Below are 72,089 nucleotides of genomic sequence, written 5' to 3' on the forward strand. Positions count from 1 at the left end.
AAGCATGGATTTGTAGAGGTGCTAGAGCTCGGTTTTGAAACAGAGGTGAATAATATTTTGAGCGGTATACTTTCATTGTCAACATAACAACCAAGAGATGGCGATATCTTCCATGCTACACACATTATAGGCGGTTCCCAAACAGAATGGTAAAGTTTATGCTCCCCCTTCCACCACAAGCATCAATCCATGGCTTGCTCGAAACAACGAGTGCCTCCAACTAACAAGAGTCCCAGGGCGAGTTTTGTTTGCAATTATTTTGATTTAGTTTGCATAAAGCACGGGACTGGGCATCCCGGTGACCAGCCATTTATCTCGTGAGTGAGGAGCTGAGTCCACTCCCACTACAAGAAATATGTCAACTTGTGACCTTGACTATTGGTCACTGAAAGGTCATTGTTTTTCATTTGCGACCTTTCTGTTACCAAAAACAGAAGGTCAAAAGCTGGCGGTCGTAAACTGAAATTAACGACCTTCTCTGTGAGAAGGTCGTAGACGTTTACGACCAAAATATGCATATTGTTTTGTTTTGGTCACTAGCAACCTCCCCAGGGCACGTAGGTATCCAACATGGCAATCTGATGTGGCACAAGAATCAGCCCGGTCCAATTCAATTTTCTACATGGGCCTAGCCCAACAATTCTGCCTTTTTAATGTTTTTTTCCTATGCTTTTATTAGCTACATGGGTCTGACCCAGTAATTCGGCCCATGTATTATTTTTTAGGCAAGCCCTTTTAATATATGTATTTTATGTTAATTTTGGTTAGCTACATGGGCCTGGCCTACAATTTGGCCTTTTTATTTTCTAGCGCACAACATTTGGCAGTCAATTTATTTTTTATTTCCAGCTTTTTTTCCCAGCTCCAGTTTACAGATGGGTCCCAAATGTCAGATTTTTCACAGCTTATTAATAAGCAATATATATGTATATATCAAACAGACAGAAGAGAGAAAGCATATGAAAATCTTCAAATAACAGCTAAAATAAGTTTATTACAATATGCTATATAGAACACAACACGTGAAACTACATACACTCATTCACATCACAACAACCAGTTTCCATACACTCATTCACATCACATCAACCAGTTTAACCATCGAATCTTGCATACCCAGGAACTTCAAACTTCACCCAGATCCACACAATCATAAATATCGGGATCTACAAATAGACTACTCTGCCAGTACAAAAGCTAGCTACTCTTGGATACCACAGAACATGCTCTTCAACATGGGTAGAAGTCCTCAACGGAGTTCTAGCTACCAACAACACAAGTTCCATTCACCTACAAGAACAAAATGGAATATCAAGTACTTGCATTCTTCAAGAAGATTACAACCAACATATATATGTAGAAGGACATTAGGAAAGCTGATCGAGCAAAATCAAACAACAGGTAAATCAAGTAAACAGACGATTTGGAAAAAAATATACTACCAGGCTTGAACATGAGCATAGAAAAGAGAAGATGATTTCAGTGAAATTAAAATTGCCAATGAAAGTTGAATAACAGTGCAGCTGATTTGCTCCTAGTATGGAGGAATATCACAAAATTAAACAAGATGGTCGTGCAAGTTTCTATACAAGTATTCGTGATTACAGTTTGTTATCGTCGTCTAAATTCTCCAACATGCACAAAATTAATTAATATATCTGAATGTGCTACCAATGAAGCAAATTCTAAAAGATACACGGACGGGGTTTAATTAGCCAACCATGTCATTCTATAAACACACAGCAAACTCAACGATAACGTGTATAGTTATTACCATATAACATGGGAAACATACCTACTGTCCACATATTTCATAATGTAAATAGCTAAATGCTGCAGGAAATATATTGTCGAGCATTTCTACCCTTCTTTCAAGCCAGCACCAGCATAACACTCTCACTATAACAAGATCCACACAGACCACCATCTGCAGCAACCGCACACACAAAACAACCAGGGTTGAAGAGAGTGAGATTACCTTGTTGATGACCCACAAGTATAGGGGATCTATCGTAGTCCTTTCGATTAGTAAGAGTGTCGAACCCAACAAGGAGCAGAAGGAAATGATAAGCGGTTTTCAGCAAGGTATTCTCTGCAAGTATTGAAATAAGTGGTAACAGATAGTTTTGTGACAAGATAAATTGTAACGAGCAACAAGTAACGAAAGTAAATAAAGTGCAGCAAGTTGGCCCAATCCTTTTGTAGCAAAGTACAAGCCGTAACAAACTCTTATAATAGGAAAAGTGCTCCCGAGGACACATGGGAATATCATCAAGCTAGTTTTCATCACGTTCATATGATTCGCATTCGATACTTTGATAATTTGATATGTGGGTGGACCGGTGCTTGGGTGCTGTCCTTACTTGAACAAGCATCCCACTTATTATTAACCTCTATTGCAAGCATCCGCAACTACAACAAAAGTATTAAGGTAAACCTAACCATAGCATGAAACATGTGGATCCAAATCAGCCCCTTACGAAGCAACGTATAAACTAGGGTTTAAGCTTCTGTCACTCTAGCAACCCATCATCTACTTATTACTTCCCAATGCCTTCCTCTAGGCCCAAATAATGGTGAAGTGTTATATAGTGGACGTTCACATAACACCACTAGAGGCTAGACAACATACATCTTATCAAAATATCAAACGAATACCAAATTCACATGACTACTAATAGCAAGACTTCTCCCTTGTCCTCAGGAACAAACGCAATTACTCACAAAGCATATTCATGTTCATAATCAGAGGGGTAATAATATGCATATAGGATCTGAACATATGATCTTCCACCAAATAAACCAACTAGCATCAACTACAAGGAGTAATCAACACTACTAGCAACCTACTAGCACCAATCCCGGACTTTGAGACAAGAATTGGATACAAGAGATGAACTAGGGTTTGGAGATGAGATGGTGCTGGTGAAGATGTTGATGGAGATTGCCCTCTCCCGATGAGAGGAGCATTGGTGATGACGATGGTGATGATTTCCCCCTCCCGGAGGGAAGTATCCCCGGCAGGACAGCTCTGCCGGAGCTCTAGATTGGCTCCGCCAAGGTTCCGCCTCGTGGCGGCGGAGTCTCATCCCGAAAAGTTCCTTCTTATTTTTTATCATCGAAAGACTTCATATAGGAGAAGATGGACGTCGGAGAGCCACCAGGGGGCCCACGAGGTAGGGGCGCGCCCTCGGAGGGGGGGCGCGCCCCCCACCCTCATGAGCAGGGTGTGGGCCCCCTGGCCTTCATCTTTGGCGAGGATTTTTTTATTTATTTTAAGATGTTCCGTGGAGTTTCAGGACTTTTGGAGTTGCGCAGAATAGGTCTCTAATATTTGCTCCTTTTCCAGCCCAGAATTCCAGCTGACGGCATTCTCCCTCCTTATGTAAACCTTGTAAAATAAGAGAGAATAGCCATAAGTATTGTGACATAAAGTGAAATAACAGTCCATAATGCAATAAATATCGACAAACTATATTGGGCTCCGACAAACTATAATCTCAGTCATTGAAGCAATTCGAATTTATCATAACATCGGAAAGAGTCTATGTTAGAGCTAAAAAGCAAGTCCACATACTCAACAATCATTTAGTCCTCCATAATTGCTAACACTCACGCAATACTTGTGGTTACGGAGTTTTAATCGGACACAGAGAAAGATAGGGGCTTATAGTTTTGCCCCACAACCTTTTACCTCAAGGGTAATGTCAACAATAATGGTTCATGCTCCCCTACATCCAATTAGATATATATATATATATATCATGTTCTTTCCAACATGCTGAGCTTGCCGCAGGATAAAATGAAAAAGGAAAGGTGAAGATCACCATGACTCTTGCATAAGGTAGAAGATGATAATAAAGGATAGGCCCTTCGCAGAGGGAAGCAGAGGTTGCCATGCGCTTTTATGGTTGGATGCACAAAATCTCAATGCGAAAGAACGTCACTTTATATTGCCCCTTGTGATATGAACCTTCATTATGCAGTCCGTCGCTTTTATTACTTCCACATCACAAGATCGTATAAAGCTTATTTCTCCCACACCAATCAATCATACATATTTAGACCAATTTTTATTGCTTTGCACCGATGACAACTTACTTGAAGGATCTTACTCAATCCATAGGTAGATATGGTGGACTCTCATGGCAAAACTGGTTTAAGGGTATTTGGAAGCACAAGTAGTATTTCTACTTGGTGCTGAGAATTCGGCTAGCATGAGGGGGAAAGTCAAGCTCAACAAGTTAGAGGATCCATGACAACATACTTTATCTCAGATATAAGAAAGACATAACTCATTACGTTTTGTCTTCCTTGTCCAACACCAACTCTTTAGCATGTCATATTTTAATGAGTGCTCCCAATCATAAAAGATGTCAATGATAATATATCTATATGTGAAAGCGCTCTTTCCTTATTACTTCCTATTAATTGCAACGATGACCAAAGCTATGTATGCCAACTCCCAACAACTTTTAATCATCATACTCTTTCTATGTGAAGCCATTACTCTCAATAAGATCAATATGAACTTTCTGTTTCTTTTTATTCTTCTTCTCTTTTCTTTTATTCACCCAAGATCATGGCAAAATAATCAAGCCCTTGACTCAACACTAATCTTTATTATATATAGCTCACGGACTCGATTACAAAGAAAGATCATAAAGCAAACTCAAAACTAGATCATGCCATAAAATTTATTCTACTAGATCAAGATACTACTAATAGGATCGAACTGAGAAAAAACGGTAAAGATAGGAGTTGTGATTGTGATACGATACCGGGGCACCTCCCCCAAGCTTGGCAGTTGCCAAGGGGAGTGCCCATACCCATGTGATTATATCTCCTTTGTCGGTGAAGTAGGTGGTGGTGATGTTGGCTTAGTTGATGGCTTAGGCTTCTCCCTTAATTTGCGCTTGAGGACGGCATTTTGATCCCTCACATCATCAATCTCCCACTCCAGGGTTAATATATTTTTGCATAGGTCCTGCTTATTTTCCTGCAAGAGACAAAAAGGGATAAACTCGAACTTGGGTTTCTTTACCCTATCAGGGAGACTTGACTTTTTGAACTCCACGTGCATGTCCCCAGGTTGAGGTAATGGTGCTTCATCTTCATCTGAGCTCGTCTCCTCCTTCCCCTTGGGTTCATAGTCCTCTTCTTCCTCCATGGTCCATCCATCGTGTTCCACATCTCCATAGACCTTTGGATTTGCTAAGTAATCATCCACATAGCTTTCTCCTCCCGAATCCTGGGAAGACATGTTGATTTAATCTGCAACGGGACAACTCGAAACGAAAATAGAGGATATTTGCGTGATACGAGAGTCAAAACTTTCGGGAGGTTATATAATGAATTTTTACTGACCAAAATACGTAACGTGCAAGAAAACGGAGTCCGTAAGGCACACGAGGTGCTCACGAGGTAGGGGGCGCGCCCAGAGGGGTAGGGCACGCCCACCACCCTCGTGGGGCCCTCGTGTCCTTCCCGGACTGCTACTTATTTTTATATTTTTCTAAATATTCCAAAACGGAGAAATATTGCCTTAAAAATTGTTTTGGAGTCGGTTTACTTACCGTACCACATACCTATTCCTTTTCAGAGTCTGAAACGCTCCGGAAAGTGTCCCTTATGTATTCCTCCGAGGTTACGGTTTCAATAATATTGGTTTCAACATTTATGGGATTACCTGAGATATAATGTTTGATTCTTTGACCGTTTACCACCTTCGGATTTGTGCCTTCAAAGTTGTTGATCTTTATGGCACCGGAACGATGGACCTCTTCGATAACATAGGGGCCTTCCCATTTAGAGAGAAGTTTGCCTGCAAAAAATCTTAAATGAGAGTTGTATAGCAATACATAATCACCTACATTAAACTCACGCTTTTGTATCCTTTTGTCATGCCATCTTTTAACTTTTTCTTTAAACAACTTGGCATTTTCATAAGCTTGGGTTCTCCATTCATCAAGTGAGCTAATATCAAATAACCTCTTCTCACCGGCAAGTTTAAAATCATAGTTGAGCCCTTTAATAGCCAAATACGCCTTATGTTCTAGTTCGAGAGGTAAGTGACATGCTTTTCCATAAACCATTTTATACGGAGACATACCCATAGGATTTTTGTATGCAGTTCTATAAGACCATAATGCATCATCAAGTTTCTTGGACCAATTCTTTCTAGACCTATTAACAGTCTTTTGCAAAATTAATTTGAGCTCTCTATTGCTCAACTCTACTTGACCACTAGACTGAGGGTGATAAGGAGATGCAATTCTATGATTAACATCATATTTAGCAAGCATTTTACAGAAAGCACCATGAATAAAGTGTGAACCACCATCAGTCATTAAACATCTAGGGACTCCAAACCTTGGAAAAATAACTTCTTTAAGCATTTTAATAGAAGTGTTATGATCAACACTACTAGTTGGAATAGCTTCTACCCACTTAGTAATGTAATCAACAGCAACTAAAATATGTGTATATCCATTAGAGGCAGGAAAAGGTCCCATATAATCAAAGCCCCAAACATCAAATGGTTCAATAACGAGTGAATAATTCATAGGCATTTCTTGACGTCTACTAATATTACCAATCCTTTGACATTCATCACAAGATAAGACAAACTTACGGGCATCCTTGAAGAGAGTAGGCCAATAAAAACTAGATTGCAATACCTTAGGTGCAGTTCTATCTCCAGCGTGGTGTCCTCCATAAGACTCGGAGTGACACTTGCGTAGGATGTGTTCCTGTTCATGCTCAGGTACACAACGCCTAATAACACCATCTACTCCTTTATGAAGATGTGGGTCATCCCAAAAGTAATGTCTCAAGTCATAGAAAAACTTTTTCTTTTGCTGGTATGTGAAGCTAGGTGGTATAAACTTAGCAACAATATAATTAGCATAATCAGCATACCATGGAGTACTACGAGAAGTACTTATAACATTTAATTGTTCACCAGGAAAGCTATCATTAATAGGTAGTGGGTCATCAAGAACATTCTCTAACCTAGACAAGTTGTCTGCAACGGGGTCCTCAGCTCCCTTTCTATCAACAATATGCAAATCAAATTATTGTAGCAAGAGAACCCATCTAATAAGTCTAGGTTTAGCATCTTTCTTTTCCATAAGATATTTAATAGCAGCATGATCAGTGTGAATAGTTACTTTAGAATCAACAGTATAAGGTCTGAACTTATCACAAGCAAATACAACTGCTAAAAACTCTTTTTCCATAGTAGCATAATTTCTTTGAGCATTGTCTAGAGTCTTACTAGCATAATGAATAACATTTAATTTCTTATCAACTCTTTGCCCTAGAACAACACCTACAGGATAATCACTAGCATCACACATAATTTCAAAGGGTAAATTCCAATCAGGTGGCTGAACAACAGGTGTAGAGACTAATGCTTTCTTAAGTGTTTCAAATGCTTCCACACAATCATCATCAAAGACAAATGGTATATCTTTTTGCAATAAATTAGTCAGAGGACGAGAAATTTTTGAGAAGTCCTTAATGAACCTCCTGTAAAATCCGGCGTGACCAAGGAAACTTCTTATACCTTTGATGTCCTTGGGACATGGCATCTTTTCAATAGCATCAACCTTGGCTTTATCAACTTCAATACCTCTTTCAGAAACTTTGTGCCCCAAGACAATACCTTCATTAACCATAAAGTGGCACTTTTCCCAATTCAAGACAAGATTAGTTTCTTCACATCTCTACAAAACTCGATCAAGATTGCTCAAGAAATCATCAAAAGAGGAACCATAGACGGAAAAATCGTCCATGAAAACCTCACAAATCTTTTCACAAAAGTCAGAGAATATAGCCATCATGCATCTTTGAAAGGTAGCAGGTGCATTACATAAACCAAAAGGCATACGTCTATAAGCAAAAGTACCAAAAGGGCATGTAAAAGTAGTCTTTGATTGATCTCTAGCCGACACAGGTATTTGAGAGAAACCAGAATAACCATCTAGAAAGCAATAGTGTGTATGTTTGCATAATCTTTCTAGCATTTGATCAATAAAAGGTAAGGGGTAATGATCTTTCTTAGTAGCCTTATTTAATTTATGGAAATCAATTACCATCCTATAACCTGTGATAATTCTTTGTGGAATCAATTCATCTTTATCATTAGGAACAACAGTAATACCTCCCTTCTTAGGGACACAATGGACAGGACTTACCCACTGACTATCAGCAACGGGATAAATTATACCTACCTCCAGAAGCTTGAGTATTTCTTTTCTTACCACTTCTTTCATTTTAGGATTCAAACATCATTGAGGATCACGAACTGGTTTGGCATCTGCTTCCAAATTTATTTTATGTTGACATAGAGTGGGACTAATGCCCTTAAGATCATCAAGAGTATATCCAATAGCAGCACGATGCTTCTTCAGAGTTTTCAATAATCTTTCTTCTTCATGCTCTAAAAGGTTAGCACTAATAATAACAAGATATATCTTCTTTTCATCAAGATAAGCATACTTAAGATTATCAGGCAAAGGTTTAAGCTCAAACACGGGATCACCCTTGGGTGGAGGAGGATCCCCTAAATTTTCAACAGGCAAATTGTGTTGCAGAATAGGTTCCTGTTTAAAGAATACTTCATCTATTTCCCTTCTTTCATTCATGAACATATCATTTTCATGGTCTAGCAAATAGTGTTCTAAAGGATCACTAGGAGGTACGACAATAGAAGCAAGACCAATAATTTCATCCTTACTAGGTAATTCTTCCTCACGATGTTGTTTACTAAATTTAGAGAAATTAAACTCATGAACCATATCATCCAAGCCAATAGTAACAACATTCTTTTCGCAATCTATCCTAGCATTAACAGTGTTCAAGAAGGGTCTACCAAATATAATGGGACAAAAGCTATCTTGCGGAGAAGTAAGAACAAGAAATATCAACAGGATATTTAGCTTTCCCACACAAGACTTCAACATCTCTAACAATTCCAATTAGTGAAATAGTATCTCTATTGGCAAGTTTAATTGTGACATCAATACCTTCTAACTCAGCAGGTGCAATTTCATTCTTAATTTCTTCGTATAAAGTATGCGGTATAACACTAGCACTCGCACCCATATCACATAAGCCATGATAACAATGATCTCCTATTTTAACAGAAATGACAGGCACGCCCACCACAGGTCTATGTTTATCTTTATCACAAGGCTTAGCAATTCTAGCAGTTTCACCATCGAACTGAATAACGTGCCCATCAATATTATCAGACAAGAGATCTTTAACAATAGCAATTTTAGGTTCAACTTTAACTTGATCAGGAGGTGTATAAGTTCTAATATTGCTTTTACGAACAACAGTTGAAGCTTTAGCATGATCCTTTATTCTAACAGGGAAAGGTGGTTTCTCAACATAAGAAGTAGGAACAATAGGATCATTATAAGTGACAGTCTTTTCTTCAACTTTAATAGGTGCAGCTACTTTTACTTCTATGGGAGGGTGATATTTAAACCACTTCTCCTTAGGGAGATCAACATAAGTAGCAAAAGATTCACAGAAAGAAGCTGCTATCTCAAAGTCAAGTCCATATTTAGTGCTAAACTTATGGAAAATATCGGTGTCCATAAAAGACTTAACACAATCAAACTTAGGTGTCATACCTGAATCTTTACCTTCGTCGAGGTCCCAATCTTCAGAGTTGCGTTTAATTCTATCCAACAAATTCCATTTAAATTCAATAGTCTTCATCATAAAAGAGCCAACACAAGAAGTATCGAGCATGGTGCGATTGTTTTCAGAAAGCCGAGCATAAAAATTTTGAATAATCATTTCTCTTGAGAGCTCATGATTGGGGCATGAATATAACATTGATTTAAGCCTCCCCCAAGCTTGAGCGACGCTTTCTCATTCGCGAGGCCAGAAATTATATATATAATTGCGATCACGATGAACAAGATGCATAGGGTAATACTTTTGATGAAATTCCAACTTCAATCTTTTATAGTTCCATGATTTCATATCATCACATAGCCTATGCCATATCAATGTGTCTCCCTTCAAAGATAAAGGGAAGACCTTCTTCTTAGCAACATCATCGGGTATACCTGCAAGCTTAAATAATCCACAAACTTCATCCACATATATTAAGTGCTCATCAGGATGCTTTGTTCCATCTCCTGTAAAAGGGTTAGCTAGCAGTTGTTCCATCATACCCGAAGGAAATTCAAAAGGAGTTTCATTTTCAATAGGTTCAGTAGGTTGAGGAGCAACTCTTTGCTCTACTGGAGGGGGTGAAGATACCCCGAATAAGCCCCTCAGAGAATTACTTTCCATAGTAGCAAGTGACAGTAAATTTCAGCACACTATATAAAGTTTTCCTTACCAAATTCCACATACCAAAGGCGCTACGCTCCCCGGCAATGGCACCAGAAAAGAGTCTTGATGACCCACAAGTATAGGGGATCTATTGTAGTCCTTTCGATAAGTAAGAGTGTCGAACCCAACGAGGAGCAGAAGGAAATGATAAGCGGTTTTCAGCAAGGTATTCTCTGCAAGTACTGAAATAAGTGGTAACAGCTAGTTTTGTGACAAGATAAATTGTAACGAGCAACAAGTAACAAAAGTAAATAAAGTGCAGCAAGGTGGCCCAATCCTTTTGTAGAAAAGGACAAGCCGGAACAAAATCTTATAATAGGAAAAGCGCTCCCGAGGACACAGGGAATATCGTCAAGCTAGTTTTCATCACGTTCATATGATTCGCGTTCGATACTTTGATAATTTGATATGTGGGTGGACCGGTGCTTGGGTGCTGTCCTTACTTGAACAAGCATCCCACTTATGATTAACCTCTATTGCAAGCATCCGCAACTACAACAAAAGTATTAAGGTAAACCTAACCATAGCATGAAACATGTGGATCCAAATCAGCCCCTTACGAAGCAACGCATAAACTAGGGTTTAAGCTTCTGTCACTCTAGCAACCCATCATCTACTTATTACTTCCCAATGCCTTCCTCTAGGCCCAAATAATGGCGAAGTGTTATGTAGTCGACGTTCACATAACACCACTAGAGGCTAGACAACATACATCTTATCAAAATATCAAACGAATACCAAATTCACATGACTACTAATAGCAAGACTTCTCCCTTGTCCTTAGGAACAAACTCAATTACTCACAAAGCATATTCATGTTCATAATCAGAGGGGTAATAATATGCATATAGGATCTGAACATATGATCTTCCACCAAATAAACCAACTAGCATCAACTACAAGGAGTAATCAACACTACTAGCAACCTACTAGCACCAATCCCGGACTTTGAGACAAGAATTGGATACAAGAGATGAATTAGGGTTTGGAGATGAGATGGTGCTGGTGAAGATGTTGATGGAGATTGCCCTCTCTCGATGAGAGGAGCATTGGTGATGACAATGGTGATGATTTCCACCTGCCGGAGGGAAGTATCCCCGGCAAGAACAGCTCTTCCAGAGCTCTAGATTGGTTCCGCCTCGTGGCGGCGGAGTCTCGTCCCGAAAAGTTCCTTCTTATTTTTTTCTCATCGAAAGACTTCATATAGGAGAAGATGGACATCGGAGAGCCACCAGGGGGCCCACGAGGTAGGGGGCACGCCCTAGGAGGGGGGCGCGCCCCCCACCCTCGTGAGCAGGGTGTGGGCCCCCTGGCCTTCATCTTTGTCGAGGATTTTTCTTTATTTATTTTAAGATGTTCCGTGGAGTTTCAGGACTTTTGGAGTTGCGCATAATAGGTCTCTAATATTTGCTCCTTTTCCAGCCCAGAATTCCAGCTGCCGGCATTCTCCCTCCTTATGTAAACCTTGTAAAATAAGAGAGAATAGCCATAAGTATTGTGACATAAAGTGAAATAATAGTCCATAATGCAATAAATATCGATATAAAAGCATGATGCAAAATGGACGTATAACTTGTCGCCGTAGATCTTAGAAGACACCTCGTGCACAAGGAAGTCCTTGTCGTCCATTGCCAAGCAGCAGGATGCTGGTGGAGCATCCCTCACCGAGCCTACAGGAAGTTTTGTATATAGTTAGAAAACCTGGAAACGTACAGGATGGACTAACATAACATAGCATTGAAGAAAGGAAAGCCCACAGAATGAAAACTGGGTCGCTAACTTGACTATCGTCCCCTCCAATTTGTTTTGGATGAGGAATTACCTAAATATATGGTGCTGTAGTACACCTATTTTTCTAAATGAAATTAATCCTACCACTTCCTGCTCTCAGATTTCAGTTCATTTCTAAACTCTGCACTCTATTTATACAAGCACATCTAATATTCTACTATATATGCTAGATTATTGTTACCTTAGTAAGCTCTTAATTATTATTAGTTTATAATGGAAATGAAGTACCCTAATGCATCCCCTATTAAATGACATTACAAACTGCAGTGTGCGTGTGTACTGATATGTTTACCCACATGTTGTGAAGCATGGGACATGACAAGAGAAATGCAAAGGATGCCCAACAGAACTCTTGCTCCATGGCCTTATTTCTACTATAGTTGCAGACTTGGGAGTTCCACGTAGCTAAACCTTTTGTACATCATGATTTAATAAATAAGCTGAACGTCCTTTTAACCTACTAATGAACACTACCTGGGCACTATTCAAATCTAGAGTCAAAACAGAAGGCACTAATCAATTCCTAGGATTGAGAAATGTAAACCAGCGACAAAAGTAAAGAGTGCTACATCTAAAACCTGCTGATGTCTGCTACAATGAATTCAATATGGAAAGTACCAACAAAATGGCAGTATCCTCTCACATAATTCAGACAACATGTATAGGATAATGTAGCAGTACATGTGTGTGAACAGAAACCAAGTTCATTATGGAAAGTACCTACAAAATGGCAGTAAAAGGTTTTTCAGTTTTATGTTTAGTAGCACAGGCAGCAAGTAGATCAGTCCATTTTTCAGTTCAGGGAAATTCTAGACAATTTAGAAATGCCTAATTATTTTATATCCACTACAGAAGAATTGGCAGATTATCCTCAAACTGCATTCTTTACAATTATAATATAATAAAGGCTATACAATGCAGAGAAATAGGCATGCTAATTGATAAGTCTGGTAACCAAGCGTAAAAGAAGCTCGCTACAAAAATACAGGCCATAGGAATGAAAATAGAAAAACCAGTAAACCTGTGGCAGAAAAGGCAGCGTTGACTTTAGAAGCGATGACTACAACTAGTAACACAGATTTTATGTTGGGTAGGAAACATGAAAGAAAAACAAAACCTGAGAATAAAAGCAATGCTTTTGTAGTTAAGTTTAAAGAAAACACAGTTATAGATGAAAACACAGTTATGTAGCCTTTTTTGGTTTCTGGTTGTCGGTTCTCCTCTTCTTCTTCTTCTTCTGTCTGAGCAATTCCTTTTCTATCAGGTTTACCTTGTGGCTTTGCACTAAAGTGCACCCCACAAGCCTCATGTTTGTATGTTACTCAGGCTACGACCTGTTTTGAAATATAAAGGTGGCTCGAGCCCCTTTCGTTTTAAAAAAAACATAGCATTGACGGAAAAAAAACTAAAGAGCACGTAACTGAACCTCCTGCAGCTCTAGCCTCTAGCATGCACTCGAGATTCAGTTCCCTCGAATCCAGAAGAGCAATCACATACATGGCAAAGAAGCTTTACAAGAAAAAAAACTACTACTGTAGATTGCAGTGAAATCAAAGTACCACTACTACTGTAGATTGCAAATAATATGAGCAAATCAAACAAAAATATTATTGCAAAATATATGGATTTATAGCTAGGATCAATAAGCTAAGATCAAATATCATACTAATATGTTCTAATCATGTCCTTGCTTGCTGCAACCTAAAGAACATCACCACACAGACTACACATGCTAAGACTAGCATTGGTTAAAAAATAACTAATAATCATATGAAGTCCTACAATGAAGTAGGACTAGGACAGGTACTCCGCCTGATTAGTCACCACTTACAGCCACAGGGTTAAAATCATAGCTCCACTACTAAGGGATCTCACATCAGCGAGTGTCGGCTGCTATTGTAGTAAGACAGACACTACCAATATTGTTAGTTTCATGTTGTCCGAGCTAAAAGTACTGGAGAGTAGCAGTCATAGGTACACCACATTACCTTAATTTTTCATGAACAGACAAAACTATGACTAACTAACATAACCTATATAGCACTACACTGTTACTGCTATCAATCCCCATTTCGCGGAGAATCTCCTTTTGCACCTAGGTGGTCACCGCCATAGCCTCCTGTGGAACAAGAGGAACACACGGATACTGTAAGAGGGATGCTTCACATGAACTAAACCATCTACCATCCAATCCAAGTCGGTCACATTTCAAAAAAATTCCAAACTGAATGAAACTACAGTGGACCGAGTTAATTCACATCAATTGCATCTGCACAAACTACATATACTACTAGTGCTACTACCAAAGGAATGCAGGGGAAAGAACCGAGAAAGATGTCGAACATGCTTGTCACTGACGGCGTCGATGATTCGGTCCTTGAACTCTCAAACTCCGCGGTAAAGACCGCATCACGGGTCAACGCCCCTGTGAACAAGAGGGCTCTCATTCTTGTTACAGGCCCCTCGTCATTGTCTTAATCGTCGATGTCGTCCATGGAGGTCGCCTGCGTGGAAACTTGTAGCATTAGGAGAGAACACACACAGGGAAGGACGAAACTAACACCAGACCTAAAGGAGAATGTACACTCATACTAGAAAATGAATAGCATTCTTGCAGGCTGGCAACTGAACATTGTGTGTGGGTAAGGTATATGTAAAGGACAACTTATAACCTATATGTATGCATCACTTCCATTTGTACGTGCTAAGGCCAATTCAAACCCCTGAGACTAGCGGCATTGAATCGTTTTACAGGGTAGAATCATTGTCCCAGATCTGAATTTTAGCTGCTATTATAATGCGAAATTGATTTTGGGTTTGGCGTGTGTGACATTGACTGCTGCTGAAAAACTGGCCATGGCCATGGTGGTTAATGCGAACGAAGATGAGCATGGAGGGGACGAGGGGCAGGGACTTACTACTTCGATGTTGATCCTATAGACGACGTGCAACCGGCAATTCTCCCGGCTGCTGGCCCGGTAGGCCAAGCCGAGGAGCTGGCCCTTGCCATGCAGCTCGAGGCCGGCGGCGCCGTTGGCGGCCACGCCAGAGACCGCGACGGCCTTGGCGAGGACGTAGAAGAGGGAGCCGATGCTGCAGGCCGCCGCCACCCACAGGTAGGCCGCGCCGCCCCCGCATGCCGTGTACGTGCCTGCACACATGAAAAAACAGCGATCGATTAGTAACCAGGAAGGAAATCAGATGGCGATTCAAGATCAGGAAGTTGACAGCACGCGCTTAACATGGAGCGGAGGAGGGAGCGGGCGGGGTGTTTACAGAGGATGAGGAGGGAGCGGGCGGCGGAGATGGCGGGGAGGTCGACAAGGGAGGTGCGGAAGTGGAAGCCCCTGGCCTGGTCAAGGAGGCTGTGCGCGGAGGCGTGGTGGACGCCGGTAGGAAGGAAGTTGGAGAGGAGCGTGGGCGGGAGGAGCAGGTCGAGGAGGACGATGAGGAGCCCGATATCAGCCTGAGCAGAGGCGCGCTGGACGAGGAAGGGGCGGAGGCGTCGGCGAGGAGCCAGCAGAGATGGCGGTGGAGGTGCGGCACCGAGGGCGGGACGAGCGCGGTGGCCATGCGACGGAGGGCGCCGACTGAGGCCTCCGGGACGGGCGAAGGAGCGGGTGGTGGTGCGCGGGCGCCGGTGGCGGTGTCGGATCTGAATCGGCGGGGTGGCGGAGGCGATGTGGGAGAGGGAGCGCGTGAGGTGGATCTGGAGCGCTAGGGTTCGTGGGGTGAGAGGGTGAGGGACTTTTCTTTTTTGTTTTTCTTTTTTTGAGACAAATAGGGGGAGCGGGGTGAGGGAGAAAGGGCTGCCGTCCAATCCGAGAGCATCCGACGGTGTTTGAGCACGATCCGCGTGACATGTCCATGGACCAATCAGAATCCAGTACACGTTATGACCTTCTAAATTGGTCATAATTGACTAAAAATAAGGTGTTAAACCATATTTTTTCAAAAAAGGTGTTGAATCATATAAGCAATTTTATGATATGAGAAATTCAAAAAGAAACATTCTCATTGTGTCACCAAATGTGACATAGTTTTTAGGAAAACTAACAAACTTGTAATTGGAATAAGACAAATATCTTTTAAAAATTGTTATGAGAAATGAGTTTTTAGGGGGGGGGTCATTTTCTATTTTCGGAGTGCCAAAAATGTTTACAGCACCACTCCACTTTCCAAAACTAGAAGACTGCATTTTATGTACAGATGACCAAATCTTTAGATGTAAAATGTTTTGGATCCACCTCTCATCAAAAAGACAAATTATGTTTCAAAAAAGCATTTACCTCGGCATTCTTTTGTTTTTCTTCTACTTTTTCACATGAAGAATTCAATGAAATGATCTCATATTATGCACAATGGTGCATCTTGAAATGGCAAACAATGTTACCTAAGGAATTTTTCATTTTCTTTGCACGGAAAATTCATTTTTCATTTTTTGAGTGCCCGAAAAGAGGCTTTTTGTGAAGGACCTACCAAATATTTGTTACAAAATTGTACTAAATCAATTTTCTAAAATACTAGGACATATTTGATGCACAATTAACCAAATGGTTGGGTGTAAAAAGTTTTGATCCACCTCTCGTGAAAAAGACAAATTCCCGCCGATTCAGCTGGAAGCCGGTCAAATTTGAACTGTAGCTACCTCGTAGTTTGCTCTTTATTTTTTCCAAAAATCATTTCTAGGTACATAAGTATCTATTTAATGAGAGAAACACCAAAAAAATTCCAAGATTGGAACGGTCATTCCCGCCGTTTTGACCACATTTTGAAACGGGCATAAAAAATTAAAAAAATTAAAAAATTGGGAAACCTTCGCATTGTGTCATTATATGTGGCCAAGTTCCCAGAAAAAATAAAAACTTATAATACGGCAATTATTTTAAAAAAGTGTTATCAGAAACGAGCTATCGCGTGTGGAGATCAATGGCTTTCAAGCCAAATGATCAATATTATGGCCACATTCATGGCATAGTTTGTTCAAATGATCTCATATTGTGCAGGGTGCATATTGGAATGAAAAACAATATTGCCTAAGGAACTTTTCATTTTCTTTGCACGGAAAAACCATTTTCCATTTTTCGAGTGCCAAAAAGGAGGTTTTTTGTGAAGGACCTACCAAATAATTGTTGCAAAATTGGACCAAATCATTTTTCTAAAATACTAGGACATATTTAATGCACAATTGACCAAATGGTTGGGTGTAAAAAGTTTTGATCCACCTCTCGTGAAAAAGACAAATTCCTGCCGATTCAGCTAGAAGCGGGTCAAATTTGAACTGTAGCTGCTTTGTAGTTTGCTCTTTATTTTTTTCCAAAAATTATTTCTAGGTACATAAGTATCTATTTAATCATAGAAACACCAAAAAAATTCCAAGATTCAACCACTAGCTAGGAACGGTCATTTCCACCGTTTTGACCGCGTTTTGAAATAGGCATAAAAAATTCAAAAAAAATCAAAAACTTGGGAAACCTTCGCATTGTGTCATTATATGTGGTCAAGTTCCCAGGAAAAATAACAAACTTGTAATACGGAAATTCTTTTTAAAAAGTGTTCTCAGAAACGAGCTATCAAGTGTGAAGATTCATAGCTATCAAGCCAAATGATCAATCTTACGGCCACATTCATGGCATAGTTTGTTCAAATGATCTCATATTGTGCGCAAGGGTGCATATTGGAATGGCAAACAATATTGCCTAAGGAAGTTTTCATTTTCTTTGCACAGAAAAACAATTTTTCATTTTTCGAGTGGCCAAAAGGAGGTTTTTTTGTGAAGGATCTCCCAAATAATTGTTGCACAATTTGACCAAATCAATTTTCTAAAATACTAGAACATATTTAATGCAAAATTGACCAAATGGTTGGGTGTAAAAAGTTTTGATCCACCTCTGGTGAAAAAGACAAATTCCCGCCGATTCAGCTGGAAGCGGGTCAAATTTGAACTGTAGCTGCCTTGTAGTTTGCTATTTATTTTTTCCAAAAATCATTTCTAGGCATAAGTAACTATTTAATCATAGAAACACCAAAAAAATTCCAAGATTCAACCACTAGCTAGGAACGGTCATTCCCGCCGTTTTGATCGCATTTTGAAACGGGTATAAAAAATTCAAAAAAATCAAAAAATTGGGAAACCTTCGCATTGTGTCATTATATGTGGCCAAGTTCCCAGGAAAAATAACAAACTTGTAATACGACAATTATTTAAAAAGAAGTGTCCTCAGAAACGAGCTATCAAGTGTGAAGATTCATGGCTTTCAAGCCAAATGATCAATCTTATGGCCACATTCATGACATAGTTTGTTCAAATGATCTCATATTGTGCACAAGGGTGCATATTGGAATGGCAAACAATGTTGCCTAAGTAAGTTTTCATTTTCTTTGGACGAAAAAACCATTTTCAATTTTTCGAGTGCCCAAAAGGAGGTTTTTTTGTGAAGGACCTCCCAAATAATTGTTGCAAAATTGGACCAAATCAATTTTCTAAAATACTAGGACATATTTAATGCACAATTGACAAAATGGTTGGGTGTAAAATTTTTGATCCACCTCTGGTGAAAAAGACAAATTCCCGCCGATTCAGCTGGAAGCGGGTCAAATTTGAATTGCGGCTGCCTCATAGTTTGCTATTTATTTTTTCCAAAAATCATTTCTAGTTACATAAGTACCTATTTAACCATAAATACATGGTTTGGTGGCGATACGTCGAGGTTTGGGCGATGGCCGAAGGCCCCAACTCTAGAGCGCATAAACTCGCATGCCCGTCGCGAGGTCACCTCGTGGCCGTGGCGTTCCATGTGTTCTGGGCGGCCTAGGCATGTCTAGTGTGTTGAGCACTCCCCAGGTAGGTGCTAGGAAGAAAATTACAACATAAAATTCTCACGAGGATACCGATCGATGCTCAAACATGAATTAGCAGCCAAGTGTTTGATTAACGGTACGAAAAATGTACAGGGCTAACGGGCGTGAGTTTTGGCTGAGGATGATCAGTTAGTAAGAAGACCGTCTTCACAAATTTTCAGCTCAAAAGGAGGAGCCTAGGTGGTACTTGCTTTGCAAAGTACCACACTGGACATAAATACGAATGTTGAAGCTAGGCTCAAAATAATGAATTGATTGAGCATGCATTTGGTGGAGGATGGTTATTTGGGCATAGGAAAGCACCGTAGAAAATGGATACTATTTGGACATGCCAAAGTGATACTTCCTTCACAAACTGTTGTTCTGAACAGAATAGGAAAATGAATATTTTTGAATTATTTTTGAACTAGGCAAGGAAGGTTTTTTTTACATATTTGACGAATATCTATACCTACTAATAAAGTAAAGTGCGTTTCTCCAATTTTTTCATCCGTTCACCATCGAAAAGATTTTTTTCTATTCGAGGTGGTACTAATTTTTTGTCCGTTCGTCTATTAGAAAAGAAAAACGCCAGATTTCGTACATGGGCCGCTTGCAGTGTGGCCCAGCAAAGTCAACCCAGTTATTTTTGTGTCCATGCAGGTGGGAAAATCCTATTTATCGCACTAAGTGTCAGATAGTCTTAAATTCGCAAATGGCGCCCAAGTTGGGCTGAAACATTTTTTTCTTTTGTGTTATGTTTCTATTTCTATTTTTCCGTTTCTTTCTCATTTTCTTTGGTTTTTTTTCCTTTCAAGTTTGTTTTTTCTCCCTTTTTCCATAAATTGAAAATTTTCAAAAAAGTTAAAAATATCAGAAATATTCGATTTTCTAAAAAAATTCCAGATTTTTTACAATACATTCCGTTTTGAAAATTGTTCAGAATATTAAATCTTTGTTCTCATTACAAAATAGTCGCAAATTCACATAGGGCGCCCGAGCTGGGCTGAACCTTTTTTTATGCGGTGTTATGTTTCAATTTTTCTTTTTCCATTTCTTTCTATTTTTATTTTATTTTATTTTATTTTTTTCCTTTCAAGTTTATTTTCCTTTCTACCTTTTTCCATAAATTCAAATTTTCAAATAAGTTCAAACTATCATAAAAACGTGAATTATTTTAAAAAATTCGGTATTTTAAAATATATTCCATTCCAAAAAATGTCCATAATATAAAATCTTTGTTTTCATAGAAAAATCGGTTCAGATTAAAAAAATGTTTCAGTTTTTCTTTATGCTTTTCACAGTTGTTTGAGATTTTCCTCAAAAAAATTGCATCAAAAAATGTCCCAAATACGAAAAATATTTTTGTTTTTGTGAAATGTTCGCAAATTCAGAATCAGAATAATATCCGAGTTTAAAGAAGTACATTTTCAAAAATTGTTCTGGATGTGCAAAATATGTTTACTTTTTTGAAAAAAAACACAAATTCGAAACATGTTCATATTATTATAATAGGTTTAGGTTTTTAAATAAAATTGTGAATTTTAAGCATTTCCAATTTTGTTGTGTATTTCTGAAAATGTAAAGAATTTTAAAAAGTGTTTGGGATTTTCAAAATTATTCATGTTTCCAAGAATATTCAGCAATTTATTAATTTTTAAACAGTTCAATTTTTTTTGTTTCCAACCTGACATTGTAGTATGATCTTAAAGGTTTGAGCTGACCATTGGTAGGTAGGACTCGTTTCTTCGAGTGGCTAGTAACACGTAGTCGAGTCTTTGAGGACATGATTTTGATCCTTCAACTCATCATTTTTTCAATTTTTTCATGCCTTACTAAACATGTCATCTTGGCGCCTACCAGTGTGCTGGTCCATACAGAAACTGATGTGTGTCCCACAGGCTATTTTACGCAACTAGAATCATATAGTAGCCCCACGTAGTTGGCCTCCATCCGATGACGCCATTGTAAGAGAGAGTAGTCGAAGCAACCATGCCCCAAAGATCGCCGCGTAGCTACCAAATTAGAAGGTAGACACAACCCTGAGACAGAGGCGGACCCGAAGGAAAAAAAGCATGAGTTGGATGGTTGCCGCCACGCCGACTAACCCCACCACTATCAAAATCTCGCGGGACAAACATGATCCGTGAGAAGACCACAACTTCACTCTCTATCGCACCGCTGTGGAGATCACTTTTGGTGGACACATCAATTATCTCTCCCATTGATTCTCCAAACAAACATCTCTCCCGTTGCAACGCACGGGCATATCTTTACCTAATAATAAAGCAAATTGGGTTTCTTTCGTCCGTCATGGCATTTTTCAGAAAGGTCCCTCTATTTAAAATAATTCAACCCGCAGTTCCTGTTTTAAGTTAAAACCAATCGTTATTTTCGTATTTTACACAAAAGACCCTGTCTTTTCTTAAAATCAACCAGTTGTCCGGATTTAAGTCACACCCGAACCGTTATTTTACATTTTTCGAAAACCCCCTCTGATGTTTTAGGTAATTCATCTGCAGATCATATTTAAGTCAAACAAATGGTTTTTAAAATCATCCATATCTTTTAAAACGTAACTCCGATTTGAACATGTTATATATGAAATTTGATTAGAAAATATGTAGAATATGAATATGAGATTATTTTTACCTGTTAAATATTTTTAAATATTATTTTGGAATATATTTAAGTCAAACCAAATATTTTTCTAAATTATCTGTATCTTTTAAACCGTAACTTTGATTTTAACATATTATATATGAAATTTTATTGCAAAAATATGTGGAATCTAAATATGATGTTAATTTTACCTATTAAATATTTTTTAAATATTGTTATGGAAGCAAACTTATAATTTATAGCGCAAGATTCATTTTTTTCATACCGGCGGCGATCCGAATTGCAAATAAACACCCCACTATAACCATATACGGAAAAGAAAACATCGATAACTACACACGCATACCTCTGAAAAATGTCGCAGGGGAAAACAACAGATTTCTCATCGCGCGCGAGAGAGAGAGAAAGGGGGAGAGAGAGGGAGGGAGGGAGAGGGAGGAGAGAGGGAGAGAGAGACGCCTTAGGATTAACCATATTCAACACATGTTTTTTGTTGTTTTGTGTGAACACCGAGGCCTTCGCCGGCGAGGGTGAGAAGGAGGATAAGCGGCAACACAAATATGATGCCTCACAAAAATAAAGGAGATGGACCTATTGTGGTCTTGAGTCATGCTTGTTGAGTTAAGAGCTTGTGTTATGTTTTCTCTCTCGTTGCAACGCACGGGCTCTTTTCCTAGTATGACCCAAAGAATTTATGAGATTTTTTTGGGAATTTTGGGAATGACATAAATATAGGTTGCTTCACAACCTAGGGCAAAAACTGCCACATGGACATGACACATAGGCAAACTGATGAGGTGGCGCCTAGTCATAGCAACCCACCACAATTTACAAGGTTATGACCATCTATATTGGTCATGATCAGCTAGAAATAAGGCAGAAGACCAGTGCTATCTACTTTATGACCATTTCGTGTAAGGAAATTACGACCTTTATGACCAAAATGGTCGTTATAGTTTAGGGTTTGGAGCCCCCCGAACAGCTTTTGGCCAATTGGTCTGAAATGGTCATAGATCTATGACCAATTCTTCCAGGGTCACTGACAGAAGGTCACTAGTTGACATATTTCTTGTAGTGTCCTCTTGAGAATAACGTGCCTAACATGGAAGATACGGACAGCCCTAGTTGATACATGAGCTATTCGAGCATAAAAAACAGGATATTTATTTGAAGGTTTAGAGTTTGGCACATACAAATTTACTTGGAACGGCAGGTAGATACCATATATAGGTAGGTATAGTGGACTCATGTGGAATAACTTTGGGGTTTAAGGAGTTTGAATGCACAAGCAGTATTCCCGCTTAGTACAGGTAAAGGCTAGCAAAAGACTGGGAAGCGACCAGCTAGAGAGCGACAACAGTCATGAACATGCATTAAAATTAATCAACACTGAATGCAAGCATGAGTAGGATATAATCCACCATGAACATAAATATCGTGAAGGCTATGTTGATTTTGTTTCAACTACATGTGTGAACATGTGCCAAGTCAAGTCCCTTAAATCATTCAGAGGAGGATACCACCCTATCATACCACATCATAACCATCTCAATAGCATGTTGGCATGCAAGGTAAACCATTATAACTCATAGCTAATCAAGCATGGCACAAGAAACTATGATCCCTAGTTGTCATTGCAAACATGTTTATTCATAATAGGCTGAATCAGGAACGATGAACTAATCATATTTACAAAAACAAAAGAGGTCGAGTTCATACCAGCTTTTCTCATCTCAGCCAGTCCATCATATATCATCATAATTGCCTTTCACTTGCACGATCGAACGATGTGAATAATAATAATAGTGTACGTGCATTGGACTAAGCTGGAATCTGCATGCATTCAATAAACAGGAGAAGACAAGGCAATATGGGCTCTTTTGTCAGATCAACAATAATGCATATAAGAGCCACTTCAATAATTTAATCATGGTCTTCTCCTATCGACCCCCAAAGAAAAGAAAAGAAATAAAACTATTTACACGGGAAAGCTCCCAACAAGCAAAAGAAGAACAGGAAATATTTTTGGCTTTTCTTTTTAATTACTACTACAAGCATGGAAATTAAACTAACTAAAAGATACAACTATTTTTTTTCTTAAGGTTTATTAAACACACAAGAAGAAAGCATAAAAAGGAAATTAGTCTAGCATGGATGATACAATGAAAAAGTATGAGCACCGACATCTAGCAATGAGTGTGTGAGCATAAATGTAATATCGGTGGGAAATACGTACTCCCCCAAGCTTAGGCTTTTGGCCTAAGTTGGTCTATGGCCACGGCTGGCCTGGCGGATATCCATAATAATAGCTGGGGTCGTACTGTGACGAGGAAGAAGAAGGCTCAGATTGCCACTGGCTGACAATCATCTCCGGATCCCACTGGTAATTAGACTGCCGTGAACAATCAAATTATGGTTCCGGCTCTAGCTCCTCGGCTGGTGCAGGGTTCTGGTAGGCGTGGATAGCCGTCAACGGAACAAGGTACGTGCCTACAGTCAAATCAAATAAAGAAGGAGCGGGCAAGGTAATAGTCTCAGGATGATGTTTATTAAAGAACAATTGATATTTAAGCTCTCCTTCCCTATTCTTAACAATAAAATCATGTGCCACCATACTTCTATAATCTAGATAAACACGGGGTAGCACTTTTTCTTCCTTCTCAGCATGCCTAATAGGTATGTTAAAATGTGCAGCTAGGTGTGTAGCATAGATGCCTCCAAAGATGGGGCCCTTGGTATGGTTCGGACTTAACCGTTTGGCAATAATGCTGCCCATACTAAAAGAGTTATCATCGTATAAAGCGTGGTGCAAAATAATAATATCAGGGATACTCAGGTTTCCACAGTTTCCGCGACCAATTAAGCAATGACTAGCAAATAATGCAAAGTAGCGTAAAACAGGAAAATGTATGCTAGTGATTCGTGCATCGGAAACCTTCCTTGTTTCCCCTACAGTGATAGTGTCAATAAATCCCTCCACATCATCACGATGTGGTTCTTCTGTCTTGCCCCCAAAAGGGAGTAAACAGATCCGACAAAAATCATAAAGTGACATCTCCTTATGCTCATCATATAAATGAAATTCCACCGTAGGTGGTCAGTTCCTAGAATGAAAATGAAAGTTTTGCACAAAGGTATTTGTGAGCAAGAGATACTGATCGCATTGGTCGTGGAGGAAAGCAGTAAGGCCTGCAGTCTGAGCCAACTCATGAAAATCTTCATAAATCCCGGCTGCTCTTAAGAAATCCTCGGAAGGCCATTCACACGCCCGAACCTCCACGGTGCGAGGCAGATTATACTTAGGCTTCGGTGCCTTTTCCTTCGAGCTTTGGCTCGATGAGCCCCTCAAAAGTCACCTCATCATTTTCTGAAAAATTCTAAAAATTTTAGTAACTTCAAAATAAAAGTAAACCAAACTCAATAATATTGATAGCAACTACTCCTACAAGTGCCTAGGGCCTATATCATGCATCAAAACTTCTTTTGACCATATAAATTTGACATGCAAGCTCAAGAAAAGGGTCACCTAAGAAGCAAAAATTTGCAATGAATAAAGCACTAGAACAAAAACTAATTGGACCAATGGAGGAGTCACATACCAAGGAACAACCTCCCCAAGCAGTTTTGTGAGAGGTACTTTGAGCAAGAAGATCGAAAATGGCAGCAAAACGAGCTTGGACTCGGGTTTGAGCTGGTTATTCGTGTTTTGGGGAGGAAGATGAAGTGTGTGGGTGCAAGAATAAGTGGAGGAGGGCCACCATGGGCCCACGAGGCAGGGGGCGCGCCCTCCACCCTCGTGGCAAGGTGGTTGGCCCCCTGGTGTGTATTTAGTTCCATAAATCCTCAAATATACTTGAAAAAATCATATTTAATTTTCAGGGCATTTGGAGAACTTTTATTTTCGAGGTATTTTTATATTGCATGGATAATCAGATAACAGACAGAAAAATATTTTTTTATTTAATATAAATAACAGAAAGTAAAAGTGGAGTACAGAAGGTTGTGCCTTCTAGTTTCATCCATCTCATGATCATCAAAAGGAATCCACTAACAAGGTTGATCAAGTCTTGTTAACGAACTCATTTCGAATAACATGGAACCGGAGAAATTTCGAATAACACTATGTTACCTCAACGGGGATATGCACATCCCCAATAATAAGGATATCATATTTTTTTCTTGATAGTAGGAAGAGGAAATTCAAAACCTCCAAATATAATCGATGGAATTTTTCCAATAGAGTTGATACTATGAACTTGAGGTTGTTTCCTCGGAAAGTGTACCCTGTGCTCATTACCATTAACATGAAAAGTGACATTGCCTTTAGTTCAATCAATAACAGCCCCTGCAGTATTCAAAAAGGGTCTTCCAAGAATAATAGACATACTATCGTCCTCGGGAATATCAAGAATAACAAAGTCCGTTAAAATAGTAACATTTGCAACTACAACAGGCACATCCTCACAAATACCGACAGGTATAGCAGTTGATTTATCAGCCATTTCCAAAGATATTTCATTAGGTCTCAACTTATTCAAATCAAGTCTACGATATAAAGAGAGAGGCATAACACTAACACCGGCTCCAAGATCACATAAAGCAGTCTTAACATAGTTTCTTTTAATGGAGCATGGTATAGTAGGTACTCCTGGATCTCCAAGTTTGTTTGGTCCACCCTTAAAAGTATAATTAGCAAGCATGGTGGAAATTTCGGCTTCCGGTATCTTTCTTTTATTTGTAATAATATCTTTCATGTACTTAGCATAAGGATTAGTTTTGAGCATATCAATTAATCGCATACGCAAAAAGATAGGTCTAATCATTTCAGCAAAGTGCTCAAAATCTTCGTCATCCTTTTTCTTGGATGGTTTAGGAAGAAAAGGCATGGGTTTCTAAACCCAAGGCTCTCTTTCTTTACCATGTTTCCTAGCAACAAAATCTTTCTTATCATAACGTTGATTCCTTGATTGTGGGTTATCAAGATCAATAGCAGGTTCAATTTCTATATCATTATCATTACTAGGTTGAGCATCATCATGGACATTATTATTAACATTATCACTAGTTTCAAGTTCATTACCAGGTTGTGTTTCAGCATCAGAAGTAGAAATATCATTTGGATTCTCAGGTGTTTCAACAATAGGATCATGAGAAGCATGCAAAGTCTTATCATTTTTCTTTTTCTTCTTTTTAGAAGAACTAGGTGCATCTAAATTATTTCTCTGAGAATCTTGCTCAATTCTCTTAGGATGGCCTTCAGGATACAAAGGTTCCTGAGTCATTCTACCAGTTCTAGTAGCCACTCTAACAGCATAATCATTATCTTTACTATTCAATTCATTGAGCAAATCATTTTGAGCCTTAAGTACTTGTTCTACTTGAGTGGTAACCATAGAAGCATGTTTACTAATAAGTTTAAGTTCACTTTTAACATTAGCCATATAATCACCCAAGTGTCCAAGCATATTTGAATTGTATTTCAATTGTCTACCAAAATAAGCATTAAAATCTTCTTGCTTAGCCATAAATTTATCAAACTCATCTAAGCATGGGCTAGCAATTTTAGTAAATGGGATTATAGCTTTATCATATCTATAGAGAGAATTTACCTTTACTACCTGTGTTGGGTTATCAAGACCATGAGTTTCTTCAATAGGTAAAGGATTAAGATTATATGTTCCTTCAACAAGCGGTAAACTAATACCATGTATTTCTTCAATAGGAGGTAAATTCTTAACATCTTCAACTTTAATACCCTTTTCTTTCATAGATTTATTTGCCTCTTGCATATCTTCAGGACTGAGAAATAGAATACCCCTCTTCTTCGGAGTTGGTTTAGGAATAGGCTTGGGAATTGGCTCCGGAGGTGTCCAATTATTTTAATTTGTCAACATATTATTCAATAAAATTTCAGCTTCATCCGGTGTTCTTTCCCTGAAAACAGAACCAGCACAACTATCCAGGTAATCTCTGGAGGCATCGGTTAGTCCATTATAAAAGATATCAAGTATTTCATTTTTCTTAAGAGGATGATCAGGCAAAGCATTAAGTAATTGGAGAAGCCTCCCCCAAGCTTGTTGGAGACTCTCTTCTTCAATTTGCACAAAATTATATATATCCCTTAAAGTAGCTTGTTTCTTATGAGAGGGGAAATATTTGGCAGACAAGTAATAAATCATATCCTGGGGACTACGCACACAACCAGGATCAAGAGAATTAAACCATATCTTAGTATCACCCTTTAATGAGAACGGAAATATTTTAAGGATATAAAAGTAACGAGTTCTCTCATCTTTAGTAAACAGGGTAGCTATATCATTCAATTTAGTAAGATGTGCCACAACAGTTTTAGATTCATAACCATGAAAAGGATCAAATTCAACCAAAGTAATTATATCAGGATCAACAGAGAATTCATAATCCTTATCAGTAACAAAGATAGGTGAAGTAGACAAAGCAGGGTCAGGTTTCATTTTATCATTTAGAGATTGCTTACTCCATTTAGCTAATAATTTTTTAAGTTCAGTTCTATTTCTGCAAGCTAAAATAGCTAAAGAAGCATCTTGATCAAATACATAACCCTTAGGAATAGCAAGTGGTTCTTCATCATCACTTTCATCATTCAATATTTTCAATTTCTCTAGCCCTAGCAAGTTGTTCATCAAGAAAAGCACTAAGTGACATAGTAGTATCAGGCATAGAGGTAGTTTCATCATAAGTATCATGCATAGCAGAAGTGGCATCATCAATAACATGCGACATATCAGAACGGATAGCAGAAGTAGGTGTATGTGTCGCAAGCTTACTCAAAACAGAAGGTGAATCAAGTGCAGAGCTAGATGGCAGTTCCTTACCTCCCCTCGTAGTTGAGGGATAGATCTTGGTTTTTGGATCTCTCAAGTTCTTCATAATGATAAGCAGATATATATCCCAAGTGACTCAAAGAATAGAGCTATGCTCCTCGGCAACGGCGCCAGAAAATGGTCTTGATAACCCACAAGTATAGGGGGTCGCAAGAGTTTTTGAGGGTAGAGTATTCAACCCAAATTTATTGATTCGACACAAGGAGAGCCAAAGAATATTCTCAAGTATTAGCAGCTGAGTTGTCAATTCAATCACACCTGGAAACTTTATATCTGCAGCAAAGTGTTTAGTAGCAAAGTAATATGATAGTGCTGATAACGATAGCGAAAGGTAACATTAGTAAAAGTAATATTTTTGCTATTTTGTAGTAATGATAGCAATAGCAACGGAAAAGTAAATAAGCGAAGCAGAATATATGGAAAGCTCGTAGGCAATGGATCGGTGATGGAGAATTATGCAGGATGCGGTTCATCATGTAACAGTCATAACCTAGGGTGACACAGAACTAGCTCCAGTTCATTGATATAATGTAGGCATGTATTCTGAATATAGTCATACATGCTTATGGAAAAGAACTTGCATGACATCTTTTATCCTACCCTCCCGTGGCAGCGGGGTCCTTACGGAAACTAAGGGATATTAAGGCCTCCTTTTAATAGAGAACCGGAACAAAGCATTAACACATAGTGAATACATGAACTCCTCAAACTACGGTCATCACCGGTAAGTATCCCAATTATTGTCACTTCGGGGTTAACGGATCATAACACATAATAGGTGACTATAGACTTGCAAGATAGCATCAAGAACACTCATATATTGATGAAAACATAATGGGTTCAGATCTGAAATCATGGCACTCGGGCCCTAGTGACAAGCATTAAGCATAGCAAAGTCATAGCAACATCAATCTCAGAACATAGTGGACACTAGGGATCAAACCCTAACAAAACTAACTCGATTACATGATAGATCCCATCCAACCCATCACCGTCCAGCAAGCCTACGATGGAATTACTCACGCACGGCGGTGAGCATCATGAAATTGGTGGAGGATGGTTGATGATGATGATGGCGACGGATTCCCCTCTCCGGAGCCCCGAACGGACTCCAGATCAGCCCTCTCGAGAGGTTTTAGGGCTTGGCGGCAGCTCCGTATCGTAAAACGCGATGATTTCTTCTCTCTGATTTTTTTCTCATCAAAACTCAATATATGGAGGTGGGGTTGGAGTCGGAGACGCAACGGGGGCCCACGAGGTAGGGGGGCGCGCGCCCACCCTCGTGGCAAGAAGGTGGGCCCCTGGCCTTCATCTTTGGCAGGTATTTTTCTTATTTTCTGAAAAGTGTCTCCGTGAAGTTTTAGGTCATTCCGAGAACGTTTGCTTCTACACATAAATAACACCATGGTAGTTCTGCTGAAAACAACGTCAGTCCGGGTTAGTTCCATTCAAATCATGCAAGTTAGAGTCCAAAACAACGTCAGTCCGGGTTAGTTCCATTCAAATCATGCAAGTTCCATTCAAAAGTAGATACGTTGGAGACGTATCAGCAACTAGTTTGTTTCATCCCAATTGCACGTCGGCCCTTGACTCGCAACTGGGCTCATGTTTCACAGTTGTTTTATTTTGCAAGCCCATCCTTGACACGCAACTCGGATCATAGTTTGTTATTGTCCCAGTAGCACTCCCAGTTACAGCCCACCCACGAATCACAACTAGCATGTGCTTTGTTTTTCATTCCAATTGCAAGTCCACCCTTGGCTCGCAACTAGTTTGTTTCATCCCTATTGCACATCGGCCCTTGACTTGCAATTGGGATCATTGTTTCATAGTTATCTTAATTGCAAGTCCATCCTCGACTCGCAATTGGGATCATAGTTTGTTGTTGTCCCAGTTGCAAGCCCACTCACGACTCGCAACTAGCATGCGTTTTGTTTTTCATTCCAGTTGCAAGTCTATCCTTGACTCACAACTAGTTTGTTTCATCCCAATTGCTCGTCGGTCGCTGACTCACAACTAGGCTCATTGTTTCATAGTTGTGTTAATTGCAAGTCCATTCTCGACTTGCAAATGGTATCATAGTTTGTTGTTGTCCCAATTGCACTCGTAGTTGCAAACTCACCCACGACTTTCAACTAGCATGTGTTTTGTTTTTCATTCCAGTTATAAGTCCACCCTCCACTCGCAACGGAGTGTGTTTTGTTTTTCATTTCAGTTGCAAGTCCACCATCAACTCATAACTCATATCATTGTTTTATATACTTGTCTTGGTTATAAGTCCACGCACGACTCGCAACTAGACACTTAGTTTGTTTTATCCCAGTTGCAAGCTCACCCTTGACTCGCAACTAGGCCTATGTTTTTTTCTTCCGTCCTATGTGCAAGTCCATCCTTGACTCGCAATTGGAACCGTAGTTTGTTTTATCCCAGTTGCAAGTCGACTCTTGACTCATAACTGGTCTCATAGTTTGTAATTGTCTCGGTTGTAAGTCCATCCTCAACTCGCAACTCAACTCTTAATTTTTCCAATTGCAAGCCCAGCCTTTGACTCGCAACTAGGATTGTGTTTTGTTTTTCAACACGCAACTTGCCTCGACCCCTATCTAGTTCCATGTCTAACCCCAACATGTAAAACCACCCAACCCAATGGCATGTCCAAGCCAAACATGCAACTCATACCTGACATAGTTGTTTGTCCTCTCTGGCACGCAACTCGTTCCTGATGACCCACAAGTATAGGGGATCTATCGTAGTCCTTTCGATAAGTAAGTGTCGAACCCAACGAGGAGCAGAAGGAAATGATAAGCAGTTTTCAGTAAGGTATTCTCTGCAAGCACTGAAATTATTGGTAACAGATAGTTTTGTGATAAGGTAATTTGTAACGGGTAACAAGTAATAAAAGTAAATAAAGTGTAGCAAGATGGCCCAATCCTTTTTGTAGCAAAGGACAAGCCTGAACAAACTCTTATATAAAGAAAAGTGCTCCCGAGGACACATGGGAATTATCGTGAAGCTAGTTTTCATCACGCTCATATGATTCGCGTTTGGTACTTTGATAATTTGATATGTGGGTGGACCGGTGCTTGGGTACTGCCCTTCCATGGACAAGCATCCCACTGATGATTAACCCCTCCTGCAAGCATCCGCAACTACAAAAGAAGTATTAAGTTAAACCTAACCATAGCATGAAACATATGGTTCCAAATCAGCCCCTTACGAAGCAACGCATAAACTAGGGTTTAACCTTCTGTCACTCTAGCAACCCATCATCTACTTATTACTTCCCAATGCCTTCCTCTAGGCCCAAACAATGGTGAAGTGTCATGTAGTCGACGTTCACATGACACCACTAGAGGATAGACAACATACATCTCATCAAAATATCGAACGAATACCAAATTCACATGACTACTTATAGCAAGACTTCTCCCATGTCCTCAGGAGAAAACATAACTACTCACAAACCATATTCATGTTCAAAATCAGAGGGGTATTAATATGCATAAAGGATCTGAACATATGATCTTCCACCGAATAAACCAACTAGCATCAACTACAAGGAGTAATCAACACTACTAGCAACCCACAGGTACCAATCTGAGGTTTTGAGACAAAGATTGGATACAAGAGATGAACTAGGGTTTGAGATGAGATGGTGCTGGTGAAGATGTTGATGGAGATTGACCCCATCCCGATGAGAGGATCGATGGTGATGATGATGGTGCTGATTTCCCCCTCCCAGAGGGAAGTTTCCCTGGTAGAATAGCTCCATCGGAGCCCTAGATTGGTTCCGCCAAGGTTCCGCCTCATGGCGGCGGAGTTTCGTCCCGTGAGCTTGCTTATGATTTTTTCTAGGGCAAAAGACCTCAAATAGCAAAAGATGGGCAACGGAGGCATGCCAGGGGCCCACGAGGCAGGGGGTGCGCCCAGGGGGGTAGGACGCGCCTCCCACCCTCGTGGATGGTGGGTGGCCCCCCTCTGGTACTTCCTTCGCCCAATATTTTTTATATATTCTGAAACATGCTGCCGTGAAGTTTTAGGACTTTTGGAGTTGTGCCGAATAGGTCTCTAATATTTGCTCATTTTCCAGTCCAGAATTCCAACTGCCGGCGTTTCCCCTCTTCATGTAAACCTTGTAAAATGGACGTATCAGTTCCCAACACAGTACCCTATATAGTTGTATTATCTTGGCAAATACATGTCCACTTTGTAATACACACTGTATATTTTTCTGTATACACGGGAACATTTTTTGAACATTTTAAAAAAATACATGATGGATATTTTTTTCAAATACAGGCCCGTTCATTTTTAGAATAGATTGTAAACATTTTTAAAATTCATACTGATCATTTTCCTATATGGTACGAAACTTTTAAAAAAATTATGCGAACATTTTCTTTACATTGCATAAAATAATTTCTAGAAAATGTCATGATATTTTTGAAATGCGGGAGGTTTCTTTTACAAAAATTGTCACGAACAGCCCCTCGAGCACGGAATGGACCCCCAACCTAAAGCAACAAAGGGGCATGGCAGGCCAACCAAAGGAACACATTATCTTCCGAGGTCTTGAATCCAAGAGGGCACAGAAACAAAGCTTCTAGGAGGTCTACACCCTGGGGTTCCTGAACTTCTGGATTGGTCGAACCACATGAGATCATTTGGACTAACAGACCACCTAGAATACATCCCAAACCCAGGGAATAGCGCACTCATGGTGGACCCAATTATTGGCGGCTACCAACTATCGAAGGTACGGATGCACAGCGGATCCGGCCTCAACATCATCTACGCCAACGCGATGTAGAAGATGGGTCTCCCTACAGCTGGCCTGTGGCCCTCACCTACACGTTTCCACTGTATAGTTCCGACGAAGAAGGCCAAGCCACTCGGCCATATCACATTGGAAGTGATATTCGACACAGAAGAAAACTTCCACGCCGAGAAGCTCTGTTTCGAAGTAGTGCCATTTAAAGGGGGCTACCACGAACTGCTAGGACGACCGGCATTAGTCAAGTTCATGGCCATACCCTGCTATGCCTACATGAAGCTCAAGATGCCGGGATCAAACGACATCATCACCATCTCCAGCGACCCCAAAAACGCTCACGAAGCGAAGGTCACCAAACTTTAACACACGGAGGCCGACCTCCCCGGTGATCGGGACGACACCAAGAAGGACGCAGGCAATCACGCAAAGAAACACCGGTCCAACAAAGCGGGTCTGGCATACAGGCCCTGCCGATGGACCCCTCATGCTCAAACTAGCACAAAGACGACGCGCAGGGCTAAAAGCCGTCCGCCCACCCAACAAAGACAATTGAGGAGGAGTGTTGAAATAGTTGTATAGAGATAGGACTCCTGTTTAACTTTGTATCCTTCTTTATCTCTTCTTTTGTTTCCCTTTCCAACTGACCTTCTCTCTGTAACGATCCTTCAATCGATCTATCTTGCAAGCCACGGTTTTATCAATATATATATAATGCGGCCCGAGAAAAGGGTTTAACGCTTCCCAAACATCTTACAAGGAAGTCATGAAGTACTCACACCTTGATATGTGCAGCTGACCATATCCACATCACACACAAAGAACCATGCAGTGAGTCCTATAACGAAGTAGGAACAAGTATCAACGTTCCACTTTTGCTCAACATTTGTACTTCCCTCTATGCTAAAAAAATGGCTGAGGGTGTGACGCCCCAAGTCCGGAGCTTCAAATGCCTTCCAGGGTTTCCAGGTTTCGCGGTGTGTTTCATTTGTGCCTGCCCTTTTATTTTTGCATTGCATCATGTCATCATGCCATCTTCTCATAAATCTTTTGCATCTCATCTAAATAAATGGCATGGATCTTTGATCCATTTAAATCAAGGGAATTCACATGGTGATTCTCTTTATAACATATCCTCCTGATATTAGGGAGCTATATTAAATATTCCATTTTCGGAATCACCTATAACACACTTGCAATTTATCACATGCCCCTTTCTGCTTCAAGTTTGGTCCCCAAACTTGTCCTGTTATTTCTTTCGTCACTTCCCCGAGCTCCACCTAAATTCTCAACATTTCTGGGCACTTCAAAACCCTAGCCCTAGTTCAAACCATTTGATTAAACTCAAATGAGTTTCAATTCATATCTTCCGATCTTGCCACTTCTAATTTTCTCGGACCATGCATATTTTTAAGAGTCCGGGAAAATTTTCCTCGTGCCTAGATTCCGCCCCTACCTTCTCTTTCTTTTCTTTATCTTTTTCTGTCTTGTTTTTTTGGAAAAGCATGTTGAGTAGGGAGGGAGAGAAAGCCCAGCCGGCGCCCTCACACCTGGCCCGGCCCAAGGCCAAAGCCACCTACCCCATCCTAACCCTAGTGCGCCCGAACCCACCATCTCCCCGATCCCCACTCCCTTCCCTCGTCCTCCCACCAGCGCCACCAGAAGCCCACGCCTCGCACCCCTGGCGTTAGCCCGATCCCATCTCCCCTCCTCACCTCTCGTTTGACCCCCCTCTCGTTCCTTCCTGCAGCGCACTCCTCCCACTCGATCTTCAATACCAGCGAGCAGTGCCGCCGTCTTCCATGGCCAGAGGCAGCCGAGCTCGAAGCTCTCCACCTCGCCTTGGCGCGCGAGCAGCCAAGCCTCGCCATGGCCACACCCCTGCCGGCCTCTCCTTCCTCGTGCCGCACCACCAGACCCGACGCCCGGCCTCTTCCTCGCCCTGCAGATGCTCTGACGCGTCCCTCTCCATCGCTCCTCGTCGGCCCTCCTCCGCGCCGTCGCCTTGCCAGGACGTTGCGCCTGCGTCTCCCGCGGTGCCACCAGAGGTCAACTCCGGCGACCCCGCACCTGCATCTTCACTGACGCCGTCCATCTCCGTCGCGCCCTTCTTCGTCTACCTCGACCACAATGCCCGGAGGCCGCCCCTCGCTGCGGCTGCACCCTGCAGGAGCTCCCCCTGGACCCTGCTAGCTTCTACTGCATGTTTGCCGGAGCTCCTCTGCTCCGTCCGTCCTCTGCCAACAACCAGCAACTATCGCCGCTTCCCTGCTTGCCTTGTCCGCAGTAGTGGACGACCGCGACGCCCCACTGTCATCTTGCACACCCACTTGTTGTTGCGATTAACGTCAACCTCGACTACCCGTATCATCAAGTACCACTACGGTCGGAGACCTTGGACACGACAAGTACCCCTTCGAGCTATCAATACCGCAAGCGCCAAGTTCCACGACGACCCAAGTACCGCGAGAACGTTTGTACCTCTACCGTCGCCGTGGATCCGACAAGTACCCCTACAACAAGTGTACCTCTACCGTCGTCTTCGGAATCGCTAAGAACGTCTAGCACCCCTTCAAGATGACGAGACCGACAAGTTCAAATGACCCCAAGTACCTCTCCGAAAACAAGACGTATACCGCTACCGTCGCAAGAATCGAGACTGACAAGTCCGAAGATGCAAGTACCACTCCGAACCATGTACGACCACCGTCGCCGAAGACCCGTGTAATGCAAACGTCAAGTTCAACTACCGTCGTGTGAACAACTACTTCCCCTTCGACACGTGTACCCCTACCGCCGAACTCGATCCGTTCAGATAATGCATGCTTCGAAGGTATAACGTCGAGACGACGGCCGTGAACGAAAGCTTGTGTGATTTATGAGATGCTCGTGCTTGCTCCGTGCTTGAATTGTCAGTGCACGTTGCCCCTCTTTTGCCTTGTCACCATCGTCGCCTCATGGGACACCCGGAATCTGGGAGCGCCCCACCATCTTTTGCACGCATCCGCACACTTCTCCTTTGCATCGGTATCTCAACCGAGTTACCGGAACCGGAACGTTGCCGTGGCACTGTTTCGTTATCGTCGCCGTGGCACCCCTTTTATTTCCGCCACGATGACAAATGCTTCTTAATATGCTCTTATCAACTTATTCATAACTATTGCATAAAACTTTAATGTCATAACAACTTCAAGAATGTTTAAAATTGTTGTTTGCTTCAAATTGCTAAATGCATATGGGGATTTACCGGATTCGTTGTTTGTTATATCCGGCCCCATTTAAATTGCTTAGATTGTGTAGTTTACTTTTGTTTCACCTCTTGACATGCTTAACAACATTTAACATTGGTGAGTACATAACCGAGAGAGAACTAAATAATTGATGTGGTGTTCCGTCAATATGCAACTCGTTGCATATTGGGCTCCACTTAACTTGTAGTTTTGTTTGTGCACCTTGCCATGCCATGCCTCTTTAAACCGGACATGCATCATAATTGGTTGTGCATCATGCCATGCTTGTGGTGGTTGTTTACTATGTTGTTTGCTTCTTTCCGGTGTTGCTTCTTCGGGTTAGTTCCGATAACGTCATGTTTGTGAGGATTCGTTCGTCTTCGTCCGTTTGTCTTCTTCATGGACTCGTTCTTCTTCCTTGCGGGATCTCAGGCAAGATGACCATACCCTCGAAATCACTTCTATCTTTGCTTGCTAGTTGCTCGCTCTTTTGCTATGCCTATGCTACGATACCTACCACTTGCTTATCATGCCTCCCATATTGCCATGTCAAGCCTCTAACCCACCTTGTCCTAGCAAACCGTTGCTTGGCTATGTTACCGCTTTGCTCAGCCCCGCTTATAGTGTTTCTAGTTGCAGGTGAAGATTGAAGTTTGTTCCTTGTTGGAACATGGATATTTTGTTGGGATATCACAATATCTCTTATTTAATTAATACACCTATATACTTGGTAAAGGGTGGAAGGCTCGGCCTTATGCCTGGTGTTTTGTTCGACTCTTGCCGCCCTAGTTTCCGTCATACCGGTGTTATGTTCCTTGATTTTGCGTTCCTTACACGGTTGGGTTATAATGGGAACCCCTTGACAGTTTGCCTTGAATAAAACTCCTCCAGCAAGGCCCAACATTGGTTTTACCATTTTCCACCTAGCCTTTTCTTTCCCTTGGGTCAGCCGGCTCAAGGGTCATCTTTATTTTAACCCCCCGGGCCAGTGCTTCTCTAAGTGTTGGTCCAACTGAGCGATGTCCGGGGCTATCAGGGGCAACTCTGCGCTGGCCTACCCGACGTCTGGCTCCTCCGGTGTGCCCTGAGAACGAGATATGTGCAGCTCCTATCAGGATTTGTCGGCACATCTGGGTGGATTTGCTGGTTTTGTTTTACCATTATCAAAATGTCTTGTAACCAGGATTCCGAGCCTTATCGGGTTGTCTTGGGAGAAGGAATATCCTTTGTTGACCGTGAGAGCTTGTGATGGGCTAAGTTGGGACACCCCTGCAAGGGCTTTGAACTTTCGAAAGCCGTGCCCGCGGTTATGGGCAGATGGGAATTTGTTAATGTCCGGTTGTATAAAACCTGAAACTTAACTTAATTAAAATGCATCAACCGCGTGTGTAGCCGTGATGGTCTCTTTTCGACGGAGTCCGGGAAGAGAACACGGTCTCATGTTATGCTTGATCGTAGGTTGTTCTAGGATCACTTCTTGATCATAGTTTGCCGATCGTGCCTTTGCCTTCTCTTCTCGCTCTCATTTGCGTGAGTTAGCCACCATATATGCTAGTGCTTGCTGCAGCTCCACCTCACATACCTTTCCCTACCTATAAGCTTAAATAGTCTTGATCGCGAGGGTGTGAGATTGCTGAGTCCCCGTGACTCACGGATTACTTCCAAAACCAGTTTGCAGGTGCCGATGAAACCGTGCAGGTGACGCAACCGAGCTCAAGGAGGAGCTCGATGAAGATCGTGTTCGTTATGTTGTTTCCGTTTCTAGTTGATCAGTAGTGGAGTCCAGTTGGGACGATCGGGGATCTGTGTAGCATTTGGGGTAGTCTTCTTTTATTTTGGTTCCGTAGTCGGACGTTGATTGTATCTGGATGATGTAATGCTTTATTCATGTATTGTGTGAAGTGGCGATTGTAAGCCAACTATGTACCTCTTATTCCCCTATTTCATTACATGGGTTGTTGTGAAGATTACCTCATTTGCGACATTGCTTTCAATGCGGTTATGCCTCTAAGTCGTGCTTCGACACGTGGGAGATATAGCCGCATCGAGAGCGTTACAGAGGGATAACCTCTTTTACACTGCTTATCATACTGAATATTATCCTCTGTTATACCTTTGAAGTCCATGCGTGTCATGACAAGCACACGAGGACTCAAATTTTACTTTTGCATACTATCTATCTAAATCTGCTTAAAGGTTAGTTAAAAAGAACTGCTCAAAGGTTGTAAACCTAATGCTCTCTGCAGGTACTTTATTTCCCGCTGAATGTGCTGATGTATAAAAGATTTTCTTCACATGTGAGAAGACTCTAACGGACATAATTCCAGTGGAAAACAATAAGTATTGATATGTTGTCTTGTTCCAGTATGACTATGTTATATTTTCCGCATTAATGGTCAAGAAGCTTGAGCTCTATATTGTTATTATTATGTGGCATCATGCTTCATGTGAATTTTTGTATTATGTATTTGTCCAAAATGCAAGGTTTATTTTCACTTGGAGTTGCGTGGATTGCTAGCTAGAAAAGAAGGAGCATGGTGTGGCGACTAGAGAGGATAGGGTGTGTGCTATGATGTCGAGCAACATGGTGATGAGCGACAGGGCGACGGAGAGGCACGAAGCCCAAAAGTTCTTAACAGAAGCAAATGTGACTTTTGATGAATTATGTGTTTGCTTAAGAGTGACTTGAACCTGAAATCATAAAAGTATTTGTAGTTGGGATGTGTTTTGCATGCTCAAATTTTGATTTCTAACAATACCGGCATTGCAGCATGAAAAGAAAACATGTTGTTTAAGAAAAACCATTGAAGAAATTAATACGCAAAAGATGGAAGGATGTATTTCTCACGGCTTCAAACATAACCTATGAGGTCGGTGAAGAATTATTGACACTAGTCGTCAACCTTTGCACCTGCACGGGCTAGCTTCCATGTTAAAAATCATTATTAATATTGGATTAAATATATACGTACTTGGATTCTAAAACTTAGAGCCACATATGTTGAACCATTACTATTCGGAAAGCCTATTTGTAGTTATCCAATTGTCGATTTCGTGAGAAGTTCAGGTAAAGTTTCTACTTGTGTGCATATCAATATTTTTCAAGGATAGCGATGTTGAGTAGAAGAAACTTGGTGAGTAATATACTTTGGAAAAATGAAAACATGTCAAAATAGTGTTGACACTGTCTATTTATAAATTTAGATCACGTGTCATGGTGATAGCAATATAACGCTATTATTTTCTTCTAAGGTAATTCAAGAGGTTTATAATTTAGAGCTACATCTCTATGAACCAAACAATATGAATCTTTTTTTACTTGTCATAGGAATACTACAATGAAAATGTAGTGGAAGGTTCAGTCAAAAAAATATATAGTGGAAGATTTGTTTCAGAAAATACCTTTGATCTATCGGAGTAAATCCACAAATTACATGGTGCATGCATTTGAATTCAAGTAGTCATTTCTTTTAAACTCTGCAAAAAAATTAGGAACCAATACTTGATTGCCCTAGCTGAGAATTTATCAAACATTTGTTTGGGAGGCTTAATTGACATTCAAAACTATTTGATGAAGCAAGTCATTTTGTTGCAAGAACGCTATGTAATAACTATATTCGACTACCCATATAGTAAATCAATCCAATACAACTTAAATTTCCAATGGTGTTCAATTTCTCAGCATAGATGAATTACAAAAGAAGCATTAATTTAGCTTCAAATGTGCAGATAATTGCAATGTCCAACATTCACTTCACTGGAAGGAAGTAGTGGAATTGGTATCGAGAGGCATCACCAGTGATGCAAGATCTCCACAAATGAGACAGTTTAAAAGAACAAAAAATATTATGACTTTTTAGAATATCTAGCGTGTACTAAACAGCCAGAATATGGCAAAGGATAAAGGGCAACATCCAAAGCATAAAGGCCAGAGTCCTAATTAAGATGAAACAACATAATGAAAAAAATGGAATGTACGGAACTTGATCATTAGAATGTTTGTATGATAGGACCTTCTGTAAATTGGCAGCAAGAATTAAGCCCATTAGTTTCGTATAAACTGATACTATTGTAACTATACATTATAAAAATTTAACTATCCACGGCATCACACAGTATGGTGAACGAAAATATGTTGTCGGGGATCAGGTATTAATCTTGCTGGACAACAATACATAAACAAAATTTGTATGTTCCAGTTTTACTTGGAACGGAGAAAATATTACGTACCAATAACGTCACTATGCTACAGGCTTTTACAGAATTAACATTCTCCATGGCTATAGATATAACTCGTATGATTAGAAAATCTCTTAGGAGCTCAGACTGAATGTAAATTGCCTTATGTGGTATCAACAGCCTGTGGTCACAGCGTACTTAAGACTCGTCTTCCAAGCGGCACGGGTAAAAAAAGTGCACCTCTAATTTCAAATTGAAGAAGGTTGCTTACCAGTGTCAATGTCAAAACTGGCATCGGGATCCAAGGAGAGGCACCGCACTAAAGATGTAGTCCAAGAAAGTCGACGTCGTGGAGGCGCACAATCTGCACGATGCGATGAGGGGTAAAGCACAGTATCGCGAGCCAGGGAGCAGCATGAGGCACTGGGAGAGGCCGTTTGCCAAGAACAACCACAAGAAGCAGTGGCATTGAAGGCTAGGTGGTAAAAATTTAATTATATGAAGTTTGAACGCAAAGAGAAATTTGTATGTAACTGAAGAACAAAAAACCCACCCAACTGAATGTTTTGTTGATGCAATGGACTTTAGATAGCAACAGTCACAATCACAGCAGGAATTTTGATCTCCCTCACAATGGACAGAACTTTAGTTATGCTAAGGAGGATAATGAAATGCACACCAAGATAAAAGAAGTGAAAGCTCATGCACATGAAACAAAACTAAATCTAATTGAATGCATGTGTGATTTACCTATACTTATGTGTGCCTAATGAATAAGAATGGATATTTTGAAGGATATATGATCAGAATTTCTTCATTGGACATTTGCGGAAAAAAAAACTTCATTGGAAGAGTGTAGAGAACATGTACATATGGTTTGTGGTGCAAGATTGTAGAAACTTACTACGAACTACATTCTACTACAATAATTATGGATGTGCATTCGGATACAATTATACTGAATTGAGCTGGATTGTTATACAATAATGCCACTGAGTGAACTCATGAGGGTAACTATGTTTCCATCAAAAGGCCCTCAGGCCTGATACGATGCATATTTCATTGAAAATGAAAAACATAGAACATCCTTATATCGACCAACTTGCAGCAACTCTACAAGTACAGTTAAAGGAGTAAACAAAAACTGAGATCATCCACGCAAGAGAACTCAGTAAAACATCTTGAGAAACTCCAGAATCACCACAGTTCGAATCTTTGACCACTCCACTTCATTGGTAGTCCTCTTGTTTAGTAGCAGGTGAGCCCTTGGATCCGTCCCTTTAAGCTCGATTTCCGTGGTGCACTCATCATCATAAATATAGCATGTATGACTGAAATTCCCTTTTTACCAAACTTAGTCTGCAACTCTGCATGTAATTTATTGTATTAATATATACGTATCCTTTGATATCCAATCAATCCAGAGGGCTAGCGCTACAAGAGCAGCATAACTCAAAGGCATTACATCTTGGTCGCCATTGCCAAGGCAGATGCAAGGCGGGAGACGAAGCCAACATGAGTTGTTATGTATTGGTCACCTCGTGATAATTTCTGACGGTATTGGTGATCCATCTCTCGGCCTGGCCACTGAAAGTAATGCCTCTGCTAGAAACTACACCGAAACAACACCAAAAGCACACAAACCGAAGTAGATGGCGGCCATGATTTATTTCAGTCAAAAAATCTTTGAAGCAATGCGGCAATAAGTTTCTTATTATATATCAATGCAAGGCTACCTCTACGTAATCATGTGTAACTATAAACAGATAATTTGAGTTTTGTTGCCAGAACACCACATGCGAGGAAAAAAGAATCTAATTTCAGAGTGCTCTTTCGTACCAGGCCGATGGCGAAGACGGTGGCTGCGATCTTGAGCAAGCAGGATAGTGTGGCGAAACCGCCAGAAGGTGAGGCTTTGATCATTAGCCAAGGTAATGAGGCCAGGAAAACCACCACACGTAGGAGGTTACTCCAATGGATCTACAACAGCGACCGACAGGTTGGAGCATTTTTTTCGAAAAGGGGGTGATCCCCGGCCTCCGCATCAGAACGATGCATACGGCCATATATTAATAAGCAAAAGGTTCAACACAAATCTTCATGTCTCGAACAAAGAACGAAAAAAGGCTCACAAAGAGCTAAAAAGTAATAGGAAAGCCACAACCGGCTGGCATAAAAAGATAGGATCACTAATTGCCTATCCTATTATATGACCGTCATCCAAACCGGCAGGAGGAGCATATGCTTTAGACGTAGGCGATCTCAGATTTAAAGACCTCGTTATTGAGGACCGAGCAGAGGAGACGAATAAGGAGAGGTAGGTGGGTTGATTCCTGCAAGATCTCTGATAAGATAAACAATGAAGGTAGGATCAGCAGAATTGTCCACGTGGGGATGAAGAGAAACCTGAGAGGAAGAGGGAGATGAGAGCTCGAGAGAGAGACGTGGGAAAGATAGACTATGATTGCTGATTAATGTGGGAATTTATAGGAAGTGACTAATTAGTATAGGTATATATAGAAGATAGATACTTCCTTATTTCCGGTTTATAGGGCTCAATTCAAAAATCTCACCAACCAAGGTAGATGGTTAATGGTGGAATACTTTTTGTAGTTTGCAAAAGTACCCAATTGATGCTCTCTTTTTTAAAAAAAAATTATGTTTACCAATGCATTAATTGTAATGCATGCATGCATAAAATACATGCATTGGCTAATTTTTTATTAATACTTGCATGAAATGATTTAATGCACTTTAAAATCTAAATTTGTGATGGGAAACAACCAAATTAAGCCTTATAAAATAAAAAACTAAGATTTTAAGCCTTATAAACCGGAAAAAGAGAGTAGATGGACAAGTTGCATGTTTAAAAGATGATGAAAATCATAGGCTCGGCGCCTACTAAATATTGCCGTATTGGCAACTTCGATCTTCTCCAAGCGTTGTCTAAGTTGAGCATTTGGGCCTTCGTACAATGTACTTGGTTTTTTCAAAAGAAAATAAAGAGCTAAATACGAGTAGTTTTGATGGGCTCCACGACAGATCCGCACTACAGAGTGCTTCAGATAATACCACATTTCAGGATAGCTCCGATTCTAAAAGGATCGATCAACGATACAACGATACAATCAATGAGGCCCTTCCAGCGGCACGAGGAACCGCCTGCCGTCGAGGTGCGGATAGTGCCGGAGCATGACGATCCTCGTGTCCTCGACACCGCGCTCGTACCCCTTCGCATCGTAGCCCTGGAGCTCGACGGCGTGCTCCTCGGAGGCAAGGAACTCCTGCACCGCCAGCCCCTCGGCGTTCTCCAGCTCCACCTGACCAACCGCGACATTGACCTCGGCCAGCTCGGCCTTCACCCTCTCCAGCTCCTGCCGCAACACCGCAGCCTCCGCGGAATCCTCGCGCTCCCGTGCGGTCACCTTCTGCTGCAGGTCCATGGTGCGCCCGAGGATGAAACATGCGTACTTCAAACCCTGCGTGCATCACCAAGAATTAGACAACTCGAAGACATGCTAGGATGCACACATTGAGTTATGTTCCATCCAAACCTGCAGCACTTTTTCGTGGCTCAGGGCGACGACGTCGGATGGCTTCGCCGCCGCGAACACCGACCCCTGCGACGCCGCGAGAATGCCCTGCAACGCCTCCCGCGCAGCCTCCGTGCCGGCCATGCGCCCATGGGCTGCAGGCGGCGACTTCACCGCTGGCATTCCCTGATTTGCGTTGGCCTCCTCCAGCTTCCTCTTCCTCCCGGACGACCGCAAAATCACCCGTGCCGCCGGCATGCTCTCAGTCATCTCGTCAGCAGATGGATTGATTCCTAGCATGTATGCACAAGTACACAACACAGATATCAGTTGTTAACACTCATTCATCGATTATCTCAACTAGCTTCCATTATCGATCAATTCGAGCTACAATGTCATGGATCCATGGATGGGGATCGGGAGGAAGGAGGTAGACTATTACAACACGAAAAGAGTAAAGCAACTTTCCAGCCAGCCGTTCGCCAGCTACTCACGCAGGGTCGACTTGCTTAAGTATTGTGCCCACCTGGGCCCATTCCGGGCCAGCCAGCCGAGCCGGTAGGCGAGGCTGCCTCTTGGGCCGGCCCACCACTTGCGCTTGTTCTTGTGGGTCGACGGTGCCTTGCTCCTTGTCGTTGACAATCCCTCCCCTGTTAGAGACGGCTTGCCCCCAAGCCGGTGCTCAAGGAAAACTTTGCTTGAGCTGCACCTTGTCTTCCCATGTTGCCATCTCAACAGGAGTGTTGCTCCACTTCACGAGCACTTGGACCAGATTATTTGAGCCTCCATGCACCACCCGCTGTTGCAATATCTGTTCTGGAGTCTGAAATTGCATATCAGGTGAAGGAAGCTGGGGCAATACCTCATGTGTCGAGCCGAGCACTTTCCGCAGAAGCGAGACATGAAACACCGGGTGCACACGACTGGTGGCCGGCAATGCCAAACGATAGGCTACCTCGCCCACGCGCTCGACCACTTCAAAGGGACCATAGAATTTGAAAGCCAATTTGTGATTTGCCCTCGGAGCAACAGACGACTGAAGATATGGTTGTAGCTTCAGAAAAACATAGTCACCCACCTCGAACACCCGCTCAGAACGATGCTTATCGGCCTGTGTTTTCATGCGCTGTTGCGCCCTTAGCAGATGTTGACGCACTGAACCCAGGATAACTTGGTGATCGTTTAGCCACTGTTGCAGATCCGTTGAACTCACGGTAGCCTCCGCTGTCAAGCCAAAGTGACGCGGTTCGTGCCCATAGATGATCTCAAATGGTGTCTTGCCTGTGGCTGAGTGCCAATTCGTATTATACCAGTACTCGCACAGCGGTATCCATTTAGCCCAGCGAGAGGGATGAGCACTAACAAAGCACCTCAGGAAACATTTCACCTGTTGGTTAACTCGCTCTGTCTATCCATCCGATTGAGGATGACGCGCTGTACTCATACGCAACATTACACCAGCTTTCTGAAAAAGTTCCTTCCAGAATTGACTTGTAAATATGCGATCTCTGTCCGAGACAATTGAACGAGGCATCCCATGCAATCGATAGACTGTGTTGAGAAAAGTTTCAACCACTGTAACTGCAGTGAATGGGTGGTGCAAGGGAACGAAATGGCCATACTTAGAAAGCTTGTCAATGATCACCATCAAGCAATTATATTGTTCAGAAACCGGCAGTCCTTTGACAAAATCCATAGTCACCATCTCCCAGGGTAATTCAGGAACAGGCAAGGGTTGCAACAAACCCGGGTAAGGTACTCGTTCAGGTTTTGCTTGCTGACATATGATGCAGTTTTGGACATACTGTTTTATGAAACATCACATCCCTTGCCAACGAAACAGCCGTCTGACCCGCTTAAAAGTGACTGGGAATCCTAAGTGGCCTCCAATTGGACTGTCATGGAAAGCATTCACAATAGTGTGTTGCAATTTTGTATCAGCACCAACCCAGATACACTTGTCCACTCATAGCAAGCCAGACTTCAATGAGAATTTATTGTCATACCCCCCAGAAGAAGAAAGCTTTTGTAGCATGTCAGTGCAAAACTTGTCCTGTGAGTAACTAAGCACAATGTCACCAAGCCAAGTTGGTTGGACAGTAGAGATAGGGAACAATTCAGGCATGGTTTCAGAGGGTGCGTGTGGTTTTCTGGACAAGGAGTCTGCAGCATTGTTTTCTGCCACTAGTAGAAAACAGGGCTTTGGTCCAGGCCAGATCAGCCCATTAGTCCCGGTTCAGTCCAGAACCGGGACCAATGTGGGCATTGGTCCCGGTTCGTGAGCCTAGGGCGCCGGCCGGGCCACGTGGGCCATTGGTCCCGGTTCATCTGGACCTTTTGGTCCCAGTTGGTGGGATGAACCGGGACCAATGGGCCTCACTCCTGGCCCACCACCATTGGTCCCGGTTGGTGACATGAACCGGGACTAAAGGTTCCTCTTTAGTCCCGGTTCATGTCACCAACCGGGACCAATGAGGTGCCTATATATACCCCTCGCTCGCGAGCAGAGCACCCCAGTGCTCTGTTTTTCTCTGGCCGAGGGGGAGAGGGCTTGGGGGTGCTCTAGCTCACCTCCTATGCACACAAGGTGTTCGATGGAATGCCCGAGCCACACTACTTAAGCTTTCTCCTCTCCAAGCTCGACCTCCAAGCTTCATTTTCCATAATATTTGTCTAGGTTTAGCGGTCCGTCACGCCCCGTCCCCGTCTTCACCACCGTCGATCACCCGCGCCGAGCTCATCGTCGGCACCACCGTGGTGAGCCTCTTGTTCTTATCTTCTTTCTGAAAAGAAAAATATTCTTACTTGTATGTTTACATAGATACTTGTATTATTTTCTTACTTTTATTATTGCATCTTATATAGTGCGATGATTTTGGTATCCGCCCCCGTCGCCCTCGTCCTGTCTATGATTCGGATGTGGTATATATATTATCTTTATAACTATTGGTTCATTTATTGTTTATGAAAATTATGCCGACCAACGTGACATAGATTTTATTTATGTAGGATGTATGTGAATCGGAAATGCCAACCGACCCTATTGTCGAGAGGTTAAATTTAGTTGAAGAAGAAAACAATTTGTTGAAGGAAAAAATAAAAAAATTGAGGAGGAGAAGATGATATTGGAGTTGCATGTTGCGGATGTCGTCGATGATCACAAGATCAAGATGGATGCAATGCGCTTGAAGATTAGGAAGATTAGAAAATATGCCATTCATACCGAGACTTGGTATCATTATGCCGTTAAAGGAAGGTTGTACGCCTCCAAAAAAGTTTTCAAATTTTGAATACACGGTCTTGAATTCCTGGGCCCGCCCCTGAGGGGAACCCTTTATCATCGACTATGTAAGTACATTGAAACAAGACAAATGTTGCCATAAATCGAAAAACATGTCATGAACCTAAAAGCAATGATTAGACGGTGGATGCATGCACCGGATACCCCGTGCATGGAGAATGTCTTGTTAGAAGAAAGCAATTGAACATTCGGTAGGCTCAGAGTTCAAGTAGCACCAACTTGAAGATTTCGTCAACCTGGCAGGCACATATAAGCAGTTTCTTTTTTTTCTTTTTTTGCGGGAAAGATATAAGCCATTTCAGAACCACATATATACTAACCTTGTGCAGGCATCCATTTCAGAACCTCTACATGGCAGCACCACAGCATTTGCAAGATTAATATGTACTCCATATAAAAACCCTCCTCGTGGAACATTCTCTTTTTTTTCTTCTTTCTCTTCTTCTTTTTTTTTCTTCTTCTTCCTCTTTATTTTATCGGGAGCGAGGGCCGTCGAGGGTCAGGGTCACCGAGCGGTAGAGGAAACCCTAAATATAAAGTATCGTCGGTGTGAGATACATGTGACCGTCGGTGTCGGACACTACATCCACGTCCCACAAGTGGCGCGGGTTTCGACGCCCACGTCACTTGTGGGACGTGGATGTAGTGTCCGACACCGACGGCCAAATGTATCTCACACCCATGATACTTGCTATTTAGGGTTTCCTCTACCGCTCGGTGACCCTCGACGACCCTCGTTCCCGATAAAAAAAAGAGGAAGAAGAAAAAAAAAGAGGAGAAGAAAGAATAGAGGAGTAAGAACTCCTCTATTCTTTCTTCTCCTCTTTTTTTTTCTTCTTCCTCTTTTTTTTTATCCTTGAAGCGTTGTCGAGGCCACCCCAAACCCTAGAGAAGCAGCGTCGAGGCCACCCCAAACCCTAAAGAAGCAGTGTCGATGCCACTAATTAATATTAGTTCTATGTTTGCCACTAATATATCCATCTGTCATGTTTGAATAATAATTGCCATGTTGTCATTATTTGTAGAAACTATGGACACCGCCCGAGACGAAGTACAAGAAGAGTTGTTGGGGGACATAATCGCACGAGGAAGTGATGCCGTCTGCTCGTTGTTTCTCAACGACACCTATGGTCTGGAAGCAACTGGCTATGATTATGATGGCTCCGGTGACCTAATGCCGGTGCAAGAAGGAGACCGTGAGGACGGCTCTGGTGACCCAATGCCGGTGCAAGAAGGAGACCGTGATGACGTCTCCGGTGACCGAACCGAGTCCGGCCAGGTATATATATTAGTTAAGCTTCTGCTGACTAGCTAATTGATGCATTCATTGTTTTGATATGTACACATATTAATTAAGTCTTTATTCTTTTTTCTAGCCCTCCGGATCGAGCACAACTTCGGTAAAGAGACGAGGCCCGAATAAAAAGTTGAGCTCGGATGAAAAGTTTGAGATCATAGCAATCGCGCCCGACGGCCAACCGATTGAACCCCTCCGGACAAAGAGCGCATTTGTTGCTCAGTGCGGGGTTTTGGTTAGGGACAAGATCCCGATCAGCATCCAGCAATGGTTAAAGTCGGCTACAGAAGACCCTGAGGTGTCTTATGTCAATGATATGCAGAAAAATGATCTTTGGACTGAGCTGAAGTCAAATTTCACCCTATCGCCAGAGGATGATCCAGAGAAGCCAGTTAAAGAGCAATTAATCAAGTCTTTTGCTCTTAAGAGGATGGCAGAACTATTCAGGAGGTGGAAGAAAGAGCTGAATAAGTTTGTCGAAAATAAAGAGACACCAGAATTCAAGGGCAGATGTGAGAAGATCAGAGATCACTGGCCCGCATTTGTGGCCCACAAGACATCGGAAAAGAGTAAGAAGATGTCGGCGACAAACAAGCAAAATGCTGCGAAGAAGAAGCATCACCTTCGCACGGGGTCAGGTGGCTACCTCGTAGCCCGGCCTAAGTGGGCCAAGACTGAGAATGATCTGGTTGATAAAGGGATCGAACCAGAGACAATTAACTGGCCAGACCATTGCCGGACTTGGTTCTTCGGGGATGGCGGAACCTTGGACCCTGTAACAGGGAAGTGCATTTGGACGAACGATCAAATGGACATACCAGTCAGGAAGCTTCAGCACTACATCGAATCAGCGCAGCAAGGGACGTTCTTTCCAGATAGAGAGAACGACGAGCTCACAATGGTCCTCGGGAATCCTGAGCACCCTGGACAGACACGAGGCACGTCAGGCTCCATTTCGTGGAAGGTTGGGTTTCTGGACGCAGGCGGTTACAAATCCCACGAGAGGAGGAAAAATTGCAGCAGACCCAAATGCAGGCGCTGCAAGCAAGGGTACAAGCGATAGAGGAACGAGAAGCAAATCGCAACAAACGTACTGCCGAAGCTTCCCCCGAAGCTACCCCGCCATCTCAGCGGAGAAGCAGCGTGGCTTCCACCGAGCTGCTTCAGCCGGAGCATGCCTTGACGGACTCCAGCCAGCATGCAGTTGTTCCTTCAAACAGAGCAGTGGCGAAGGGAATCCACTGGTGCACTGGTGTGTTCCAGAATCTGAAGTAGTCCTCACATCGTGATTGCCACAACTTGGGGTTAGATCCAGCAAATTTGGGTAACTCGATCCGGGGACCGAAACCAGAGGCATCTGTGGCGAAGGGCCGAAAATTTTCGAGCGCCTGATTCGGCTGCCGGGGAACAATTTGGTCCTGCTGCATACCTCGCGCGGGTGGAGGAACGTACTTGGGCGTGTGAGGGTGCGGATCCACTTTCGGTCGGAGCCCTTCCTGACTCGCCGTGCCGCTTGACGGGACCGTGAACTTGGTGGAGGCCGAAGGGTGACCTTGCGAGGTTGGTGACACGGGCGACGATGCAGCGCCGCGGTCCGCGGCCATCTCTCCTCGCAGCTCGTCGATATCGACTCCGAGGGACAGCTTCACATCTTCGAGTCACCCCGACAATTGGTCAAGTTTGGAGTCTAGCTTCGCGAGCGCCGACACCATTTCCTCACTGCGCTTAGAGGTGCTCTTGGCGAGGGCGGCCTCGAAATCGGCGCGGAGGAGCTCGTAGATCGCCTTCGTCTCCGGTGAGATCTGCTCCATCGCTTTGGCTCGTCGGCGACTTGCCAGCCGAGTGCGGTGGTGGTGGTGGGGAAACTCCAGGAAGAACGGCTATGATACCAGATTGTTAACACTCACTCATCGATTATCTCAACTAGCTTCCATTATCGATCAATTCGAGCTACAATGTCATGGATCCATGGATGGGGATCGGGAGAAAGGAGGTAGACTATTACAACACGAAAAGAGTAAAGCAACTTTCCAGCCAGCCGTTCGCCAGCTACTCACGCAGGGTCGACTTGCTTAAGTATTGTGCCCACCTGGGCCCATTCCAGGCTAGCCAGCCGAGCCGGTAGGCAAGGCTGCCTCTTGGGCCGGCCCACCACTTGTGCTTGTTCTTGTGGGTCGACGGTGCCTTGCTCCTTGTCGCTGACATCAGTATCCTCTTCTTGTTGAACAAAGAAGAAGCAGACTACCTTGTGTTGAACTCTTACCTCCGATTCGAATAGCAGGCGGCGGCTGTGTGAGTAATTGAGCGGAGAAGTTTGCGCCCAGAAGCTTTTCCGCCAATGCTTTCTCCTCGTCCGTGAGCAGCGGATCACCGGTGGAACTCTTGGGCGGGGGCCCGCCCCGCACGCGGGGAACTGCCACTGCTCCGGCGAGGTCAAGAAGAAGAATCATGTTTTCCAGCCCTTGACCTTCCGCGGCCTTGTGAAGAGCCCCCTGGCGGCGTCCTTAGCCTGGAAGTGGTACCATCCCCCCGCACGCGCAGCGAGAAGAAGTGGCGGAAGACGGCCAGAGGCGGCGGCTCCACGCCAGTGTTGTCGCAGAGCACGACGAATCCGGCCATAATACGCCACCCGTTGGGCATGAACTGGCTAGGCGCGAGGCCAAAGTGCCGGAGCACTTCGCGGAAGAAGTCGTGCAGCGGGAAGTGCATCCCGGCCTCCAGCGCGTCCGCGTACACGCCGACAGCGCCGTCAGGCGGCGCACACACGGGCAGGTTGCCTGCAAGGAACCGGGTGAGCTCCTCTGGGATATCATGCCTCACGCTGATCGCGTTGACCTCTTGCTTGTTGCGTAGAGACGAGACAATAGCTGATGGCCCGGCCGATGGTGGCGCCCTGCCTCGGACGGCGTTGACGGGGATTGAGTCGACGGGACGGGGTGAGCAAGCACTATTGAGCTCTACGGGACACCATGAGGAAGAGGATGCGGCGTGGAAGGAAGAGGATGGAACATCCGAGGAAGCCATGGTAGTGGTGAGGCAGGTGTGTAAAGTGGTGTGTTGGTCACATGTGCCACCTGCTACCTCTCCCGGAGAAGAAATACTCCTAGGTGAGAGGTGAGGAGTAAGAAGCATTAGGGCATCTCCAGCCGTTGGCCCCCCAGGGGGCGTCTAAAAGCGCCGCCTGGGGGTGAGCCGGCGCAAAAAATGGCCCTGGGGGCGAGTCGGTCCCCAGCCGTTGGCCCCCAGGGCTGCCCCCAGGCGCGTATTAAAATAAAAAAAGAAGGACCATTCGGCGAAGTTATGATAAAAACTAGTTAAATTTCGGTCAAACATGGCAAATTTTGGTGAAATTCGCGCATTTTCATTACATTAACCTAATCGGAAAAAGAAAGGGGCCGAAGTCGTCGCCGCCGTCGTCATCGGCCTTCTCCTCCTTGACGCGGGCGCCCCTGCTGGACCCCTGCCCGGCGTCGCCATGGCGGACTGGCGGCGGCGCGTCGTCGTCGTCGTCGCTGTCGCATAAGACGACGACCCCGTCTTCATCGCGGCCGTGTCGGCGCTCCTCGAAGCGGCGCAGGGCGGCGCGCTGGCGCTCCTTCTCCTTCTCCCGGCGCGCCTTCTCCGTCGCAATGGAGTCCTAGCGCGCCCATTCTAGGGCCGCGTCGTCGTCGTCGAACTCCGCCTTCACCGGCGCCAGCCCCGGCTCCGTCTTCACCGGCGCTAGCCCCGGCTCCATCTTTGGCTTGACGAAGCGCGGAGGAGCCGACGAGGAGGAGGCGCGCCGGCCGCCCTCGTTCATGACGATGCCGACGCTGCGAGTGCGCCGACCGATTGGCGTCTCCGCCGCGGGCTCGACCTTGACACCGAGAAGCGCCGGAGAACCAGATGAGTGGGAAGATGAGCGAGAGGAGGAAGACGAGGAGGAGGCGAACCTCCTTGGCGCCCATGCGCGTCGGTGTTGCGACGGGGCGGCCCCCGTCGCAGGATAGGTCAACGGCGGGTTGTTGCCGCCGTCGAGGTACGCCAGCACGTCATCCAGCGTGCGGCCGGGGACGCCCCACCACAGGCGGCGCCCCTCACTGTTCTTTGCGCCGCCGACCACCGGCGCGTCGTTGGTGGAGGCCAAGCGCTGCTGCTGGCGGCGCTGGAAGTACGCCGCCTAAGCCGCGTGATTGCCGGCGGCATACTGGGGGAGGGAGCGCTCACCGTCGGTTAGGGAGGCGCGCGCGACCTCGACCTCCTCGGCGAAGTACCTGGGCTTCGCCACGGCGTCGGGTAACGGGGGAACGGGCACTCCCCCGTCGTTGAGCCGCCACCCCGTCGGCCCGGCGCGCAAGTCTGGCGGCGCCGGGATGTTCGCCTGGAACAGGAGTCAGGACTCCTGTTCGCGGAGCGAACGGCGGCCGAAGCCGTTCGCCGCCGCCTCGTCTCCGGGGAAGCGCTCTGCCATGGCGACGGGCTCGGCGGTGGTAGAGAGGGAGAGAGAGGGGCTGCCGGTGGCGCTCGGGAGAGGAAGACGGAGACGGAGAGAGAGGGGCTGGGCGGTGGCGAGGGGCGAGTCTGGTGTGGGCACAGGCGAGAGACCGCCGGCTTTTATAGCCGCTCCGCGCCCGTGTGTACGCGTGCGAGGGAGGGGAGGCGTCGGCGCGCCGTCCCGTGACGCGCCGCCCGTGAGGAATCAACGACAAGGCTGACCGGCGGCAGCCTTGCCATTGATTCCCCACGGGAACCGAAGCAGTTGGGGGAAGACGAGCCGCCGTGTCCCTGACGCGGCTGGCCCGCGGCTTTTTCGCGCCAAAACAGTTCGCCCCAGCGCGCCGGGTTCGGTTTGGGTCTGCCGGCGCTGTTTTCGGCCCAGGCCGGCGAAAATCGAGCTCCTGGGGACGCGACTGGGCCTTTTTTCAGCGCCGGCGCAAAAAATACGCCTGAGGAGGCCTTCCTGAGGACGCGGCTGAAGATGCCCTTAGTGGCCTGTTGGCTTCCCGATGAGTCAAAGAGTACTTACTTGTTTTTACTGACTACTCTGATGAATTATTGGATAGTCAGAAGGTCGTTTTATTTGACGGAGATCTAGTATTTGTTAGCCATGCTAACCTACTTGTTCAAATACTCCGGTCTCCACGCCGTATAGCTGAAGCAGAAGGTATTTTTTTTTATCATAGTACGGACGCAAGCACTCATAAATACATGCATACACTTATTTCTATGAATGTATAGACGCACACCCTACCGTATCTTTGATAGATTGAGCCAGCGTATCATGTTGAGATTTACGAAGTCATCGTAGACGCCTTGTTATTGACGGGAATGTCTTCTCCCACTGAAAGCACATGGCAAAAATCCTGAAATAAATCCAGAAATAATGCGTACACCAGGGCTTCAACAGAAGGTAGGATGTTGAATTTGGGTTTAAGTTAGGTTACATGTTGAGCTTGCATAGGAAGCAGAAAGTTTCCCATAAGATTTTGCAGAAGCTGGATGATTTGAGTGCTTATAACAAGAACAACCAACGGCCAGGTAGTGTTGCCATCCTACGTGACAACTCGAGCACTTGAAGCACAGTAATGCTAAATTGAAACCGCAGTGGGGTGCACTTGAACAATTGGGGGATTGTGCTTTCATGGACATTTGAACATTAGAGGATTTCGTGCTCCTCTACGACATGGAGCCATTGGTTTTCTCCAGATACTATTAGCTAATTTGCAAGTCTGCAACTCTACTCGGTCCATCTCATGCATGAGTCCATGCTCAATGTGGTTCACTGGTTACCAATCAATTGGATGTCTGTATGTTTGGTAAAATATGTTGGTAATCGTTAGTGATAGGAATTCTGAAGTTTATTTTTGTAGAGGATTGAAGAAAACCAAAATGTGTAAGGAGTTTGATGTGGAAGATAAAGTTCGTTATATTTGTGTGACCTCTGTTGGAAATATGAGCAATTTACCAAATGATTTTATTAGCAGAAATATTAGATAAATCATGACTAATATAACAGTGACAAAACAAGCCATGCGATTTGACAAAGGGAAGGTAAACATCATCTTCATATATGAACTGTAACTGAACATATCTAGAGCAGCCAGTATAGCAAGTTGCATATATGAAATAGAGTCTAACATATGTAGGGCAAATACTAGAACAAGGAACTGCAGCAGGACCTCTAACAGAAAGGAGAAGAACACGTACGGGACAGCAGCAGCAGAAGCGCTGGACTTGGGGTCGGTGTCCTCGCCTGCCATGTCGTCGAGGAGGTCGTGGAGGTCGAGGAAGAAGTCGTCGTCGGGGAAGTAGTCGTCGGAGTCCGTGATGAAGAAGCCAGTAGCCGCGCGGAGCGCTCCCCAAAAACCTTATCACCCTTCTCCCGTACGGGACTCAAAAGGTGCGGTTCCGGAGGCCTACTGTCCCGATATGCAGTGCACGCCGCAAGACGGGGTGGGGAAGAACGTAGCAGCAACGCAGTGATCGGAACTTTGTGGCGAGAGGAAGAGGAGCTTCTGTTGTGTCTCTCTGGAGAGGAGCGACCTCACTTATATATGCACAGGAGAAGGACGCGAAGAGGCTGCGGCGGGAGGTGAAGCAACGAAGGGAGACGAAGCGAACAGGCAGCGGCCGAAGAGGCGCGCCGTTCGAATTCAGTGTCCGCGATAGAAAACGTTTCAACTCCCACGTGACCTTTCGTATACCCGTCGTGCGTGGCAAAAATTTAGACATCGGCTCACTCCCGCAACCCGTGTCGCGTCGCGTCGCGTCGAGGCGGACGGAGGAGGAGTGTGCGTAAATGTCCCTCTTGTTCTCATGCTCATACATGTGGGGAAAGAACCTCCCTTATAAAGAGGTCCAACTCCCTTTAAACTAGCAATGTGGGACTAAACTTTTGTTCCACCTCTTGCCTTGCACGAATTGGCTGCATGGGCCTCTAGAATTTATTAGGAATTTATGAAACTGCTATTGGGCTAGGTCCAAAATAAACAAAATTCCAGCAATCTCTTGTTAATGAGCTTCCTTATGTTACTGTTTATATGAGTTGCCAAATTGATTGGTAGTTATTATGAACAAAAGAAACAAGCTCCAAATCTGGCCTCACATGGCGACTATGCTAGAATTGCTCTAACAAACACTCCTAGGTTTGATGTACAAGGGCATTGTTGTGTCCTACAGCTACCGATCTGGCCTCGCAAGTCATTTTGGTGTCGTGTTTTATTGTCACATGAGACCATTTTATGCAAGAATACTTAGGAGGTGCGCCCTACTTCCTAGTAAAAAAATACCCGCCTTGCCTATAGGACACTTGTGCCACATGATGCGGTGAAGTGTCGATGAGTAATCAAGCCATCAAATCGTCTTTGCAAAAACTTCTCTAGAAGAAAAAGCTCCTTGGGAGACAAGAGTAGTCGCGGCGGTAGGTGGCGGATGAAGTCAGGCAGCGAAGGGTGGATGTTGGCGGTCAGTGGAACCCGGTGTCAGGGAGGAAACCAACTCGGGACGAAAGAGGGCGCTTGGTGGAACCAATTTAAACTTTGCATCAAAGTAGGTTGTCTAGATATGCAACTAAGTGAGCAACCTATATGATGCAACAACAACAAGCACACAAGCAAGTAAGGGATATACTACAGATAAGCTAGCACAAGTAAAGGTGTGAGATAACCAAGAGTGGAGTCGGTGAAGACGAGGATGCGTTACCAAAGTTCGTTCCTTTTGAGGCGAAGTACGTCTCCGTTGGAGCGGTGTGGAGGTACAATGCTCCCAAGAAGCCACTAGGGCCACCGTATTCTCCTCACGCCCTCACACAATGTGAGATGCCGTGATTCCACTATGGTGCCCTTGAAGGCGGCAGCCGGACCTTTACAAACAAGGTTGGGGCTCTCTCCACAACTTAATTGGAGGCTCCCAACGAAACCACGGAGCTTCACCACAATGGAATATGGCTCCGAGGTGACCTCAACCATCTAGGGTGCTCAAACACTCAAGAGTAACAAGATCCGCAAGGGATTAGTGGGGGAAATCAAATTTCTCTTGGTGGAAGAGTAGATCTGGGTCTTCTCAACTAATCCCTAAAAAATCAACAAGTTTGATTGGCTAGGGAGAGAGATCGGGCGAAAATAAGCTTATGGAGCAACAATGGAGTTTCGGGGGAGAAGAGGTAAGTCTTCTTGGAGAAGAAGACCCCTTTATATAGTGGGGGACACATCCAACCGTTATGGAGCCCGCAGCCCGCACCTGGACGGTACTACCGTTGCCAGAGCGGTACTACCGCTGCCACAGCGGTACTACCGTTGTGGCAAGCAGGAATAGGGCAACCAGGGGTGAGGGAGAAAATGTACACTCACTAGGGAGGTATTACTGCTAATATAAGCGTTACTGCCGCTCCCTACAGTCGCTGGAAAACAAAGAAGGGCAGCGAGATGAGCGGCAGTTGGAGCGGACGTAGGAGCGGTACTATCGCTAATATAAGCGGTACTACCGCGCCCTACTGTCGTCCCTACTACCGCTCCCCTGCGTGGTCCTTTACGGAAACCCGACATGAAAAAATCGAGACTACAACAGGGGCGGTAGTACCAGTGGCACAAACAAGCGATACTACCGCCGATAGGCGGTACTATTGCCCTTACCACGGTACTACCGTTTGGCACTCAGCACCCCTTGTTTTGCACAGCTCAGATACTCCAAAGAAGCAGGAAGAAGGCGAGGGTGCAAGGAGAGTGTGTACATGATGATTCCACCCATACTCTTTCGAAACGGATCCCCTCTTGATAGTACGGTTATCCCTACGACTCAATACCACCGAAAAGAAACGAGGGAAAATAATCCATCTAAAGTGAAGTCCTCGAGGGGGAAACAATCTCATCGTGACCTTATATTAGATAACCTGAAAAGCTTAATGCACACAATTAGTTCGCAAGAGTATTGTCATCAATCACCAAAACAAACCAGGGAAAATTATGCCCTAACAATATCCCCCTGTTTGGTGGACTGATGACAACACGGGATTTGCACAAAAATATAGTAACTGGAAATTAAGCAAACCAACTCCCTACAAAATATAGACGGGCTCCCCCTAAAGGCGTGCACCAAGGAAATTAGCATGAAAGGCTATGTGCACATCTTTGGGATCAAACTCCCCCTATATTTTATAGACAGGCAACATCCTCGCATATAAGAATAATAACAAGTATAGCTAAGCAAGGACAAGCATGATAGCAATAATATAAGTGCGTGTAATGATGCATCTCACAAGATAACAGAGTACTTGAGACTAGAGTAGATAATATAGGGTAGTGCACATATGTCTTACACCATATGGTCTCACTCATAGCCGAACAGAGTTCAAAACAAGAAAGCGAATGAACATGAACACGAATGAACACGCAACCACAAAACCCAATGCAAATCCCTAACTCTCCCCCTTTGGCAGCAAGACACCAAAGGGAAAGGGATGACACGAGACACGATGGTAGTAGATCTCCATGGCATCACCAGTCATGCTCCTCCTCCTCCTCAGAGTCCTCTGCAGCACGGGGAGAAGCGCGAAGTTCGGTGTCCTCCTCAGTGTCAGACCACGGGCAGTGCAGTCTAGTCCAAGACTCCTCATAAGTGATCCGCTCCTCAGAGCCACTAGCAACCTCAAGGCCAGCCTGTCTCATAGTGGCCTTGTCATGACTACAAGCCATATTGGCCTCCTTGTGAGCCTTGTACTGGCTCTTAGCCTGAAGGCAGAACAGACGCTTCATCTTCTCCTTGAGTTTCTTCGCCCAAGAGGGCTCCTCAGATGGGGGCACATACTCCTGCCCATCACCATACTCATCATCTGCATCAGATAAGACAGTCTCCTACACCGGAGGTGCCGAAGTAGACGAACTCCACTTCTCCTTCTGACGCAACTCGATAGTATCATGAGAAACCATATTGTCTGTGACAAGCTCCTCATCTGGAAACTTGGCTGCCCAAGTGTCCTCGATAAGCTGCATAAGATAGGGTCCATAAATGATGCACTTGCGCTCCATGACAGCAGAGTGAAGTTCAGACCACATCACATGTGACGCATCCAGCACCTACTGAGAGCCCTGCTCTTCTTGACAGAAGAGAAGCAAGTCAACAAGGTAAGACTGCACCTGATCCAAGTTGCCGACCCGAGGAAACAGGGAGTTCCAGAAGATCCGATGCATGATGTCTAGGAAGGGCCAGAGCTCATAAGAAACCTTCCCAGTCTCAAACACCTTGGTAGACTAGAGCCAAAGCTTTTCCTTATGAGTAGCGGCAATCTCCTTATGAGGGCGAAACCCAAGTGGGGTCTGGGCACCCCTCATCATTGTACGATAAGCTGACCATGAAGTCCTTCCACGGTGCGGACAGAAGACGACCATTGGTCATCCAAGATAGAGTACGAGCCGGATCATGCCCAAAGTGAACGGTGGCAAAGAACTGGGCCACGAGCTCGGCATCAAAGTCCTTGTTGAAGGTAATGATCCTCTTGATATCCAACTCCTCACACCTCTGCAGAACATCCCCAAAGTATCGCAAGTCCTTATCCATGTGTGAGAGATCGATAGACTTGACCTTCACAAACAAGTTCTTCTTTTGCTTCAAGACATTGTGATAGATGGACTGCTGAAACATGTTCCAGAACGGACGCCTCTGAAGAGCAAGCTCCTTGTCCACATGGTAGGGATTGTGCTTCCTCTTGGTACAAAACTCTTTTGCAGACATCTGATTAGCATGCTTGCGCCCAGCGGAGGTCTTCGACGTTGGGACCTTGACCTTGTGTTTTGGCGACTCAGTCGAGCCACCGTCAGCAACAATAGCAGCATCTGGTACATCCAAAGAGCGATAACGCTTGGAACCTGCTGTACGGTATGGATTCTTGTGGCAAACCTGATGCCCGAAGCTACTACCACCTGAAACACACACACACACGAACCACAAGAGCAAGAGAGCATAAGCCAAAAGGAAACAACACACAGACAGACTCTCTAGAAGAGAGGGCGGTGGTCGAGACCACCTATGTTTGAGCTATATGGTATGGCACCGCGAAGATTTTAAGCTTGGGCCCATGAAAAACACTCATCTTTGAAGCACAAGTACCATAAAAATGGCTAATGTGAAAGACTTGATCAATTTATGCATAATGGGAGGAGGAAAAGCTCATTGAGAGAATAACACTCTCCCTATGTCCATGCCTACATCTAAACAAGACAACAAGTTGAGTATGGTGGGATGTGCAAGGGTTCAAGCCACATTGCTTGAATCAATGATATTTAGCTCATGCCTTAACTCGCGGAATCTTGCTCCATCCAAGGGCTTCGTGAAAATATCTGCAAGGTTATCATGAGTGTTGACATAGTTGAGCTTGATTTCCCCTCGCCTAATGTGATCCCGGATGAAGTGATACTGAATCTCAATATTCTTCGTCTTGAAGTGTTGAACCGGGTTGAGAGAAATCTTAATGGCACTTTCATTATCACACCAAAGAGGCACTTTGTCACAAATGACACCGTAATCCTTTAAAGTTTGCCTCATCCATAGAAATTGTGCACAACAACTACCGGCAGCCACATACTCCGCTTCCGTGGACGAGAGAGACACACAACTTTGTTTCTTGGAATAACAACTCACCAAAGAGCAACCAAGAAATTGGCACCTTCCGGATGTGGACTTCCTATCCACTTTGTCTCCCGCCCAATCGGAGTCCGAATAGCCCACAAGGTTGAAGTTAGATCCTCTTGGATACCATAAGCCAAAGTTTGGGGTATGAGCCAAATATCGAAAGATTCGCTTGACCGCCACAAAGTGGCTTTCCTTAGGTGCGGCTTGAAACCGTGCACAAATTCCCACACTCAACATGATATCCGATCTAGATGCACAAAGGTAAATCAAGGAGCCAATCATGGAGCGATATACCTTTTGATCCACCGCTTTACCATTGAGATCTATGTCAAGTTGGCATTTGACGGGCATTGGAGTGGAAGCCAGCTTGACATCACTTAGCTTGAATCTCTTGAGCATGTCTTGAGTGTATTTGGCTTGGTTGATGAAGGTTCCTTCTCTTCTTTGCTTGACCTCGAACCCGAGAAAGAACTTCAACTCTCCCATCATGGACATCTTGAACTTGGAGGTCATGAGAGCGGCAAATTCCTCATTGAAGGCTTTGTTAGGGGAACCAAAGATAATATCATCAACATATAGTTGGCACACAAACAACTCCCCTTTGACCTTATTGGTAAAAAGAGCGGGGTCAATTTTCCCAATTTCAAAACCGCGATCATGCAACAACTCGGTAAGGTGGTCATACCACGCACCTGGGGCTTGCTTAAGGCCGGAGAGTGCCTTATTGAGTTGGTACACATGATCGGGAAAATAGGGATCCTCGAACCCGGGGGGTTGCTTGACATACACCAACTCATTAATAGGACTATTAAGAAAAGCACTCTTCACATCCATTTGTTGTAACTTAAAGTTATGATGAGAAGCATAAGAAATCAACATGTGAATGGATTCAAGGAGAGCAACAGGAGCAAAGGTTTCACCGTAGTCGATACCCTCGACTTGGGAGTAGCCTTGAGCTACCAAACAAGCCTTGTTGCGAATGATAATCCCATGAGCATCTTGCTTGTTCTTGAATATCCACTTGGTTCGAATGACATTATGGTTCCCCGTTGGCCTTGACACCAATCTCCACACCTTGTTATGCTCGAAGTTGTTGAGTTCTTCATGCATGGCATTAAGCCAATCTGGATCCTCGAGCGCCTCATAGACCTTTTGGGGTTCAACACAAGAGACAAACGTGTGATGTTCAAAATAGTTTGCTAATTTATCTACGAGTGCTTACCCCCTTTCTTAAGCTTCCAAGCACATTTGTCATGAGATGATCTTTGGTTGATAGCTTGGATGCAATCTTGGCGGCACGACGCTCTAATTCCTGCTCCGGAGAGAGTTGAGGAGCGATTACTTGATCATCTTGGGCGTCTTCTTGAGCTTGTTCTTGATCTTGAGCTTGCTCTTGATCTTGAACTTGCTTGGATGATAGAACTTGACCTTGGGCATCACTTGGTGATTCAACACCATCTTGAGGTAGATCTTGCCCTTGGTCTTGTTCATGAGGTTGAGGGCCTTCACTTTGTTCTTCGGAAGCATGTGGGTCTTGGGTTGGTGATGGTTCCACTTGAGTAGAACATTGTCCTTCTCCTTCGGCCACACACTACTAGGAAAATGCTTATACATAGAATTTTAGCAGTAGCGCCTGTTTGGGCACACATGCTACTGGTATTTACCAGTAGCGCCGGCCAGAACGGGCGCTACTGCGAGTGAGTAGTAGCAGCGCTGGTTGGCGCGGGCCGCGCTGCTGTTTAGCGGGCCGCCGGGGCTAAAGGGCAGGCCACTTAGCTGTAGCGTGTGTTTTGGCCAGCGCTACAGCTAGTGGGCTTAGCAGTAGCGCTGGCCCATTGCCCGCGTTGTTGTTAAGCCCACTCCCTCTCCCCCGCGCGCCCCCGGCCCGACCTGCCTCATCTCTCACTAAAGCTCACTCACACTCTCCACACTCCTCCCTCTCAATCCCCCGCGCGCCGCCGTTGACCCACACGCTGCCGTCCCCCGGGCCGGCCCTCCTCCCTACTGCTTCGGCCACCCTCGCCCGCGCTGGCCCTCCTCCTCGCCGGCCGCCCTCCCCCGCGTCGGCCTCCTCCCCCGCCGGCCACCCCGGCCCCCGCGCCGGCTCTCCTCCCGCGTCGGCCCTCCTCCACCGTACCAAGAGGTACTCCTCCCTCTCCTTCCTCCTCCTCCCACCCCCCTAGCTAGTTATAGTTATTAGAGTAGTTATTTTGAATCCTATGTAGTTGAAAAAATGTAGGTTATTAGAATAATTAGGTATGAACCCTAGTTAATTCGTATGAACTGTAGGTTTTAAATTTAGCTAGGTTTTAAAGTTAGGACAGAAATTTAGCTAGGTTTTTAATTAGGTGTAGTTAATAGAATTTAGGTGTTTTAGTTGTTTTAGGTGTAGTTAACAGAATTTTAGGTGTTTTAGTTGTTTTAGGTGTAGTTAACAGAATTGTAGTTATTTTTTTAGTTAAAGCAATTGTTATTATTATTTTTAGTTAAAGCAATTTTTCCTGTTATATGCAAATTTGCAGTGGACATGTCATATTTGGAACATGTCACATTTTGGACATGTCATATTTTTCCGAGTGGCCTATGTTTTGCCAGAAATGTCGATTCGTTTACATTTTGGCAAATTTCAGGCGCTCGATATGTCCTATTTTTAGCAAAGGTCATTGTCGGTGTCAAAACTGGCGGATCTCGGGTAGGGGGTCCCGAACTGTGCGTCTAGGTCGGATGGTAACAGGAGGCAGGGGACACGATGTTTTACCAAGGTTCGGGCCCTCTTGATGGAGGTAAAACCCTACGTCATGCTTGATTAATATTGATGATATGGGTAGTACAAGAGTAGATCTACCATGAGATCGGAGAGGCTAAACCCTAGAAGCTAGCCTATGGTATGATTGTATGTTATGGTTGTTGTCCTACGGACTAAAACCCTTTGGTTTATATAGACACCGGAGAGGGTTAGGGTTACACAAGGTCGGTTACAAAGGAGGAGATATCCATATCCGTATTGCCTAGCTTGCCTTCCACGCTAAGTAGAGTCCCATCCGGACACGAGACGAAGTCTTCAATCTTGTATCTTCATAGTCTCACTACAAAAAACTTGTTAATCCATGACAGATTTCTGATGACGTTCCTGAAAACAGTCAACGATGATGACAGTTTCTCTTTGTTCGTCATAGAAATCGTCACGCATCTGCAACACGAGGATGGCCCCCCAATTAGTAACCCCATTATGACGGACAAAGAGGGACTGTCACGAAAGACGTCACAGATCGATCGACTTGGCCGGCCTTTCTTTCCTTACATGCCATTCAGACCACCACAGATGGATGGTGTTGATGTGTCATGCGTCCTCCTTGTTCGGCCCACATGTTAGTCAGATGTAGTCAATAGTGTATATATAAAAAAACCTTAAAAAAGAATATATGTACAGAAATTAAGGCACGAGACTCGAACCTAGGAAACTCGCGCTCTAGGCAAATATTTGCCAATAGGTTAAATGTCCAAATTTAATACGATTTGGATATATTCACTTCTATATGTGGTAATATTAGGGAAATTCAATTGGACATTTTTTCCAAATGTCAAAAACTTGAGACATCCCACAAATGCTACCTGTAAATTTTGAGGCAAAAAAGTTAAGCATTTTTGCCTGCGCAAAAGAAACAAATCAAAGACAAAATGTCACCATAAAATGACAACCCCAATTTTTTTTTCATTGACGAAACACCGCTGCTCTGTTCCACATGAAAATTCTCAAGCATGCTTGCGACACCAACAAGATCATCTCCATTTTTTTCAGAAGTTTTAAAAAATATTTACTTATTTTTGGGGGGTACTGTTCACCGGGAGCATATGCTCCCGAGAGCCAAAACGCCGCTCCCGTAATATTACTCATTTGTTTTAACAAAATGTAGTAGTATTCATACAATACAAAATTTATATAATATAAAAAATAGCGCATGGGAGCAGGGGCCAGACCAACATAATTACACGGACGTGGGTCTCTTCACTTCTATATGTAATAAGTTGTACTCCTACTGTTCATACGGTACAAAATTTATAAGATATACTCCCCATGGGAGTAGTGTATATTGCACTCATACGTAAAAAAATAGCGCATGGGAGCAGCGGTTGGATCGAGATAATTACACGGCCGTGCCTATGCTTCCGCTACATCCCACAACCAGGTGGCAGGTCAGCATAGGCAATTCCTATTTGCCGCCCGCCAGCGGCAAATCGTCGAGGAAACACCCGCAGCGCCCGCGGGTGGGCCGGCCCAGTTGGGGTGCTGCGCATTGTTGCTTCAGTTTTTTTGTTTCCCTTTTCTTTTCTGGTTATTTTTTCTTTTCGTTTTCCTTTTTTTGTTTCTATTTCTTTTTTATATTATTTTTCCGTTTTTTCCAAAATGTTCATTGCGTGTTACCAAAATGTTGATTGTATATTTAGGAAATGTTCATGGTACATTTCGAAAAGTTCATCATACATTATAAAATATTCATCGTATATTTAGAAATGTTCAATGAATATAAAGTGTTCCCTATGTTTTTGAAATTTTGTTCAGTGTTAACAGTCTGGCCAATGGAGATAGTCCGGCTGTCCGGAGACTCCCTAATTCAGGACTCCCTCAGTAGCCCCTGAACCAGGCTTCAATGACGATGAGTCTGGCGCGTAGTATTGTCTTCAGCATTGCAAGGCAGGTTCCTTCTCTGAATACATCACAGAAAAATTTGAATACGAGGATAGTGTCCGACCCTTCAAAATAAGTTCCACATTCCACCGTAGAGAGAATAATATTTTCGCAGATCTAATTTGCTGGCTTGTTTTGGCAGCATGACATTATGTCATGGCCCGGTGATTATTCGAACCGTTTCCTTTAACCAGCCCCGCACATAACGCGAGGCAGTTTTTCGACACGTCTTGTCAAAGCAGAGATCGTGTCCCCTTATTACGGGATTCTCATCAATACGGGCGTGGGTAACCCAACCGCGCCATCAATTACGGCGCTTGGGGGATAAGCGAGTTTTACCAGGCAAGTGGAGACGCTTAGCTTCGTCCGCCCATATAAAGGGATAAGGATTCACCTTCCTATCCACGCCTTCTTCCTCCTTTGCTCATCCGGTTTTGCACAGTCGAGCTCTAGCGCCCAAGTCCACACTTCCCACCTCAACCTTCTCCAACCATGTCCGGAGCGGGAGGCAGGTGGATGGTCTCCTCCGTCACGGAGGGAGACATCAAGAAGCTGCGCGGAGCTGGATACTTAGCTGCGAACATCGCGCATCGGCTGCCCGCTGCGGGGCAGATCGTCCCTACCCCGGAACCTCACGAGTGGGTAGTTTTCCTTCACCACTTCCTCCGCGGACTAGGGTTTCCCCTCCATCCATTCGTCCGTGGTCTCATGTTCTACTACGGGCTGGACTTTCATGATCTGGCCCCGAACTTCATCCTCAATATTTCGGCGTTCATCGTCGTGTGTGAGGCTTTCCTCCGTATCCGGCCCCACTTCGGCCTATGGTTAAAGACCTTCAATATTAAGCCGAAGGTAGTACGAGGCCAACAAGCAGAATGCGGCGGAGCCATGGTGGGCAAGATGCCCAACGTCATATGGCTCGAAGACTCCTTCGTGGAGACAATAAAGGGATGGCAATCGGCGTGGTTCTACATCACCGAGCCCGCGCGATGCCAAATGCGTGGCAGCCCCTGAGTTTCGATCCAGATTCCCAACACGACTCACTTCCTGGAAAGAGAAGGGCTTGTCGTGGGGTTCATCGGTGGAGCTGGATGGACTCCAGAAATGTATCTGAAGCATGGCGAGCAAGAAGCTCAGTCTTGTCAACATAGTCCAAGTTATGCTCATCCGCCGGATCCTCCCGTGTCAACAACGGGATTTTACCTTGTGGAAGTTCGACCCGGCCCAGCACCAGACTCTGAGCGAGCTCTTCGATACGATGCACAAGGACGTATGGAAGGTGTTGTTCAAGGGCGCCGAGGTCCCCCCTTCTCTCGCCGAGGACCGCGGACTAAGCGCAAAGTGCCTAGCGCGTTCGGTGAGTTCAATACGTCCCGTAGGACATTTATTTTCCCTAGCTTAATTACGCGCGGGGTCTAATCTCCATGCCTTTGATAGGACTGGGTGGAGATGTCGGGGCAGATTAACTGTCTGGCCCCTTTGCCCGAAGACACTGCGGGCGCTCTCCTGACGGAGATGCTGGCTCCGGCTCCTTACAAGGTGCCGGAGAAGACCAAGAAGGCCAAGGGAACCCGAAAGGGTTCCCGGTGCCAGGTGTTATCGGACTCATCGTCCGATAACTCTGCGGCACACTCTTCCCCCGAAGACGAGGAGGAAGAAGAAGATGCTCCCCCTCCAGGCGGGGGAGACAAGAAAAGGAAGGCCGCCCCAACTGGGGAGGCCGAAGGGTCCAGGAAGGGAAGGACTCTCCTTCCGGACGGTTCCACCGCCGCCGACGAAGGCGAAGACGAGTGGTTGCCCAGGGCCAAGCCCCCGGGGAGATCGTAAGTATTCGGATACCAGAGTAACTCATAGAATTCCTTTGTCGCACTGTTTTCCCTAACGCCGAACATGATTATGCAGACGGCCGCGAATCAGCATCGATGTATCATCAGACGGCTCCCTGGGCTCGTCGGACATGGATAGCGATCCAGTCCCGACCGCCACCTCCCCTCATCCTGCTGACGATGCCGAGGTGCTGTCTCAAGAGGCACCGGGTCGAGGGGAGACAGTCCCGGAGGCGCCTCAAGGCGACCTTCCGACTCCGGGAGCCGAGGGGATAGGGCCCCTAAGAGCTCCGAGTTTGGCCCTCAGTCGAACACCGCGCCGGAACCTCCAGCGGTTCCAGGCTCGGGCAGGCGGCCTCCTTCTAAGAGGGGCAAGACGCCTGTGCCGGTGACCTTTGTCCATCCAGAGGCGCCAAACAATCTGCTGGAAGCGCTTCGCGGCGCTTCCATCGACGAGGAGCACCGTACTTTTATGAGCGCGGTGGTCCAGAAGGTTCAGTGCGCCAAGAGCGGGTTGACTGAAGCCTATGCCAGCCTTCTAACAGGCTTTGAGGTAAGTGTTTTAAAATGTAGTAGAAATATTACCTCATAGATAGTAGCCCATGATGCTTTGTTCAGTGTTCACAAAGAAAAGCCGAACAGAGGATTAAATAATATCGCAGGAGTCTAATATAAGTATGTCAATATGCATATGCAGGCTTCACTGTTGGCGTCCGCTGCATTGACTGTGGAGGTCGCCGTACTAAAGTAGGACCTCGAGGGGTCCAGGAAAGAGCTTGGCCTTGCCAAGAGGCAGCTCGAGGAGAACAAGGGTAAGTAATACCCTGTCTATAGATATGTATATATAAAAGAAGACGCGATTGCAAAATGACAGGATCAACGTATATTTGCCAGGGGCCACGGCCGAGGTGGCGACCCTGAAGCAAGTGCTAACCAAGGCCGAGGATATAGTGGCCAAGGAGCGCACGGAGCGAGAGAAGCACGAGGCTCGGGTGGGCGAGGTGCAGGAAGAGCTCCAGGCTCTCGTGGCGAAGCACGAGGCGTTGGAGCTTGACTCAAAGATGCGGGAGTCTGAGCTTGCCGTGACCCTCGAGAGCGCAAGAAGTGCCAAGGCCGAAGCCCAAAAGGCCCTCCAGGAGATCGACGCAATGAAGAAGATAGCGGCGGGTAAGGATTTCTATATGCAAAGCAAGCATGTAAAAGTAAATTACCGATTACTTACCCGAATCCGGAGCTCTCCAGGAGCATTCGCAAATTTGCCCCGCAGCGTGTCCAATGCCGCACAATTTTACCAGGCCGAGGATGGAAGCTCAACGGAGAAGCTGTTCTGGTCTCAGTATGTTGAGGCCGAACACCCGGTGCCAATGAGCGACCAGCTGAAGCAGATGGTCGAGCTACATAAGGCGGCCGACCGGGCCATGAAGAGCTTTATAGTCCGGCTGGGGCCTGGCGATGCCCTTCCGAACAGCTTCTTCGGCCTGGTGAGGCGGCTTGTGGATGCCTGCCCACGGCTGGAGGTCATCAAGCGATCTGTTTGCATTGAAGGTGCACGCCGGGCTTTCGCCCGTGTGAAATTGCAGTGGGTCACCCTAGACGCCATGAACCTGATCAAGGAGGGGCCGCCGGAGGGCAAGGAGCACCGCCACCCCGAGATGTACTACGAGGGTGTTCTGTCAGGTGCCTGTCTTATCGCGGATGAGTGTTCAAAAGATGTAATATTTGAATGAGACTTGCTCGTTTTATCCTGTATTTATGAAAACTTGTTTCATATGCGCTATGCAACGCTTGTTTGAATTAAAATATTACCTTCTGTTTGGCTGTTTATCCAATCTGAGAGATGGCTAGTCCTCGGCTTCTGCCCCCATGCCACGAGTGTTGGGGTGTTCAGGATAAACCTGAGCATTCTTGTTCCCATGTTTGGGTCCTTCGAGGGAGGTGCTCAGCACAGCGAACAAGGCAACCGGACTAATAATGCTTTATCACTCTCACTTAGCCATACAATTCTATAATTTTAAATTTCGGCGAAGCCCCTGGTATTCGGAAGGCCGAATTTGGGGCACGATACACGCCTTTAAGCTGGACAGGGCTAGCCCCTCGCTCTAAGCGGCATAAGTCTTTAGGGACTCGAAAACCTCGCCGAACAGCGACCAGTCTCTCGCCTTATCATGACAGTCAGTTTTAGCTTTCTCTACTGAGGTGTTGAACCCAGCAAAACTGGGGCACAACTGCAGTAGTTCTCCTAGCGCTACCTTAGCCGATAGAGCGGAACGTAAGGTACCAAAACATAGGAGCCGAGCAAACCCAACATTTGACCAAAGACATGATTCGAGCTGATGCATATAATGCTATAAGTTCGGTGTGCCGCACTTGTGAAAGTGTCCGGACTTTTCACACCGTATTGTGGGGTACGTAAGCCCCTGGTGTATTGGATGTACCAGAGTCTACTAAGGATGGCAATTTTATCCATGGACATGGATATCCATGGATATCCGACCCGAATGGATAGGGTTTGGATATGCTTTTGTGTCCATGGACGGCGCCCAAACCCGACCCGATTGTTCGTGGATAGGGCATGGATATAATCTTGTACCCATGGATATACCCAAACCCGACCCGATAGTATGACTTAATGGGGGGAAATCTGCTATCCCTGCCCCACGGTCATATGTCCCACAACAATTTTACACTTTTTTATCTAAAACATGCATAAGAAATTACACAATCCCCATCGTAACTTTTTTTAGTTGACATTCAATCCCCTTTGTAACATACTCCAACACCCCTTCCCTTATTTTTACCTCCTTCTTAAATGACTCGTCATTCTCATCTGTTAGAAAAATACCCCTGTTCAAGAATTCATCCAATTAACCAGTTAACTTGCCGATTAATCCCTACTCATAGGGTCCCCGAGTAGCCGATTACCCGATAAATCGTCCGATTAATTGATTAAATGGCTGATTAACTTGCCGATTAGCCTATTAATCCCCTACTCACCGGCCAACCGAGCAGCTACCAGTTAACGATTTCCTCAACAATGAAAAATACTAAATGATCTTAGGTTGTTAGTGGATGTTGATTTACCATAAGTGAAGCCTAGCCTACCACGAGGTGAAGAATGGAAGAGTTTATGTTAATATTGTGTTATGTCTTATTTATATGTCTTGAGAGGACCCAATGTATATCCAATGGGTATGGATATCCATCGGATTTGGACATGGACACAATTTTTCACCCATGGATTTTTTCATGGATGGGCAAAGACTGTCTTCATGGACATAGATATGGATTTGAAATTGTTCAACCCAATTCAAACCCGACCCATTGCCATCCTTAGAGTCTACGGTTGCAAGGCGTCATTAATGAACACATAGATATATATATATATATATATATATATATATATATATATATGACAAGAATGCAATAATAGTCGTAATGTCATGCATTGTTTATTCAAAAAATTGCGTTAAAGCAGAATGATACAGATAGTGTGATAAGCAAAGAGTAGGAGTATGTCCCTTCCAAGGGCAAGCTGAGGAATAATATTAAATCGAATATTTCACTTGTTACTGTAATCCACCTGTGAACTCCATGGTATGACGTAGTTGTCTGCCTCCTTGGTTGCTGCATCATGTGTTCGGTGATAGTGCTGCCGAACAGTGTTTCCAGAGATTAAGGTCCTGAAAAAAAGGAAGATAACCAAACGGGAAGCCCCTAGTGCGGTTTAAGCCACGTATTGGGGCGTGCCGCAGTTGTGCCCCCCTCCCTATCTGTGCCCATGGTATTTTTAATGCATAACTATGTACGCGCGGCACGAGTTTCGCCGTTGGGCTGGGATTGGGGTGGCCGCCGTATTGCTACACGAGCTCAGATCGCGCCAGGTGGTCTATTTGCCGATTGCTCCGAGCGCGCTTGAAGGTGTCTGGGCTTTGAAGCACCGAACTGGTTGATTGCGTTGAGAGGTTGCTTTGTGCTTCTGCTGCGAGGGCTGCGGTGTGCTCCTCTGTTCGAAGAGAGCGCTCTGTGTTTCCATTGACTGTAATAACTCCGCGAGGCCCTGGCATCTTGAGCTTGACGTATGCATAATGCGGTACCACATTGAATCTAGCAAATGTGGTTCGCCCGAGTAGCGTGTGATAACCACTGCGGAACGGGACTATATCGAAGATTAACTCTTCGCTTCGGAAGTTATCCGGGGATCCGAAGACCACTTCCAGTGTAATTGAGCCTGTGCAATGGGCCTCTACACCTGGAATGATGCCTTTAAAGGTCGTTTTTGTGGGTTTGATCCTTGAGGGGTCTATACCCATTTTGTGCACTGTGTCCTGATAAAGCAGGTTCAGGCTGCTGCCGCCATCCATAAGGACTCGAGTGAGGTGAAATCCGTCAATGATTGGGTCTAGGACTAGTGCGGTGAATCCGCCATGACGAATACTAGTGGGGTGGTCCCTGCGATCGTAGGTGATCGGGTAGGAGGACCAAGGGTTGAACTTTGGGGCGACTGGCTCCAACGCATATACGTCCCTGAGCGCACGCTTCCGCTCCCTCTTGGGGATGTGGGTTGCGTATATCATGTTCACCGTCCGCACTTGCGGGGGAAACCTCTTCTGTCCTCCAGTGTGCGGCTGCCGGGGCTCCTCCTCGTCATCGCTATGCGGCCCCTTGTCCTTGTTTTCGGCAATTAACTTGCCGGCCTGCTTGAACACCCAACAATCCATGTTGGTGTGATTGGTTGGCTTGTCTGGGGTGCCATGTATTTGACACGAGCGATCGAGTATACGGTCCAAGCTGGACGGACCCGGCGTACTTTGTTTGAATGGCTTTTTCCGCTGACCGGGTTTAGAGCCTTTGAATCCGGCATTGACTGTCGTATCCTCTGTATTTTCGCTATTAATGCGGCGCTTATGTTTGTTGCGACGTGACCTGCTATTGCCATCCTTGGTATCTGACGTACCATGGTTCTTTGAGATGTTATTACTGCGAGCCGGACAGCTGTCTTCTCCCGCACAAAAGCGGGTCATGAGCGTCGTGAGAGCTGCCATAGATTTTGGCTTTTCCTGACCAAGGTGCTGGGCTAGCCACTCGTCTCGGATGTTGTGTTTGAAAGCCTCTAAGGCCTCCGCATCCGGACAGTCGACGATTTGATTTTTCTTTGTAAGGAACCGAGTCCAGAATTGCCTGGC

The 72,089-nt window shown here is 44.3% G+C and overlaps 2 protein-coding genes across 3 annotated transcripts; both read right to left on the reverse strand.

The window, feature by feature from the left end:
- Positions 1 to 43,464: 43,464 nt before the first annotated feature.
- Positions 43,465 to 44,715, reverse strand: LOC125525563 (uncharacterized). 2 transcript variants are annotated; one of them, XM_087537067.1, is made up of 3 exons: positions 44,637 to 44,715; positions 44,216 to 44,487; positions 43,465 to 44,140 (listed from the first exon to the last, which is right to left on the reverse strand). In XM_087537067.1, the coding sequence occupies exons 2-3, from the start codon at positions 44,462 to 44,464 to the stop codon at positions 43,790 to 43,792; spliced, it is 600 nt and encodes a 199-aa protein (XP_087393193.1). In that variant the 5' UTR covers positions 44,465 to 44,487; positions 44,637 to 44,715; the 3' UTR covers positions 43,465 to 43,789. The 2 variants fall into 2 exon arrangements, with proteins under 2 accessions (XP_087393193.1, XP_048546527.2); XM_048690570.2 differs by lacking the exon at positions 44,637 to 44,715 and having other exon boundaries at positions 44,216 to 44,625.
- A 161-nt stretch (positions 44,716 to 44,876) lies between these two features.
- LOC147958352 (uncharacterized) lies at positions 44,877 to 45,317 on the reverse strand. Its single transcript, XM_087532102.1, has one exon. The coding sequence runs from the start codon at positions 45,315 to 45,317 to the stop codon at positions 44,877 to 44,879; it is 441 nt and encodes a 146-aa protein (XP_087388228.1).
- Positions 45,318 to 72,089: the final 26,772 nt, after the last annotated feature.

The sequence above is a fragment of the Triticum urartu genome, chromosome 7A, assembly GCF_056163025.1.
Source record: "Triticum urartu cultivar PI428250 chromosome 7A, HENAU_Tu73, whole genome shotgun sequence".
Classification (NCBI taxonomy): domain Eukaryota; kingdom Viridiplantae; phylum Streptophyta; class Magnoliopsida; order Poales; family Poaceae; genus Triticum; species Triticum urartu.

Coding starts and splice junctions, on each gene's coding strand:
- LOC125525563 (XM_048690570.2), bottom strand. CDS start 44,494: ATGCTAGGAATCAATCCATCTGCTGACGAGATGACTGAGAGCATGCCG. Junction 44,141..44,215: donor GCCACGAAAAAGTGCTGCAG/GTTTGGATGGAA, acceptor TGATGCACGCAG/GGTTTGAAGTACGCATGTTT.
- LOC147958352 (XM_087532102.1), bottom strand. CDS start 45,317: ATGAAAACACAGGCCGATAAGCATCGTTCTGAGCGGGTGTTCGAGGTG.